The 72,089-nt window shown below is 36.2% G+C and overlaps 3 protein-coding genes across 3 annotated transcripts; 1 reads left to right on the top strand and 2 right to left on the bottom strand.

Annotated features, from left to right (window-relative positions):
* Positions 1–8,933: 8,933 nt before the first annotated feature.
* LOC113312341 (trichohyalin-like) lies at positions 8,934–10,007 on the top strand. Its single transcript, XM_026561101.1, has one exon. The coding sequence runs from the start codon at positions 8,934–8,936 to the stop codon at positions 10,005–10,007; it is 1,074 nt and encodes a 357-aa protein (XP_026416886.1).
* A 14,210-nt stretch (positions 10,008–24,217) lies between these two features.
* Positions 24,218–28,233, bottom strand: LOC113312340 (ubiquitin carboxyl-terminal hydrolase 13-like). The gene is made up of 14 exons (XM_026561100.1): positions 28,085–28,233; positions 27,694–27,749; positions 27,446–27,605; positions 27,241–27,342; positions 27,086–27,157; positions 26,820–26,885; positions 26,487–26,552; positions 26,305–26,382; positions 26,027–26,143; positions 25,805–25,894; positions 25,627–25,725; positions 25,429–25,521; positions 25,158–25,215; positions 24,218–25,027 (listed from the first exon to the last, which is right to left on the bottom strand). The coding sequence occupies exons 1-14, from the start codon at positions 28,166–28,168 to the stop codon at positions 24,360–24,362; spliced, it is 1,809 nt and encodes a 602-aa protein (XP_026416885.1). The 5' UTR covers positions 28,169–28,233; the 3' UTR covers positions 24,218–24,359.
* A 37,037-nt stretch (positions 28,234–65,270) lies between these two features.
* LOC113314406 lies at positions 65,271–67,184 on the bottom strand. The gene is made up of 3 exons (XM_026563202.1): positions 66,928–67,184; positions 66,659–66,813; positions 65,271–66,559 (listed from the first exon to the last, which is right to left on the bottom strand). Exons 2-3 carry the CDS (start codon positions 66,807–66,809, stop codon positions 65,334–65,336), a joined length of 1,377 nt encoding a protein of 458 aa, XP_026418987.1. The 5' UTR covers positions 66,810–66,813; positions 66,928–67,184; the 3' UTR covers positions 65,271–65,333.
* Positions 67,185–72,089: the final 4,905 nt, after the last annotated feature.

Genomic DNA, 72,089 nt, shown 5'->3' with positions numbered 1-72,089 from the left:
ATTATCTGACTAATCTAAAGATTGATAAGAATGAAGCTAACTTTTGGAAGCAAATTTGGAGTCTAAATATTCTTCCTAAAGTTAATATATTTTGTTGGAAATTTGTTTCAAATGCTCTAGCCCTAGGGAGGAATATGTCTAAATATGTTAAAGAAACAAACCCTCATTGTATGCTTTGTAGGGTTTAGATCTTCCAAGATATGGATTAACAAGTTAACCAGATAGAGTCAAATAGAACTACCAGATTCAGATACTGAAGAGTACCACCAAATGGTAACTTGTCTACCGAAATACGACTAGTAATAATATCAAAATATAAGATAGATCTAGTCGGACCTAGCCGATCAAGTTTTTGCACAAAGCAAATCACAACGATATGAAACCAATAAGAAAAATCTTCTTGTCTTCAAATCTTCAATAGTCTTTTGCACCTGCACAATAACAAACTTTATTCCGACTTAGGATCGATCACGCACAAAACAGAGTCTATTAACAATGGATGATCACAAGTCAACGTCATATCTAAAGACAAATCTAAACTACCACCTCTTGATCTAGTTTGAGTAACCTTATGTTATAAAAGAAGGCTCTCAAGAATAATCAAACTAGGTGCAATCAAGAGTTAACAAACCGTTAGTCAATCAAATCAATAATTGAAAAGTAAAATAACAATGAAAATTCTACTTTCCCAACAATGGTACTAGTATACGCTTCTTGATCCTAAAGAAGTCTTTAAACTAGCTGAGGTAAGAGATTTTGCCCAATTAGGTTACTCTCATCTCCAAGATAATATTATAAGTAATGCTATTATACGGCTACAGAAGTGACTACGAAACGAAGTGCCTACCTCAGAATAAGTTTGTAAGAAGAAAAAACTTCACCACTTATAGACCAAGGTAGTTTGGCCAATCTAATTAAACTAGTTTTCCGTAAGAATCAGGTCGCATGTTCTAGGTTGCTCCTCTTTTTAAATTCAAAATCAATTAGAGGAAAAAATTATGTAACTCAATTTAATTAGTACCCCAATTCAAATATTCCGATGTTATTTTAATCTTTGTTTCTTTAAGCAAATGAGATCCAAAATAAAAGAATTCTTGGGAACAAAAAATTAACTCAATCAAAGTTAACTTGGTTTATTGTTTTTTGTTTGTTTAGTGGAGTAATGAATTCAAGAAATTCAAGAAAACAAACATATAGCAAATTTTGTTACATTGTTACAAGCATTTTCCTTGTTCACATGAGGCCTTTAAGTGGTCACATGAGGTCTCATACAAAGAACATAATTTTTTTTGATGATGGTAATAAATGGTGCTTATTTTGGTTGTGTTTGTAACCATGTGAAAGTTCTAAAATAAATTTGTAACCGCATGCTTTGATCTGGACGTTAAATGCAAAATTTTAAACGGAAATTCTTAAAACGTGTAAATAATTAGACTGATAGAAGCTAACATACGGTATCAGTTTGATCATTTGACCGTTTTGACTAACGAGTCAACAACCTAAACACTATAACGCACAAATTTAGGAGTTAGGACCCAACCACTAAAGGATACCAAAATTTACAACCCATACACTAATTATCTCGTATAAGATAATGTAAGATGACACTAGGGAGTTGTTCAGTATACTCTTCGTATAAAGTATGAGTAACGCGATGCGCTTTCTTGATTTTGAACAATTAGATATTCATTGGCACTCATTTTCAGATTCATATATCAATTGATGTTCATCAGAATACTCATTTTCGAATTTATATAACAATCGATCTTGATCATATACCCAATCCATTTGAGATTCTAAGTTAATAAGATTACCATCAAAACAATCATCTTTGTTATTTGAAGTTTCTATAACATTAATTTCACCAGTAGAATCACTCATTCCTATAAGCATAGTTTTCACTTTTCTTCCCTCGGTGTTTAATAATACTTATAATTTATAAGGACCCCGATAAATACACACAAATAGATTTTTTATTGATAAAGGCCCAAAAAACACAACCTTTATAGTATTTTATTCAAATTTTCTAGTTTATCATAACGGGGAAACACATTTTCCATGCCTTTGCCACATTTAAAATTTATACCATATGTCATAGGAACATGCCTTACCCTGCATTTCTTGGTTCTCCAATTAATAATGGATTTCCAAGGGTTTGGATGCATAATTTTAAAGGTGGACTTTATGGGTCCAGAGGATTTAGTGGAATTATGTTTCCTTTGGTATATTTGGTTGCCCAAATCCCTGGAATCACGTTTTCTATGGGAATCACTTTTTCCAGCAAATCCTCCATATGAAGTCCGATGACTCCGACCCTTCCCCTAAGATTTGCTTGGTAACTTATCAAGGGATTTATGGACCTATTTGTCAAACACTACATGCACTTTCAAAAATGATAAAATCCTATAAATCCTGGAAATTTTAATTGAGTTACCAAACAAACGAGGGATCGACATGAATCTCGAAATTTGTAATCTCGTGGGATTATAAATTCCTCAAAATTGTGAAACCTACAAACAGACCCACCATTATGTAATTTTAAGATTCAAAGTTAAAGACAAAGTAAAGCTGAGGATAAATCACTGACCAAACTTTCCCTTAACCATCTACCTTGGATGTGGATATCAAGTGGTGTTGCAACCCACTTCTCATGGTAACTTTAAGGTCCAAACTTTATTTTCGTTACTTAGTTTGTTTACATGGTAACTTTAAGGCCCAAACATTATGTTATAGTACCCAATTTACCATGCCCGAATTGTAACTATTTGGTGTCGGTTCCATCGAAGTGACATTTACATACCTAAACAAATTCATCAGCTCTTTAGGCCTCTCACATGATCAAACCTAGATCCACTTACATTTTCCTTTTCCAAGATTAAGTAATCAGTAAGCTCCAGAATCCCTTTTCTCTCTTTAAATTTTTACGATTCATGTCTTGAATTGTAAGGCCATACCTCATTGAGACTTGCAACTAAAACAAACCATCAAATAATAGACGTTTACCCCTCTCCAGGTAAATTTGCTTCTCAGAGAATAAGAGACTAATCTTGGTTACTAAATCCAATACATTCTCTTGCGCCTTCTTCAGTTCATCGTTCACTACCATCAATCTTGCCTTTGCTGATTGTAAAGACTGATCTTTCTCTAGCAATGCAGCATTTAGATTCTCCTCACTTTGGAATCCCTTCTTAACACCCTCAAACTATTCTCTAAGCCACCCAACATTAAAGTCAAGTTTCTCATCTATCTTTTTCTTATTTTCCCATAAGTCGATCATAGTGGATGAAACCTCAGAAAACCGATGATTATGCATGTCCACAATGGAAGTCATTATATCTCCAACCAATGTGATCTGGGTAGAGTATAAGTTTTTCAGAACATGTCTCGTAGCAATATGCCCGTATTTAAACCATATATTTTTATATAACGAAGCTTGCGATTTCAGAATATTGAAGCCTCCAACGTCTTCAAAATTATCATCAACAACGCCTTGGTGATGTTTCACTGCTTCAAAAGGTTGACCAGCTTTTGGGAACCTGGTCAAGTGCTTAATTTCACTAGACTGTGTCACCAGAGCAGAACGTTCAATATCATTTAACTTTGGTGCTGAATAAGTGGTTTTATACTTTTGTTACTGACACTAGTAAAAAGGGGAAGAAGAATATATTAATATGCGTAACTCCAAGAATGTTTTTCCGATCCCGAACTAAAACTGACCCATATATAACACAATAGCACAGAGAGGAGAGAGAGAGATTGAAATACTCAAAAATATTAAAACTACATTGATAATCTTTCTACATATTTTACCATATAAAACTAACCTTTATATGTAGGAAGTAACTCAAAACCCTAGAATACTCTCATCATCCCACTACTAAGAAAATCCTAATTTGTAGGAATTAAGTCACACATTTAAATGTGTTTAGTATTTTCCTAAAGACTAGGACACTTAACAAAAATTATTCAAATTTCAAAATATTCAAAGATCAAACATAATTATCCTAAATCTAATATTTGAATTATAATTCCAACACCCTCCTGTATTTCAAATATTCTTCTTAAAATCTTATTATCTATCATCATTAGCATGAATTAGAAAACATCAAGCATCACCATCATTAACATCATCATTATCAGCAACATCTTTGATCGTTTGCCATCTTGATTGGTATCATCATTGTTAGCAGATCAACCTCAGCATCAACCAACCCAACATATTATGCAAATCAATAATTTGCTTCTTCATTGTCATCATAGCATAACATTTTTCTTCATCACAATAACATTTTTTTTCTCTCAAAATCAATCTTTGCACTCACAATAAACAAAAATGAGAAACCTTTTTCATAACAATTTTCCTTCTGAAAATTACCTTTTTTTCACTAGATAAATCAAATCATTATATTTTTTTTAAACAAATTTTCTTGTAACTCTCCGTCAACTCAATTGTTTGCCCCAACTCTGATACCATCCATTAATTTCGTACATCTGCAAAAACGCCATCATCATATATATCATGAACATTTTTAATCCGCCATCATGGTGATATTTTATTCTTTGTTGGAATTAATTCAAGCCGATCAATCGGTTTGTTAGGATTTTTGAATTTCAAATATTTTAGGGTTTGAGTTTTTGAATTATTTTGAATAAAGTCTAATGTAATCCCAGTCTTTAGAACTCCATTTACGTTTGTTTTTTTTATAATTCCTAGAATTTAGGAATATTTGTTATTTTAATGTTTTAATTAGTTTAGGATTTTTCTTACGGTTTGCACTTGTAAGCCTATATAAAGGCCAGTTGATTTTGATAAAAAGATATGAAGAAAAATGTTGAAGTATTTTGTTTACACAAGTCTCTTTTGTTTTTCAATTAAATATTTTTGTTTTGCTATTTCATAAAATATTTTCTACATTATTCTAAAGACTAGGATTACATTAGACTTTATTCAAAATAACTCAAAAACTCAAACCCTAAAATATTTGAAGTTCAAAAATCCTAATAAACCGATTGACCGGTTTGAATTAATTCCAACATCCTCCCATAATTCAAACATCCTATTTGTCACCATCATCATTGTCATCATATCATCATCACCGTACATCATTATCATCAACATCATATAATCATCATCATATAAGAGCCCGTTGGATAAATAGAAGGCAAATAATGCAAGATCTAGAATAATAAATTCTAACTTACTAGATTGGCACTGGCTACATCTGTTCTTTACAGGGGGATTTGCCTATCAAAGTGCTCCAAGAAAAGATACTTTATACAATTTTCATAAAGAAGTTTTCCCTGAGGGAAGGTGACTTGTTAGGCCAATTTACATTATTATTAAACATACAGTATTCCAGAAAGGAAAAGGCAAAAAACAATCAACAAGATATACCTGAAAAAGTTTAGAAACAATAACGTTGTCTCGAACGTAAAGTACGTTAATGTGCTGACCCTTACTCCATGAATAATATTTTAACTTCCATTGGCAATACAATTCAAAGTAGATAAATCACTAATCGAACAATCATGAATAATCTCATACTTGTCTGTATGTTACTCAAAAACTGCACATCATCACTAACAACAATTATGCATCATGAAAAAAAATGAGAAAGCACCTTAGAAAACTCTCTGCCAGGTATCTGCATCTTCATTTGTATACGCACCCTTGCCGCAGCAGCAGTCTCCCCTTCATGAATCACGAAGAAAAAGGGTTTCCCAATTTGACGAAATTTCTGCCGAAATAACAATATATGAATTTAGTATTTGAGAAAACCACAAAAAGTTAAAATCATTGATATACGTTCTCTTGCAACAGAAACAAATTGTTTAATAATTATTTTGTTCTTTTATTCAAAAAGTTAAATGCATGGTGAAAAAAATCAGAGCTACCGCAGGAAGTGGCAATCCAGAGCGGTACAAAACAAAAGTGGCACCAGGTATAATTTTGTTCCATTAAGGTATATAAGTATTTATTATTTACTTACCCCTCGGAATTCTTCGTAGGCGTGACAAACATGAATCAAACGATCATAAGGATCCAAAGTTTTCTCTTCCTCTGGGATCTGCCGATAAAACCTTCTAATTATAAGGAAGCAATGAAAAGAAAGTAAAAAGTAAAAATAAAAAATCTTAACGAGCGACAAATTAAAAGATAGAAGACTAAAGAACTACAACAATAGGATTCTTTAAAACACATATGTTTGAAACTTGCCTACTCCGCATATAGTGTCCAGTGTGGATTACAGATAATATGGATTTGCTCAGTAAGAGAATAAATCTGCAAGGATGTGATCACAAATATATAACAAATTTATGTTATATATCAAAGTGACCTCTCACATGTTAAAAATATATTAATGATCACCACGAAGTAAATGGAAGTACATACATATCTAAAGCGAAACCATCTTCATTGGGTTTATCCAACAGTCGAAAGCGAATTACCTAAGATAAAATAGGATGATATATAACATAAGCATATTATAAGAAACTGTAACAAGCATCCAATCTCGTCATAAAGATGAAGCTTCAGGCATTCAAAAAACAAAAAGTTGGGTTCTAAAATAACAAAGCAGAGTTTTTACTTTGTCTAATATCCCCCTACACCCATGACTCCACGGGCAAGGGGGAAGACGGTTTCCTAATGTAGATTAATGAATTTATCCGTTCACTCTTAACTGCTAGATGCTCAGAGTCAGTCATATAAGATGGCCGATCGATCAAATTTATCTGAATCAAATGCTTAGACTGAATCTGACGTCGCGAAAGGAGGTACATTCTCTTATATATGCAGATCTCAAAGTTATGTTAGGGCTTAATTATTCCAATTTTTGTATGTTGTCAATGTCATAGATATCAGTTAGCACGGTTACTAATCGTTTTTTTTTTTCTTTTTTGAAGAAAACATCTTGATTTCATTAATATTGTAAATTGAATACAAGATTACCAAATACATCAAAAATAAGAATAATAAAAAATTACATATATCTTGTTTCACAGAGGAAATTGATATTTGAAAAAAATGGCTTTAGAAATAAAATTCAGCCATTGACATTTGTCTTCTTCAATAAGAGTATAATGTCTCAGAGGGAGTGATCTGCACGTTTCATCATCATCACAATTTTCTGTAGCCATTGATCTACAAAGAATTTTAAAATTATGACCACTTCCGAAAAATTGGCAACGACGATATATTTGATAAGATTGTAGCAATCATACGAAGCGCGCTTAAGGCTATAAGAAACATCTGATTGGCACATATAAGACATTAGAAGGGATGAAATCAATTGAACATAAAATAAAAACATTATTTATAAACCATAAAATCACTAAAAAGTGATTTTTTTTATTTGATACAAATAGATAATAATATTTATACCAAATCTGCCAAAATATCTGAAGATTTCAGATCAAATATGACAGATTTGGATTAAGATCTAAGAGATTGTAGGAGAATTGAATTACAGAGAAAAATAGTTTTCTTTTCTTGGTGAGAGAAGAGAGGAGATCGTTACTAATCGTTTTTCAATTATCACAAATGTGCAGAATTTCCATTCTACTCGATTAATTAGAAAAATATATAAGAAAATATATATTCTAATCTAGCTCTTGGTGTTGCACAGTTTTGGGTTGTTTCGTTAAATGATTCACTCGAACTATAATCAGATGAGAAGGTTTTATCCGATATTCGCATGAAAAGAAATTCGTGATAGTGCGGCATACCCGTGGTCTGTTATTGAATGTGGTGGGTACTTGTTGACGACGATCACCCTGTGTAGATTTTCTTTATCCACGAGGTGGCATGATGAGTGTAACCCTAAAGAGGGACAGGGGAGAGGAACGGTATAAGCCTATAAGGGTTTATATAGATGATCGATAAAGAAATTAAGACATTGTTTTTGGTATATATTTAAAAGCAGTTCGGAGTTTCCTAAAGCGAGCGGGAAGCAATGAGAACCACTGGATTTTCAAGGTTCGATTAAACCAAAAACGTCCATTTTCGTAAGAACCCATAATTGGGGATACCGACCATACAGTTGCAGGCTGAAATTCTTTTGATTGTAATCACTTATTCTTGGAAAAAGTTTTGCTCTAGCACATTTTTGCACTAGCAGATTTGGGGCCGTAGGATACAATAGATGTGACATCATCTAACCCACATATTAACCATTGCAAATTTCATTAAATTTCGTATCTCTTATGAACCTCTCAAATCGATAAATGGTTGGATGGAAAGAGACAAAGATCTGTTAATTAGATATAGCACTGCTATGTTAATTAAATATATGGTGTAGATACTAAATACCGCACATCTATTATGTGTGCGAAATAATTGTTCGATGAACAAGCGAAGATTATCGCATGCAGTGTATTTAGGATGACGCATCAGGTGACGTCAGAAGAATCACGAGTAAAGTGTGATGATCGAGCGAAGTTGTATAGTATGTGCGAAAGGGGCCAATGTAAGCGTGCGTTAACAACGCACGCGAGATCCGAAAATAAGGGCTTTATTAGATGTCATCCACTAGGTAAAATCCCTATATAAGGGACCGAGCGACCATGTAAAGGGAGAGATCTTTAGAGAGCTTAGACTTGGAAATTAGGAGAGAGAAAGATTGTTTGTTCTCCAAGTTAAAGTTTCTCATAACTTTTGTAATCATATTGAAGATTTTATGAATGAATACATGAGTTTTAAGATGATCACTCGAATTGTTATTGAGATTTCATTGAGGGTGTGGTTGTAGGATTTCCTGCAACTACATTTTGGCGCTAGAAAATAGCTTGGAGTGATATACCGTGGTGGTGAAAGTTTAGAAGTTTAGACCTAAAAGTTCAGAAGAATAACCTCAGAAATTTCATCCTCATTGTTCAAATTTTTAGTTATTTACAGAGAAGTTCATCTTTTAATTGAAAACAAGAAAACAAAAATGGTAAGACAAAATTCTGTTGAAGGACATGCGGTAACGGTTAGAAGGAGTAGGAGAATCGCTGGAAGAAGAAGGAGTGAAATTGCAGAGTCATCCAAGATGGGTGAAAGAAATAATCAAGAAAATCAAGTCCATCATCCGATTCAACGAGTGCTTGAACCTGAAGAGAATCAAGTTCGTCATCCGATTCAACGAGCGCATGTACAAGATAACGTTATTGACTATGATAGAGTGAGTGTTCATACTTCGCAAACAGATTCAACAGAAGAGGATGAACAAAGGACTGGAGAGGGAGGACTCATAAAAGGAACTGATGAAGATATGACAATCGAAGAACTTCGACAGAGCTTGGTTGCGGAAAGAAGGCGAGAGGACGAAGAACGTGCGAATTTGATGCGTCAGAATAATGAGTTAAGAGAACATAATATAAGATTACAGGAGCAGAGATCGAGAAGTACGACTCGCTCAAGGTCAAGATCAAGCAGGACTACATCACGACGTAGTCAATCTAATCGAAGAGATCTCAGACAAGAACCACCTTTGGGTAATATTTCAGAAAATATTCGAGAAGATGATGATTTACAATATCGACGCAATGAATATCGCATAGAGCAACCCCCAATAGATGATCGATACGTGCTGCATGGTGAAAATCAACAAGGCGAGCGATATCAAGGTGAACAGAATGATCCAGAACAAGGAAGAATGATACTACAAGGTAGACAAATGTTAAGAGACCAACGCGAACGCGAAGCTGAGGTTGAAAGGAATGTGGTTGTACAGAATCACGCACAGGATGAGCGAGAAATGCGCAGGAGAAGAAGACAAGAAATTGAAGAACAAAAATTGCAGGATGTTGTGCGCGAAAACAACCATGACAACCGATTGAGAAGACGCGAGTTTAACCGCATATTTCCAAATCAGATTATGGAAGGTGAGGAAGAACAGAGAAGAGCTAGGTTGCAAGAAAGAGAGATGCTAAGGGATCGACACGATCAAGTAGAAGAGGATGAAAGAGAAATACGGAGACGCCGAAGAAGAAAGAGAGATGCAGGAGGCTATACGCCAAAATAGGCATGACAATAGAGTAATGCAAGCAACACTGAAAAGGTCAATGCAACAAGACCAGGTGGTGAATTAACAAACCTTAATAGAGTTAGCGGAAATGAGAGAAATGATGACAACAAGAAGAGAGGGCGGTAGGAGACAGTTAGATGAGGCAATTGAAGAAGCAGGGAACACACCATTTGCAAGACAAATATATATGGCGGGAATACCGCCTAAATGCAATTTACCAGCATTCACCAACATCTTTGATGGAACAACCTGTGCGATACAGCACATAAAAGCTTATGTGCGAACTTTATTGCAATGGGAAGATCATGATGCGGTTCTTTGCAAGTATTTTCTGGCAAGCTTGTCAGGAGAAGCTTTGAAATGGTTTGAAGGTATACCTACTGGAACAATCAGATCATTCAATCATTTACAGTCAATATTCCTAGGAGCATACATCAGCAATAATGTATTACGACCAGGCATAGAGCAAGTATTTGGTTTGCGAAGAAGAACAAATGAAGATCTGCGAGGTTTAACCACAAGATGGAGAACTATGTGTAGTGAAATGGCTGGACGAGTGGATGAAAGAAACCTCATATTAGCGTTCATTAATGCACTCTTCTCAACACATTTGCTATACACACAAATTTTCAGAATTAAAAAACCATATCAATGACAGAGCTACGCGAGTATCACGAAGAATACATCGCTCTTGAGCAAAAACAGAGAGAAATGGAATCTTATCCTGTGGCAAATACAATCACAAAAGCTGGGAATGCGAGTTTACTTCCTAAAATAACGAACACAATCGCAAGCACATCTCAAGGAAGATACGAAAAGGCGATAAATGAAGATCAACAAAAAATGGTAGCAATGGGTAGTCGAGATCAATAAGAGTGGGAAAGAGAAAAACGATTCAATAATCGTGGATGAAATAATAAAATTCAAAGACTTGATAACCATCCAGAAGTATATGGGGGCCAAAAGCAGTATTTTAATCAAGGTCAAAGAGACAATAAAGTAGTTTGGGAGCCTATAAATATTCCTTATCTAAATGCTACAGTAGAAAAAATATAGGAAGCTATAATTTTGATGGAAGAAATACCAGGACCACCAAATATGGGGAATGAGCCACCACCAGGGAGGAGAAGTAGAGAATTTTGTGCTTACCATCGCTTCCATGGTCATACAACAAATAATTGTAGGGATATAAAGAAAATCATACTGCAAATGATAGATCAAGGAAAGTTAGATCACTTTCTGGTACAACAACAGCAGAATCTACCACCACCACCTTCAGAAGGTCGTACACAAGGCACAGAGACAGGAAGAAATACATATTTGATAGAGGTGGGTGCGAAGGCGAAGAATCTATACTGTAATTCGATAATACATTCGTTCAAGAACATATAAGACTTTCATGATAATATCTTGAGAAGAGTTTACGCAAGGGATACTGATGGAAGAGAGATATTGAATCTTGCGAAAGTATCGCCCTTAAAAGATTGGCAGAAGCAACTTATTTCCTTCAACGCAGAAGAAGTACCTGGAGGTGGAGAACCGCACGAAATTTCTTTAGTGGTAAAGTTGGAAATCAACCCAAAAGCAAAAACTGATGAAGATGAAGAGGAAGACGCGGATACATGGGCTATTAACATAATACTAATATATCCTGGTAGTTCGGTGGACAGACAAAACTATGGGTGGCCGAGATGAAGAGCTTATTCCCTCCACTGATAAGATATGCGGTTTTAATGGCACAACTAATAAACCAAAGGGAGAGGTAACAATGAGGATTCCTTTAAAAAACATATCATCTGAAATAGTATTATGTGTTGTTGATGTAGAATCACCTTACAATGCTTTGATTGGAAGACCGTGGTTGCATGGTATTCTAGGGGTGGCTTCTACTTTCCACCAATGCATCAAGTTTCCTCTTCCTCAAGGCGTAGGAGTAATAAGAGGAGATACGAATGAAGGAAAAACATGCCATGAGATTGACATTGACAAATGTGAAGAGCGCTCAAGCAAACGAAGAAACTGGAAACAACAAATAAAAGAAAGTCAGCGAGGTGAAAAGTTGATGGTAGATGTTGTAAACAAAGTGAATGAGATAACACATAATTTTGCACAAGTGATAACAACCGCACAAGAGCAAAGACGTGAATTCCAAGAAGGAGATCTAGGGTTGAGGCAGAAACTTAGATATCAAAGAACTGGTAAAGGAAATACGGAAAACATGTGGGAAGGCCCATATAAAATCAAAAGAATTGTTAACAATGGGATGTATGAGCTGATAGATGAGAAGGGGAATCCATCTGATGAATTATGGAATCGAGTGTACCTGAAGAAATATGGTCCATGCGAAAATGCGAATCAGTATATCCAATAGTATATGCGAACTTAAAGAAGCATTGAAGGTGAAAGAAGCAAACTAGTTATGTCAAGTTACCAGTCAAGCGAATAAGAAAAGAAAGATGATGTCAGAATTATATTAATCAAGAATATGAATGCAATCGAAAAATATCTTTTTCATTATAATGATATTATATGAGAAAAAGGTAAAAATAAGACTCCAATTAAGGCATCAGAATAAAGACCTTCACAGAAGGCATCAGAAATAAAGAGTCCAACAAGGGAGCCTAGATATCTGATTGTGGCGTGCACCCTAGTTCGCATAAAGCAAGATGCAACAATACGACCTAACGCGCATCATAGTTAGTATGGCTCAAGTGAAAGCTACACCGAACCTGGAGCTTGAGACATGGAGATTTGGGGTGGAATAAAAACCCATCTAGGAAAGGCGCCTATATCGAAAGATTAAGGTGACAAGGTCTCTCCTAAGGAGTGCAGAAACTCGATCAAGGCGCCGAGGTACACGGTTGAGTCAAGGGTGCCTGAGGCGTCTGGAGCGTACCTGGACGCTCTTGACAAGTCTTGACTATGATGCACTCGGTCCGAAGAAACCCCACTTAGGGTGCGTTTTTGTAACCATAAGCCATATCGGTGGAGGGATAAGAGGTCGCAAAAACAACTGATTGTTGCATTTACTGGATGGGAGGAGCCCACCCTAACCCGGTAGGGGTACGCCTCCTTGAAGGGGCAATCAGGGGGAATATAAGGACGACACCCTCCATTAGGGAGCTGAATTGTGTCAAAAGACGCAAATATTATGAGACTTTTTACTCACGGGAGCATTAAGACTTGTCATATTTGCGCAACAATAAACCCTAAAGAGGAAATAATACAAGAAGATGATAAGGCTAGATCAACGGGCCACTGCGCGAAAGCGTAAGGGCGTCCTGCGATTTCGTCGCGCATAAACATTATCATATACCAGGCAAAATAAGACCTTTAACTAGGAAGGCTAAATAAGACCTCATGAGAAAAACAATATAGAAGCTAATAATTATTGTTTTGCAGGATGAATATAACTTGTGAATATAGTCGCATGGTTATAAGATAAAGAGAATTTCTCACAAGAGAATTTCACATGGTAATACAAAGAACATAGCAGAGGCAAAATGCAAAGGTAAATTTGGAAGAGGAAGAAAATGTACAGTGATGAAGAAATGATATTAGCGTGCGTAAGATATATAACCTGATATATAATAACAAGATTTACTATGACACAAGAAGAATATGTACATTTATAATAATCTTACATATTACCTTCATTCAATCATCTGCCATCGAATACCAGAGGCAAGTATGGGAATGCAAACATTTAGAAGTGTGTTATTCGCCCCCACATGATATATTTACGCATAAGTTATTTGTCATTATAAATGGATGTCACCATGCACATTTAAAAAGATGTTATCCCAAGTTGATCTCATTTGCTGGAAAATAAAGTTTTTTACAGGTATATAACAAGGAGAATATACAATAAAGGAGTACCAAATATTCAAAAAAGATTACATTAAAGAAGTAGTTCTCAGAAGTTAATACTCGATGAATGAAGAATTGGTAAAAGTTTTGCAAGTGCGACAAAATAGAAGAGATCTTCAAGAGAAAAGAAGCTACTTCTTGCCTGCGCTATCTTCGTCAATCTCATCAGTCCCAGAACCATCAGATTCAGATTCATTATCTTCTTCATATTCTTCATCTTCTATTTCACTATCAGAGATATCAGAAGTATCTTCATTAGGAGGGATGTCAGTAAACTTATACTTTGAAAGAGGAATGCCATTTTCAGCACAGATCTTCCTAATTGTTGCATCACGAACGCGAATAGTATCCTTGCTATTATTTGAAACGGTGGTAGCAAATTGTTTCTTTAACCTGCGATATTTAGAATCACGTTCGACAAGCTTCGCATCCAGACCTTTATCAGCGGCAATCTTTGATTCCATCTCCTGAATTTGACTGCGAAGTTTTTTCTCAATCACTGCAAAGGAAAGTAAGAAGGTTAATATCACTTACAAAAAATTGATCAAGAAACAACAAATGGAAAGGAAAAATGAACAACCTTCTTTATTGGAAATAATATCTTTAATCAAAGAGGAATGATCTGACTCAAGGATAACATTCACAGCTAAGTCATTCCTAGCATTATCTAAGACTCTAGCAGCCCAGCCAAATTCGACATCGCTTTCTATGAGAAGTCTAGAACGAATCATGTTTCCTCGTTTAACAAGCGCGTCCCTCTCGCTTAAAGCTCGATCTCGTTCCATTTGAACTTGAAGAACAGTCTCTTGGAATTTCTTTAAAGCTTTCGTACCGTTGAGAGCAACTTGATCCTTCTCAGCGATAAGAGTGATAATCCTGTCTTGCAAAGTTTTATTTCTCTCTTTAAGTTCTAAAAAGCGACGTCTAAAATCATTACTATTAGACAAGGCACTTCTATGGTGAACATTAAGATATTGGTACTTCGCCTTAAGATCCTCCAAGCAAAGGGTATTCAACTTGTTATCAGCAAAGCTATTTAGAGAAGCATTAAGATACTCTAGAAGAATATCACCACCAACAGGATGAGGGAGAGAAAGAAATAAAGAAGTCGCCTCATCAGTAAGGCTGTAAATATCTGCAGGAATAGATATTTATAATAGGAACAAAAGGCATAAATAAATAGATTGGCAAAAGAGGTAAAAGATTACGCACCAACTAATTGATCATTTCTTTTTTAAAGATCGGATATCTTGTTTGTACAAGAAGAGACATCAGATTCAAGTTGATGGTTTCTCTTGCGAAGATCAGCAGCGTCATTCTCATGAATGGAAGCTTGGACTTAAGTTCATTATTTTTAGCTACAAGCCTGCGAAGCCTCCTTTCATAGTCTGAAGAGACAACATATGATGAGCGATCCAATTGCGAGGTTATTAAATAAATGTGAGAAAATTTTGCATGATGCAACTTTAAGGAAAGTGCGAAGGTATAAGAAATTACCATAGAAGCAAGCGAATATTGAAAACTGGGGCTCAAAGCTGAGGCAGCTCCGCGAAGAGAATCATCATCCAAAGTAGGAGCATCTATTATCTTCGCAAGAGTCTTACATGTGTCAGCCAACGAATCATCTCCAACTGCTGTCGTGGAGTCAGAGAAAATACCAGATATTTGCTCCATTGCAGATTTAATAGAGGGATCTTCACCAAGAATACTATCATCATCATTGTCGGACTGAGAACTTGAAGAAGAAGAGGAAGGTGCTTTCCGCTTCTTAGAAGTATTCTTGGAAAAAGGTTTAGAAGAAGTCTTCTTACTGCGAATTGCACCTTTTCCTTTCACACTTACAGTTCCACCAGAGCCACAGACCTCTTTAACAATCTCCCCCTATGCGAATAATGAAAAATAAAAAACAGAGGCAACAATATTGTTAAAACGAAACAAAAGGTATTTCTTACTTCATTATTGTGCGAAGGTGTCTCTCGGGACGATTTTTTTGGCCTTTTTTGCTTGATCATCCATCTGAAATGAGGAAAATAGGTAAGAGTGGTAGAAGATAAAAGAAAAAAAAAGAAGGAAATAAAGATAAATAAAGATAGCATACCACTTTCTCTTCTTCGGGCCATCTGAATACCCAAGGATTATAAGTAGGAAATCCCTCAGGAAGGGGAAGAGTTAAGCCATGTTCATCCCTACCAGTTATGTATGGGCCCACCAAGATGATTGGATAATCTAACCATCGCGTGTCATTCGACCAACGAGCGGTATTATTTGTAGTATCATGCCAATCGACATCTCGCATGATTCTTTTCTCTTTAGCAATACCATCTTTTCTTGACAAGCGAAGCCCCATTTAGAGGCGCTACTTTTCATGATGGTAACTTCGTAGTTCTTGAAAAAACAATTCTAGGGTGTAATCAACAGGATTAATTTCCTCATCTTGATGATCAGGATTTCACTTCTCCACTGGGTACTGAGATTTTAAACCTGCTGCGCGACGAGCATATTCAAGAGCTATTCTAATACTATCACCGCTAAGTTGAAATATGCCACGCGAAAAACTCGCATGTGAAAGGATCTCATAAAACAACGGAATTCTGGGATCATAAAGGGAATAAGAAGACTAGCAAGAAGTTGTGCCACCGAAACGATGATTTTTTGGTCACTCCATTCCTCAAGAGAAAACCATTCAGGTCCAAGTTTAGATGAAGGTTTTGATCCAGCAGAGGCAGATAACGAGAAACCCCGTGCACCAAACTCGTTCTTCAATCTATCAAATGCCTGTTTGTTCTTCCAACCAGATTCAAGCATTTTTTAGTATGGGAATGAGGAACAATGAAAATATGATCAGATATGATCAAGAAGATCAAGATCAAGATGGAAGAGAAGTAACAGAGGAAGTGCGAGAAGAAATCAGAGGAGTAGCAGCAGAAGAAAATAGTTGCAGAGAATAAATAAAAGACCAAGAGTAAAAAGAAGAATGAAGAAGAAGAAGAGTAAATAAGATATTTAATCTCGATTCCCGAGATATTCACCCATTAATGCGATGATTGAGAGTGAATGGATAAGAAAAAGCAGTTATAAAGGACGTGTCAGTTCAAGAGTAGTTGAAAAGACACACGTAAGTTCTCACGCTTAAATTAGGGGGAATATGTCAGCTGAAAAGAATACGAAAAGGTGAATGGGTACGGCATTTTAAATTGGAGTTTCTCATATCGCTTCCTTTCCAAAGAAATGACACGAGAAGAGGAAAAATGTAGATACTAAATACCGCACATCTATTATGTGTGCGAAATAATGGTTCGATGAACAAGCGAAGATTATCGCGTGCAGTGTATTTAGGATGACGCATCAGGTGACGTCAGAAGAATCACGAGTAAAGTGTGATGATCGAGCTTGTATAGTATGTGCGAAAGGGGCCAATGTAAGCGTGCGTTAACAACGCACGCGAGATCCGAAAATAAGGGCTTTATTAGTTGTCATCCACTAGGTAAAATCCCTATATAAGGGACCGAGCGACCATGTAAAGGGAGAGATCTTTTAGACAACTTAGACTTGGAAATTAGGAGAGAGAAAGATTGTTTGTTCTCCAAGTTAAAGTTTCTCATAACTTTTGTAACCATATTGAAAATTTTATGAATGAATACATGAATTTTAAGATGATCACTTGAATTGTTATTGAGATTGCATTGAGGGTGTGGTTGTAGGATTTCTCGCAACTACATATGGTTTGATAAAAATCAAATGTAATTAGACGAGTACTTCAAAATTTCAGTAAAACTAAGTCCCTAACTCTGAAGACGAGTACTCGTATATGAAGATGAAGATGAATATACTTTACGTGACCATGAAACAACCCCAAATCAACTGATTTAATGCTTGTATTTTCATTTATCGTCCTTCTCTACCTAATTACATTATAATAATACCCATACTCATCCCATAACAAGAACAATTATCAATCATAAATAATCCCTCTGATGATCACAAGCCAATTTTGCAAAACAGAATTCTTCCCATCCGCCAGGTTACAAGGGTTTTAGGTTCAAGGGTTATCATGAAAGATTACTTTTTTTTTATTTCAATTAGATATCGCTAAAAAATCATCTTAACATATACTTATTAAGCTCTGTTCTTTCATCGTTAAGTTAACTATGGTTAATCTGTTCGTTAGATGACGTCACATCTATGGTATCCAACGGTCAGGAATCTACTAGTTCTAAAATGCTCTAGCACTGCTAGAGAAAAATATCTTCCCTTATTCTTATACGCCTAGTTTTCACTTTTTTCCCCTCCAAAACTTCCTTCTCTTCTCTACTCATAATACTAAAAAAATAAATAAAAATTGAATTTACTCCTACCTCTAATCTATATATTTGATTTAACTAATCTAATCAAATAAGTTAACTTAACTAATCACATAGCACTAATCAAACAAAGATAGTTTAGCCATTTATAAAAATATTTTGCTAAAGGGTTTTACAAATTACTTTCAGGTGACCCTATTTTACCCTACATTTCATGGTTCTCCGTTAACGGATTTCCACTTATGTAATTTTAAGATCAAAGTTAAAGACTAAGTAAAACTGAAGAGAAATCACCGACCAAACCTTACCTTAACCATATACCTTGGCGAAGATTAATTTGTTGTTACACGTGAGGAGAGAGAAGCTGTGAAGTGAGGCGATTTTATTGGTGGTGGGATCTAACGGTTTTCGGGTTTTGTGCTTCTTTCTCCACCGTCAGGTGGTATCATCCATCTCTCAGGAGGTAGCTGGCTCTTCTTTGAGAGATTTAACTGGATCTACCAGTTTTATTCCTTCTGGTGTTATTGTTACTCCTTCTGTAGCAGTATCACCCCTGTTCAACCGTCGTCTGCGAAATCTTGGTCTTCTTCTCCTTTTCCGGCGAAGAAGAATGTTTCTCAAGGAGCTTCTATGAAATTTGTTCCTACTAATCTGGTTAATGGAGAGCGAGTAGTCTCTATTAAAGGTTCTGATCTTGATGCTAAAATCAAGAGATGTGAAAACTTGGTAGTTGGTGTATTTTTTGGTAAACATGAAGCTTATTCTCTGGTGAAAAGGGTTGTTGAACGTGTTTGGAAGCCGAAAGGTAACTTTACTCTTACTATTCATGGAGAATCTGCATTTATCTTTGATTTTGATAATGATGAGGATAGATCTACTGCTCTTGAGCATGGATACATTTATATTTCAAATCAATTATTTCTGGTGCAACCTTGGCATCCAGATATTGAGAGTGAAATTGCTGAATTGAAATCTGTACCAATTTGGGTTAATTTTAGAAAGGTTCCTTTACATTTTTGGGATACAGATGGATTGAGTAGCATAGCTAGTTATTTGGGTAGACCAATCATGATGGATAATCAAACCCTAACTAGATCAAGGATGAGTTATGCTCGTGTTTGTGTAGAAGTTGATGTTCAGTTTGACTATCCTACTTCTATCCCCGTTGTCATTGATGGTGTTAAGAGATTTACAGTGTATGTTGAATATTCTTGCAAGCCCCCTAAATGCAATCATTGTCATGTATTTGGTCACACTCAAAATGGTTGATCTAAGCTCAAACTAGAAAAAGCAGTGGCTGCTGCTGCTGCTGCTATTGAGAAACAGAAGCAACAAGTAAAGGAGGTATGGGTTGTGAAACAGTCAAAGGTTCCTAAAAGAGCTAGAGATCCTTCTACTGAAGATGAAGTTGTTATTTCTGATGCTAGTGATTCTGATTCAATTGCTGCTATGAGTGATGATGAAAATCCCAGGCCAATGGAGAATGTGGTACAACAAGCTTCTTTAAAAACAAATAATCAATTTGAAGTGTTAAACTCTTCTAGAGTTCGGATGGATATTACTCAAAATATAAATGGGTCTGAAGGTGGAGTCAATAATTCTAATAGTTCAAGTTCAGCTGGGGGTTCAGAACTTCCTCCTGGCCCTTCAGTAAGATCTCATTTTAGTAAGCCATCTGTTATAAATTCTAATACTTCAGGGCTGCAGGTTAGAGCTACTGATCCTAAAAAGGTCAGTAGATTGAAGAAACCAAACATCCCTCCTATTAAAGATGTTTAAAGCTGCTGCTTGGAATATAAGAGGGTTGAATGATCCTCTTAAACAAGTGGAAGTTTGTAAGTTAATTAGAGATAATAAGTTGTCCATTTTGGGAATTTTAGAAACTCATGTCAAGAATAATAATCCTAATATAGCTAGTATCAGAAATAAAATTCACTATGGGTGGAGGTTTTTAGATATTACTTGAATAATGAAGCTGGTAGAATTTGGGTTGGATGGAACCCTCTTGAGGTTTCTATTACTCCTTTACATACTTCTTTTTAAGCCATTTTCCTTGATGTTTCTTCTGTTAGTGGCATTAATTTTGTTTTAACTGTTGTTTATGCATTCAATGACCCTGCTCAAAGAGTTGCTTTGTGGAATGAGTTAGCTGCCTTTGCAAATTTTAATGATAGACCCTGGATGGTTATGGGGGATTTTAATTCCATTTTATATTCTCATGATAAAATTGGTGCAGCTGAAGTTACTTCTAGTCAAATGAATGATTTCCAAGATTGTGTTGACTCTGCTAATCTTTTTGATCTACATTATTCTTGTTGTTTTTATACTTGGTGGAATCAACAACAAGGCCCTGGTAGAATTGCTTATAAATTGGATAAAGTGCTTGTTAACTTGGAATGGATTAATTTCTTTGAAGATTCTAAAGCTGATTTCTTAACTCAAGGTATTTCTGATCACTCTCCAGCTGTTACTATGATTTTTGAGAAAAGAAAGCATGGCCCTCCTCTATTTAGATTCTATAACTTTATTACTGAAGAAGCTGATTTCATGGAGTTGGTAAAAAATAATTGGCACCACAAAGTTCAGGAAAATCCTATGTATGTGCTTGTTACTAAACTAAGAAGACTTAAGAAAATTCTTATTCAATGGAAAAAATAGAGTCAGTACATGACTGCTAGAGTGTTGGAAACTAAACTGGAAATGCAGAATGTTCAGAAGCTAGTACAGAACTCTCCCTCATGCCCTCAACTTGCTAGAAATGAAAGAGTTGTTGTTCAAAAGTATGCTACTCTAGTTAAATATGAGGAATCCATGCTTAAAAATAAGTCTAGAGTTCAGTGGTTGGATCTTGGGGATTCAAATTCTTCTTTTTTCTTCAATTCTGTTAAAGAAAGAAGATCCAAAAAAAATATTTTAACTTTAAATTCTTTGATTGGTGAAGTTCTTGATGAAGATGATTCTATAGCTAAAAATGTTTGATTTTTACTCTGAGTTATTTGATGAGCATGGCACTAAGACCAGTACTAGTGATTTAATTGATAACTTGAATTTTAGTTTTTTGGTTCATCCTTCAGCAGCTGTAGATCTTATTAAGGATGTTACTAGAGATGAAATTGTCATTGATCTTTCTTCTATTGGCTCCATAAAGCTCCTGGGCCTGATGGTTTTTCTAGCCATTTATTCAAGCATTGTTGGTCTATTGTTGGAGATGATTTTGTTGCTGCCATTCAAAATTTCTTCACTAAATCCAGAATGTTAAAGGAGGTAAATAGCACATTCATTACTTTGGTTGCTAAATGTGAAAATCCTTCTCAAGTTACTGATTTTAGACCCATAGCCTGCTGCAATGTGGTTTATAAATGTATATCAAAAATTATCTCTCTTAGGATGAAAAGCATCTTACAAAACTTAATTAGTGCAAACCAATCTGCCTTTGTTTATGGAAGAGCTATTCAAGATAATATATTGGTGGCACATGAAGTGGTTAGAAATTATCATAGACCTTCAAGCACTCCAAGATGCTCCCTAAAGATTGATCTTAAGAAGGCATATGATACTGTGAGTTGGAAAGCAGTGATTACCACTATGAAAAAGATGGGGTTTCCTGATCAGTTTTTACATTGGATTTTTCTTTGTATGTCTATTGCGAAATATTCCATCCTTATTAATGGTTCTCCATATGGCTTATTTGGTGCTTCTAGGGGTTTAAGACAAGGATGCACTTTGTCCTCTTATTTATTTGTTATTGTTATGGAAGTTTTTAACATCATTCTTCTTCAATATGTGAATCAAGGGAAGTATGGATTTCACCCTAGATGTGATCTAACTAAACTTACCCATTTATGCTTTGCTGATGATGTACTGGAGTGGCTTCAGTTCTTAAGTCTTGTTTGGATGATTTCAGCAATTGCTCTGGCCTTCAAGTCAATAATCAGAAGACTGCTCTTTATGCTTCTGCTATAGATTCTTCTTTGCTAACTGATATCACTTCCTGTCTTAATTGTACTTCAAGTGAGCTGCCAGTAAGGTATCTTGGATTACCACTACTTTCCATAAGAATCTCCTATGCAGATTGTTTACCTCTCATTTCTAAAGTGAGATCTAGAATTAAGTCTTAGAAAGCTAAGCACCTAGCTTTCCACAAGACTCTCCTCAAAGAGCTCTGCTTGAACTTGCTAGTATATTTAAAAGGTTTCTTTGGGCTGGCTATGACTTGGGAAAGAAACGTAATCCTATAAGTTGGAGTACCATTTGTTTACCTCTTGAAGAAGGTGGTCTTGGTATTAAGGATCTTTCTACTTCAAATATTGCTCGTAATCTGAGACATATCTGGGAGCTGGTAACTGATAAGAAGTCTATTTGGACTAAATGGGTAAAGGACAATTTAATTAAAAATAAGAACTTTTGGGAGATGCAGACACCTCAAGACTCTTCCTGGTGTTGGAGGAGAGTACTTGAACACAGACCTATTGCAAGGAATCTTCTTGGTACTGTTATTGGAGGTGATGCTAATACTTTGTTCCTTCAAGAAAATTGGCACCCTAAAGGTAAATTACTGGATTGGGTAGATCCTAAGATTATAAAACAATACTTCTTTAATAATTCTACTTTAGTAACAGATTTTGTGAAAGATGGAGTTTGGCAGCTTCCTTCTCCGAATTCTGATCAAGCTCTCACTACATTTTTCCAAATTTTTGTTGTTGATATCAATGCTACTGAAAAAGATCTGGTAATCTGGAGACCAAGTACCTCAGGGCAGTTCACCATGAAAGACACTTACAATACCATATCTCCTCACGGTGATCTTATTTTTTGGCATTCTATTGTGTGGTTCAAACTTCACATCCCTAGACACTCCTTCATTGCTTGGGTGGATCATCATGGAAGATTAAAGACTAGAGAAAAACTTGGTTAAATAGGGGATTAGTGATAATGACAGATGTGTCTCATGTGACAATGGCAGGGAAACTGAAGCTCATCTATTCCATGAATGCTCCTTTTCTGCTCTCATTTGGTCTGGTCTTTTACTTAAAATGGGGCATAATAGAGGTCCTTCTACTTCTTGGGAGGTTGAGATCCAGTGGTGTATCACTTTCTTCGGATGAAGTGATTTGATTAGCTCTATCAAAAAAATGGTTTTCACTGGTTTTATTTACCAGATTTGGAGAGAAAGAAACAACAAGATATTTGTTGCTAAAAGAAAATCTCCTCATCAGGTCAGTCTTCTTATAGTTAATGATATCCAGTTAAAACTGAGTGCTCATCCTTGAAGTATCAGTGACACCCCTGAAAATAGAAGATTTATTCAGAATTGGAATGTTGAGTGCAGTTTTACTGTTAAAATTTGGAAGCAATGTAGTTGGATGGGTCCAGAGGAGGATGAAGTCATGATTAATACAGATGGTTCCCTTAAAGAGACTACTGCTGGTTTGGAGTTGTGTTGAGAGATCATAAAGGTGAAGTGATTGATTGTGCTACAGGTGGCAGTGAACCAATTTATGTTGCTGCTCATGAGTTGCAGGGTGTTGAGCTGAGACTAATTCAGCTATAGCAAACCAGCTTCCTAAAGTGCATATCTGTGTTGACTCCATGACTATTTTTCATCTTTTAAACTCTCCTGAACCAAAACCACCTTGGAACTTGATTCACCTGTGGAGAAGAGTTTGTGCTCTGCTAAGTAAATTTCAAAGAGTCGGAGTTAGTCATTGTTTTAGAGAAACCAATCGTGCTGCAGATTGGTTGGCTAGCCAACATCCTGGTTGCAATTTAGTTCGATTATCTTCTGGGAAGTTTAGTTCTGCGTTTAAGCTCATTCTTTTAGAGGACAGTAGTGGTAAACTCTACTGGAGATAGTTTTGTTTTTATTTTTCTTGTAAGGCTTTCAACCTTTGTCCTGTTTTTTGTTTTGGTTTTTGGGCTTTCTTAGTCCAGCTGATTTAAAAAAATAATAATAATAATGGATGTGGATATTAAAGGGTGTTGCACAACACACCTCTCAACTTTATCATTCGAGAAACGTCTCCGTTAGTTCGTATACATGGTAACTTAAAGGCCCAAACTATATGTGAAAGTACTGATTTACCAAGCCCGAATTTACATACCTGTACAAATTCATTAACTTGCATTTTAGTTCATTTTCTCTCTTTAAATTTTGACGATTCATGTCTTGAATTGTCAATTATAAGAAACCATCAAATAATAGACGTTTACCCCTCTCTAGGTAAATTTGCTTCTCCGAGAATAACGGACTAATCTTGCTTACTAGAGCCAATACATTCTCTTGCGCCTTCTTCAGTTCATCGTTTATTGCCATCAATCTTGCCTTCGCTACCTGTAAAGACAGATCTTTCTCCAGTAATGCTGCATTAAGCTTCTGCTCACCGTGGAATCCCTTCTTAACACCCTCAAACCATTCTCTAAGCCACCCAACATTAAACTCAAGCTTCTCAGCCATCTTTATTTTATTTTCCCATAACTCGATCATGGTGGATTTAACCTCAGAAAACCGATGGTTATGCATGTCCACAATGGAAGTCATTATGTCTCCGACCAATGTGACCTGGGTAGAGTATAAGTTTTTTAGAACATGGCTCGTAGCAATATGCCCGTATTTTAACCATATCTTTTTATACAACGAAGCTTGTGATTTCAGAATACTGAAGCCTCCAACGTCTTCAAAATTATCATCAACAATGCCTTGGTGATGTTGCACTACTTCAAAATGTTGACCAGCTGTGGGGAACCTGTTCAAGGGATCAATTTCACTAGACTGTGTCACCAAAGCAGAACGCTCATTATCATTTAGCTTTGGTGCTGAATATTCGGCTTTTTCTTTTTCTACTGACACTGGAAAAAAGGGGAAAACAATATATGAATATGCGTATCTCCAAGAATGCCTTTCCCTCCCTAACTAAAACTGACCCAATTATAGAACATTAGAAACTAAATATTCATAAAGGGATTGGTAACCAACTACCTTGGATTGACTGCGCCCCTTCAGTGTTTTCTGAATGAACCAACTTCTCATCCTCATGCTGCAAACGAAGTCAAATGTTAAAATTCTCAACTCAACTTTTAATGAAAGATCTTCAGTGTGGTGGAAATAGCACCACCATCTGTGATCCAGCGAGAAACACAAATATTATGAGAGCAGAATATTACTAGAGAGAATGCGACATCATTACCACACAATCTCTTACTCTTAGTTAAATTTATCACCTTGAGAAAGGGAAGGTGAAAAAGGAAACCTTTATGATACTGCAAACGAGAGCCTCCAGTTTTTGCTTCTTGTGCTTTGGCACCTCTTCTTCTTCTTTTTTTACTTCTCTGTTCAACGGATTCTGTAAAACAGTAGTGTGCTCATTAGATAATCCAAGATCAAGAAAAGTAACTCCAGAACACAAACAAATTCAAAACATAATCAACACTGAAAAGTTGTAACTTACCAGACTGGCACTGGCTACATCAGTTCTTCGCGGGGGATTTTGCCTATCAAAGTGCTCCAAGCAAAGATACTCTCTACAATTTTCATAAAGATTTTTTCCCTGAGGGAAGGTGATTCTTGTTAGGGCAATTTATATTATAATTAAACAGATAGTATTTCAGAATGGAAAATGGATATACCTGAAAAAGTCTAGAAACAATGGCATTGTCTCCGAGGGAAAGTACTTTAGTTTGCTGACCCTTACCGTATGAATAATATTTCAACTTCCACTGGCAATACAATTCAAAGAAGATAAAATCACTAATTTAACTCATTATAAGTATTCTGATACTTCTCTATGTGTTTCTAATAAAATTATATCATCACAAACAACAATTCAAAGGGGATAAATGAGAAAGCACCTTAGAAAACTCGGTGCCAGGTATCTGCAGCTTCATTTGTATGCGTGCCCTTACTACAGCGGCAGTCTCCCATCCGTGAATTACAAAGAAAAAAGGTTTCCCAAATTGACGAAATTGCTGTCCAAATAACAATATATGAATTTAGTAGTCGAACAATAATGCTTAACCACAGATAGTTAAAAGTTAATCATTGATCCGTTCTCTTGCTACACTACATAAACAATTTTTTTCTGGAATTCTGTTCCATTAAGATATACAAGTAGTTACCATTTACTTACCCCTGGGAATGCTTCATCGATGTGACAAACATGAATCAAGCGATCAAGAGGACCCAAAATTTTCTCTTCCTCTGGGATCTGCCGATGAACAAGGGGAAAATCTTAAAGAATTCAACATCAAATGCTAAAAGACTAAAAAACTACAACGATAGGATTCTTTAAAACACATATATGTAACTTGCCTCCTCTGCACATAATGTCCAGTATGGATTACATATTCCCTTCAGTTGCTCAGTATGAGAATAAATCTGCAAGGATGTGAGCAACAAAGAATTAAGAATATGAACCGAGGCGGAATTGAAAGAGTATCAGAACTTTCATCTTTCTTTAAAAGAGTACTAATTTAGAGTCTTGAAAGATGCGGACATTGTCAAGCCAAACCCCTTTCCAATTAGTATTGAGTTCAACCAAATTGGATGAGACAATCATGCAAGGTCATACTTTCAGTGAGATAAGAAATCAGTTCCATTTGTCAAAGTACGACAATGATAAATTTATGGAGTTGCAAAACTAACCTTGCGAATTTTATGATCCAGTACTTCGAAGAGTCTAAGTTCTGCATTTGGATGAGACAGATCCACCTGTTTCAGAATTTTTCACATATAGGTAAGAATTGCAAATACTTCAAAGTTTAGTGTCCCAGAAAGATTAACATATTGAATGACAAATTGAATAAATGCAAAGAAATACCTTCAGTTAACGAATGAAACGAAGCCCTAAAACATTGACACTAAGAGACGTCATAAATTTGAGAGAATGTACGAACTATTGTATGGCTTACCTTTTTCTTCAACTCATTAATCATATAACCGACTGTAATTAGGTTTGGAAGTGTAATACTACAAACGAACACCTGAGAAAAAAGAATCCAGATTTCATAAGCATGATGCCTTGAAAATAACAATGATAGAGACGATCAACGGGTACTTTACTTACTTCATCCTTTATTGCATGGCGAAAAGTGACGTTAAGAGTTTTTGAACCTGGCAGTTCTTGTATAGGAGTAGTGAGAACTTCATAATAAAGGAAATTTGATTTCTGCAGTTGACAAGAAGTAGTATTAGAAATTTTCAACCTCTCGAAGTTCAACAATTTAGAAGATAGGAGTATAAAATCTAGGTCTGGGCCGGTGATGAACTACCTCATTGTAAGATATTGCAACACTCTTGTCGCGAATAGGCTGGGATTTAGGATGCCGAAAGTGAGGGTTCTGCAATGTAAGTCTTATTATTCTTGGATCATCCAAACCAAGATGGCTAGCAATTCTTTTCGTGACATCTTCATAAGTCAACATCCCTGACCTAAAATGAAAAATAAATAAATTACAAACTATATAGCAGCATAACGTAGCTAATCCCGCACATGTTAAAATTAAAAGAAGGTACTTACATCTCCAAAGAGAAACCATCTTCGGTGGGTTTTTCCAGCCGCCGAAAGTGAACTACCTACGATAGAACGGTGTTTTTTAAAACGTAAGGATTTTATGAGAAACTGAAAGAAACATTCAATCTGAAGATGAAGCTTCAGGCATGAAAACAAAAAACAGTTTGAAGTTTCAGTTTAAAATAACAAGTGAAGTTTCTACTACTTTTGTCTAATGTCCCCCACCCCCTACACCCCATGAGCAAGAGGGCAGACGGTTTCCCTAATATAGATTAATGAATATCTCTAATACGACCGATCAATTTTCTCTAAATCAAATGCGACGGAGCGAAAGGAGGTGCATTCTCCTATATCTGTAGATCTCAATGAAGAAAAACGACAGGGATTCGTGGCCTACCTGTGGCCTATTATTGAATGTGGTGGGTACTTGTTGGCGAAGATCACCCGGCTGTGTAGATTTCTTCTGTCCACGAGGTGGCATGATGAATGTAACCCTAAAGAGCGACAGGGAGAGGAAGGGTTGAATGTAACCCTAAAGAGCGACAGGGAGAGGAAGGGTATAAAGGGTTCATATAGGTGATCGGAAAAAGAAATTAAGATGTCGTTTTTGGTATATATTAAAGAGCAGTTCGGAGTTTCCTAAAGCGAGCGGGAAGTAACGAGAACCACTGGATGTCCTAAGGATAACCAAAAACGTTGATTTTCGTAATAACAAGCTAATAATTCAGCCCAAATCTACTATGCATCAAAAAGTGGGCTGAAATAACTTATGTGATTCAAGGGAGCTCAAGAAATCAAAGACCAAGGGCATAGAGAAGGCAACTGAGGCAATAAAAAAATTTGGTGCCCACGAGTTTGGAACTTAATCACCAGTGAAAAAACATTAACAGAGAATTTGGTGCTGGTAAATTCTGAATTCAGGTGATTGGTATCATCACCAATAACTTGACCACTACTACATGAGGTCGTTTGGCAAAATTTTTGCTTCCCACAGAAGTAGAAGTACTTTTTTGAGCAAAAACAAAATCACATTATTTTAATATTTTTTTCGGGTTTTTTTTTGAACGCGCGATTGGGGGATACTAAAAATAATTGGGGATAGAGAAAAAGGACAAAAACTGAATTTAAATATCAAATCAGGGTCACCCCTTATCTAAGTATTTACCTAATACCTAATCTACCCCTCACTAATCATGCTTAGTGCTTAATTATAATTAGTATATTCATAAGATTATTTGATAAATGATTAGTGTGTATTTTTATTTGTATTTCGGTGAGGGAGGTGAGAGTAGAAGGAGGGAAAAAAATTGAGAAGAAACTTTTTTTTGGTAAAAATGGAGGATGATTGTACAAACACTCCCAATACCCAGGTAAAGGTGACAATGCGTTGAAAATTTGATTTTTTTTCTTTGAATCCACCATTGTTGCAGCTGAAATAGCTCGGTGCCGGCATGGACGTAGTATGAATACAATGTCGGCAACAACATTCCCGACATTGTATTCTGAAAAAACGGGGGTCTAACAACACCACCCAATATTTCACTTAGCAATATGTATGGACAAACTCGAATATGCTTTTAAGAAAATCAACAAGACTCAATCAATTAAAAGTATATCAACGAGTTTATATCTCTCTCTTGATTTGATTTACTCAAGCAGGAACTGCGAGTTCTAATCAAATACAAGGAATAACTCGGATGGTACCAAAGACCAATATCCGAGGATCAATCAATGACAATCAACAACCAAAGGTTGGATTACTCTAATTGATGATCTAATGCACAACCTGTATTATTTCAATTATAAAGATAAAACAATATAATGCGGAAACTGAAATAACACAGACACCAGAAATTTTGTTAACGAGGAAACCGCAAATGCAAAAAAACCCCGGGACCTAGTCCAGATTGAACACACACTGTATTAAGCCGCTACAGACACTAGCCTACTCCAAACTAACTTTGGTCTGGACTATAGTTGAACCCCAATCAATCTCACACTGATCCAAGGTACAGTTATGCTCCTATGCCTCTGATCCCAGCAGGATACTGCGCACTTGATTCCCTTAGCTGATTTCACCCACAACTAAGAGTTGCTACGACCCAAAGTCGAAGACTTTAATAAACAAATCTGTATCACACAGAAAAGTCTACGATAATAGATAAATCTGTCTCCCACGAATATACCTACGAGTTTTGTTCCGTCTTTTGATAAATCAAGGTGAACAAGAACCAATCAATAATACCAGACTTATATTCCCGAAGAACAGCTTAGTATTATCAATCACCTCACAATAATCTTAATCGACGCAGCGGAAAATGATATTGCGGAATAACAAACGATGAGACGAAGTTTGTTTGTGATTACTTTTTATCTTGCTTATCGGAGATATAAAATCTCAAGCCAATTATTACAATTGTACTCATACGATAGAAGATGCAAGATCAGATCACACAACTACGATAAAAGTAGTATCGGTTTGGCTTCACAATCCCAATGAAGTCTTTAAGTCGTTAACCTGGTTTAGAAGAAGAAACCAAAGGTTAAAGGAGAATCGACTCTAGCTTAGCACAACTAGTATCACACATAATGTGTGGGGATTAGGTTTCCCAGTTGCTAGAGTTCTCCCTTAAATACACTTTCAAATCAGGGTTTGCAATCAATGTTAGCTTAGTAACAAAGCATTCAATATTCACCGTTTGATGAAAACCTGATTAGATTCAATTTAATATTTCTCAACCGTTAGATCGAAAACATAGCTTGTCGCACAAAAATGAAATGTCCAATTTTGGGTTTATGAACCGTACCCAAACATTAACATTTGTTGGTTCAACAAGTCAACCAAATGGTTAGCCATATGATTACTCTCATACCAACCTTATTCTTCTTCACCATAACTAGTTCAAATGACTCAAATGAACTAGTTAGAGAGTTGTTCAATTGCAAGGAAATCTTATGTAACTACACAAGACACAATTGAAGCAAAATCGGTTTGATTCACTCGAATTGGTTCATGAACTTTTTAGCCACGGTTTGCAAAAGCATTCCTTAGTTTATTTAAACATTAGTTCAAAAACAACCGACTTTAGATATAACCTGCTCAAGTTCGCGGAATTAAGCTCATGGAAGGAGTACACAAACTCCAACAAAAATCTCGGGTCGAGAAGTTCCGCAAGTTCGCGGACTTGGCTCACGCTACTTCCATTTCTCTTGATCAACAAAGTTCGAAAACTTTGGTTCAAGGAATAAGGACTTATGCATATATGTGTTTCCACAACAATTCTTATATCCTACCAATGGTTATGTAATCTAAACTCTCATTTCAATCATTGAAACATTCTCAGAGAACGGATATAGCCATTATTCACAGACCATTTTTCGTCAGAGCAATTTTCAAAGTGATTGAAACATAACATGACTTTCGTCACTAAGTAAAGATGAATTTGGCTAAAGCCAAAGCTTACTAAAACATATTTCGAAAAATAGATAGGCGAGATAAACTCGGCTCGAAATAGCAAATATGTATAATGAAAGTCTCTATATCAAAACGACTTTTGTCTCAAGAGTAGGAGATATAATAGATAGACTTTTGAGTGATAGATAAGTTTAAGTCTCCATATACCTTTTAGTCGATGAAGATCCAACAGTTCCTTGAGTAGTCCTTCGTCTTGTATGATGATTGCCATGGAGTTCTTGAGCTCAACTACACTTTATATCCTAGTCCGAGACCTTTAGCTATGTAGGCCAGAGATCAAGACTTATAGTTTTGATCACTAACATTGACAAACATGCTTGAGATATCAACGCATGCGAGTTCGACCGAGCAATGCTCTAACAATCTCCCCCTTTGTCAATTTTTGTGGCAAAACTATTAATATATATGGAATACAAAAAATAAATAAATTAACTTTTGTAGCTCCTATTCCACATGCCTAATCTTCAACATTACTCGAAATCTTCATCACTTCCAAGTACTCCAATGATCCCAAAGGTTGTAAGTTTAGCATCATCGTTGTTGAAAATCCGTAGCTATAACAACAAGAAAACAATAATTCTCAATCATTGTTATATAGTGTCATAGTATCATTACACAGCGTCAAAGTCCAATTGTATCAAAACTTCAACAACAATACTATGGTGATATGTATCACTCCCCCTTAGTTAATACTCCATCTCACATAGAAACCACTCCCCCTTACATAATGATCCGAAAGCCGTATGTATTTGTAGTGTGAACTACATATTAATTCTCTCCCTTTTTGTTAATAAAATTGGCAAAGGTACAAGAACGGGATCCTAATGAAATTTCTGAAAGAGACATTTCATGACCAAAAGAAATAACACACATCATCTTATTTAGATGCAATCATAAAGCCGTAGCTAAATGCATTCATCAAGGAGTTTGTAAAGATTCAAGATAACCCCTAAAATATTCCACAACCACACTCCCCACAAAGATATGGCAATTAAGCGCAAGTTCAAAAGAACTCTCCCCCATAAAATTTCATTCCCAAGGGAACAACAAGAGCGACCTTAATTTCGAAAAAGAATAGAAGGATTTCTTTGGACATAAAATATCAATATTAAATTAACCACAAGAAGTTCGTGATTAATTTAACCAAAAATGCTCAACACAAGTAAACTTATGGAGACTTAAGAACGCTCAATTAGATTAATCACAAGTAAACCCATAATTAATCTAATCGAAATACACAACCAAATTAACCACAAAAGTAATCAATTTAATTGGTCATACTCATATAAGAGAGTCTATGGAGCAATGACTAAGTTAAACAATCAACCCAGTCATGAACGCTCAAACATAAGAAGACTTATGGAGTCATAACTAAATAACCAAACACGATGATTAATTTAGTTCAAAATGCTCAACATAAAGCACATTACAGAACAACAACAAGGCTAATCATAAAAATAATCAACTTGGTTGTTCGTGCTCAACATGCGACACATTACGGAGCCACACAGTAATACATAAAATATGGATCAGGGAAGGTCAATTACTGTGGAATATACAAGGATTCATTCTATTTGCCATCACTATTTTCATAACGACATTTAATAGACATAATCCTTGCAAACAAAATATTTTTACCTATCTTCCATCAATAATTGACAATATAGGCTTAACTTTTGTATTTGTCAAAAGTCCATTCATTCTTTCATCAATACATGCATATCAATTCATGAACGACTTTACTTTTGACAAGATATGGGACAATCAAGTTCACGGACGCAAACACACATATCCCATAACAATATTGCAATATATAAAACCATAAAGATTAATACTGCAAAAATCATCTTCCAAACAATTTAGAATTTAAACCAATAAATCTAAAAACATGAAGATGAAAACATTGGACATAGCTATGTGTAATCACAATAATGGATATTCCAACCACTAGTTATTCTTCTAAGCAAAACAAGAAAAATAGAAGATTTATTAGACAATAAGAACACAAATTACTCATCTTCTTCCTCATCGGAGACACTCCAAGATGCTTGAATTGTGTTCAATTCTTCCTTGAGCTCGGGAAACTTCGTTGCAACCAAAGACAATTGTTCTTGGACACACTTCACCCTTGAATCGACCTTACACGCACCCTTATGAATTTTTTGAAGAAGACTCAAAGTGGTAGGGTCACAATCGTTAAGTGAAGCATCTATTTGTCATTTGCACACATTTTCCCTTATGCGTCTGAAGGTACATGGAAGAACCAGTTTGGGAACTCCGAGAGAGTTGCCAATCGAATCAAGACCACGATCACGACAAATTTATCCAATCAAGCAAGGGTAACCTAACATCTTGATGGGTGAAGTCATCAAAGTCATTTGATAAATGATAAAACCACAAATATCGAGACTTTGAACACCCGAATCAAGGAAATAGACTAATTCCGCAAACTCATGACTCCACCAAGAGTTCTCAATTGTGGAGGGACGAAGATTGGGGATACCAAGTTTCCCAAATGCCAACAACGGGATACTAAGATCATTAGTAGGAAATTTTCCTTGATTCCAAGCTACCTTCTTGCCACAAAGCCCAAGAGAGATTTCATCACATGATGGACGTTCTTCACTTGGTCTAGGAAGACGCACGTTTCCCGACAGAATGTTGGTAATCCTTGAAATTAATTCTCTGTCAACAAGAAATCTTTCTCTATTTACCATGGATTTGAATTCCATCTTATCAAGATCAACATCATGAATGTTGTGATAGAAAATTCTTGTGAGAGAATCAAAACCTTGACCATGACCATCAAAGATATTTCCAAGCTTGAATTTTTTGAAGCAAGCTAAATCCTCTTCATGCCCACTATATAGATCCAATTTATTTTCTAGAATAAAACCTTTGGATGAAATCCTTTCAAAAATTCTAGCACAAGAATCATCCACAAACCTAATCCTAAGAGAATTTTAATCACAAGGAAAATCCATGCTAGAGGTATTTGAGCTTTTGGAGCTTCTTTTTGAGATCTTAGAATTCATCATGAGATCTAAGAAATTGAAAGGAACAAGAGGAATTTACTTACTTGGAGTGAAACTTGAACACCCTTTCTTTCAATTTCTCCAAGAAGACTTCAATGAAGGAAAACACAAAACCCTAGAGGTTCACGTACGCGGACTGGTGATGAAGAAGGAGAGGGTGCACGAACTTCTTCTTTATAAGACCAAAAATGGGCTTGGACCCGTTTGTGAACCGCGACCCACACAAGGAAAGTGGGGTTTTCTTTTTTTTTACAACAAAGGTTATGCATCCTGTGACAACACACTTTGTGAGAGACGATGGATGCAGCTTTATTTGGTATTCTAACAAAAATGTACACTATTCAAACCATTTCTTGCCCCATTCCAAGATATATACAAATGGGGTAGTGCCAAGCTTGTTACCAAGAGGCATAATGTGCAAAGGAATTCTCATGCAACATTTTTGGTTGATATGTGCGAACAGTCCCCATTGTGTAATCAAAATAATGATGATAATCAGGGCAGTCATAGCTTTCTCTCCTTTGTTTAATCTGGTTAGAAGGAGCATTCTTACGATCCCTGGGTTGTACAGTATTGTTAGGTTTAACATGTACAACACCCTTTTCGGAATGATTCTTAGACTTAACAGAATTAAGTTTTTCTAAGAGATTAAAAACTCCTTCGAATGCTCTGAATAGATCTTTGTCAATTGATCCATTATGATAGTATTCCTCAAAGAGATCAAGTGTTAATCTAGTGAGGGTCCATATCATTGAGCGTGACGAACGTTTTCTCAATCTTTTCTTCTTTTTATTTTTTCCTTTAGATTGATACTTATCATCTAAATCTTCCTTTTTAGATGAAGAGAGACTATCATGAGAAACCAGAAGTTTTGACCATAATAATCTTGAAGCAATCTTTAAGGATTTCTGGCGTGCGTTACAGATGCCAAGAGCAAGTTTTCCAAAGAAATTTCCCATGGGATAATTTTTAAGGAACCAACAAACACAAACTTATTAGGTTTAGAGTGTTTGTCTGCTCTGATACCAATTGAAAAAGCGGGGGTCTAACAACACCACCCAATATTTCACTTAGCAATATGTATGGACAAACTCGAATATGCTTTTAAGATAATCAACAAGACTCAATCAATTAAAAGTATATCAACGAGTTTATATCTCTCTCTTGATTTGATTTACTCAAGCAGGAACTGCGAGTTCTAATCAAATACAAGGAATAACTCGGATGGCACAAAAGACCAATATCCGAGGATCAATCAATGACAATCAACAACCAAAGGTTGGATTACTCTAATTGATGATCTAATGCACAACCTGTATTATTTCAATTATAAAGATAAAACAATATAATGCGGAAACTGAAATAACACAGACACCAGAAATTTTGTTAACGAGGAAACCGCAAATGCAAAAAAACCCCGGGACCTAGTCCAGATTGAACACACACTGTATTAAGCCACTACAGACACTAGCCTACTCCAAACTAACTTCGGTTTGGACTGTAGTTGAACCCCAATCAATCTCACATTGATCCAAGGTACAATTATGCTCCTATGCCTCTGATCCCAGCAGGATACTGCGCACTTGATTCTCTTAGTTGATTTCACCCACAACTAAGAGTTTGCTACGACCAAAGTCGAAGACTTTAATAAACAAATCTGTATCACACAGAAAGTCTACGATAATATATAAATCTTGTCTCCCATGAATATACCTACGAGTTTTGTTCCGTCTTTTGATAAATCAAGGTGAACAGGAACCAATCAATAATACCAGACTTATATTCCCGAAGAACAGCTTAGTATTATCAATCACCTCACAATAATCTTAATCGACGCAGCGAAAAATGATATTGCGGAATCACAAACGATGAGATGAAGTTTGTTTGTGATTACTTTTTATCTTGCCTATCGGAGATATTAAATCTCAAGCCAATTATTACAATTGTACTCGTACGATAGAAGATGCAAGATCAGATCACACAACTACGATAAAAGTAGTATCGGTCTGGCTTCACAATCCCAATGAAGTCTTTAAGTCGTTAACCTAGTTTAGAAGAAGAAACCAAAGGTTAAAGGAGAATCGACTATAGCTTAGCACAACTAGTATCACACAGAATGTGTGGGGATTAGGTTTCCCAGTTGCTAGAGTTCTCCCTTATATACACTTTCAAATCAGGATTTGCAATCAATGTTAGCTTAGTAACAAAGCATTCAATATTCACCGTTAGATGAAAACCTGATTAGATTCAGGCTAATATTTCTCAACCGTTAGATCGAAAACTTAGCTTGTCACACAAAAATAAAATGTCCAATTTTGGGTTTATGAACCGTACCCAAACATTAACATTTGTTGGTTCAACAAGTCAACCAAATGCTTATCCATATGATTACTCTCATATCAACCTTATTCTTCTTCCCCATAACTAGTTCAAATGACTCAAATTAACTAGTTAGAGAGTTGTTCAATTGCAAGGAGATCTTATGTAACTACACAAGACACAATTGAATCAAAATCGGTTTGATTCACTCGAATCGGTTCATGAACTTTATAGCCACGGTTTGCAAAAGCATTCCTTAGTTTATTTAAACATTAGTTCAAAAACAAACGACTTTAGATATAACCTGCTCAAGTTCGCGGAATTAAGCTCATGGAAGGAGTACACAAACTCCAGCAAAAAATCTCGGGTCGAGAAGTTCCGCAAGTTCGCGGACTTGGCTCACGCCACTTCCATTTCTCTTGATCAAAAAAGTTCACAAACTTTGGTTCAAGGAATAAGGATTTATACATATATGTATTTCCACAACAATGCTTATATCCTACAAATGGTTATGTAATCTAAACTTTCATTTCAATCATTGAAACATTCTCAGAGGACGGATATAGCCGTTATTCACAAACCATTTTTCGCCAGAGAAATTTTCAAAGTGTTTGAAACATAACATGACTTTCGTCACTAGGTAAAGATGAATCTAGCTAAAGCGAAAGCTTACCAACACATATTTTGAGAAATAGATAGGCGAGATAAACTCGGCTCGAAATAACAAATGTGTATAATGAAAGTCTATATATCAAAACGACTTTTGTCTCAAGAGTAGGAGATAGAATATATAGACTTTTGAGTGACAGATAAGTTCAAGTCTCCACATACCTTTTAGTCGATGAAGATCCACCGGTTCCTTGAGTAGTCCTTCGTCTGTATGATGATTGCCATGGAGTTCTTGAGCTCGACTACACTTTTTATCCTAGTCCGAGACCTTTAGCTATGTAGGCTAGAAATCAAGACTTATAGTTTTGATCACTAACATTGACAAACATGCTTGAGATAGCAACGCATGCGAGTTCGACCGAGAAATGCTCTAACATATTCATACTACGTCCATGCCGTCTAACAATATCCTCCATTTTGAAAGGCAAGCCGGCATTGTATTCAACCGAAAAAATCCTGCCGGCATTTGTTGAAAATTTTCATAAATGTTTGCCACTATCCGGGGGATCGGGGGGGGGGGGGGGTAGCCCCTCGGCTGTGTTCGACCTATTCCGTTTTGAAATTTTTCTGGTTTTAATCAGTCCACTGCCGACACAGTTAGTTAATTCTCGAGCATGGCGCCGGTACTGCTAATGGCATAGTATGTTGCTTAAATTTCTTTGCCGGCACATGATGTAAAGTATCCATAAAATTGATTTTTTTTCACTTGACCACCGGCATTGATAAATTTCTATCGAGCATGCCAGCATTTAGTTACGGCATAGAATGTTAATTACCAAGCATGCCGGCACCATTTTCCGGCATGGTCTTCATCAATTTCGGCATGGTCCTCATCACTACCGGCATGGCCTTCATCACTTCCGGTATGGTCTTCATCACTTCAGGCATGGTCTTCATCACTTCCGAATGTAAAAAAAAAATCGTTTTCAAAGTGAGGAGCCGGCAGAGAAGGAGAAGAGAATTTGAAAAGGAGTGGGGAAAATTTAGAATTTGAAAGGGAATGGGGAATATTTAGGTTTCAAAGCCCTAACCCTAAAAGAGATTAATAAGAAGTGAAGATGGAAACGGGGGATATGATTTTGTTTTTTGATTTTTAGTTTGAGGGAAGTAATTTATATCCCCCAATTAATTTAAGTACTCCCACTCGCGCGTTCTCTTTTTTTACTCCGGCTTCTTTCTCAGTTCTCTGCATTGAATTTCTTATATTATTTAAGCCTCTAGGCCCAGGGGTGAGCATTTGGCCCGTAATCCTCGGATTTAACCGGGACCAACCGCATTTTTGCGGATGGATGCCCAAACCGTTCGCTAATGGGTTGGATGCGGATGGGATTTTTGGAATCCAACGGACTACGGATTGGGTCCGGATGCAACCTTGAAAATCTGTTGGACATCCATAACCGTTAGATTAGGAATATTTATATAGTTTTTAGATAATATATAGATAGTTTAGGAATTCTTAGGGCGCTTGCTTGGAATGTTATTCATGACACTTTTATATTTATATACATATATAAAATGTGTAGGCTGTATAAGAAATCGTCTATGTTGGCTTTATTTTTTTCATTATAGATTTTAATTAAAACAAATCCATTGGATTATCCGTACCCGATCCGTTCATCCGAACATCCATTGGATGCAAACCCGTTGGATGTTGGATTGGATACGGATGTCAAATTTGAAATCCGCAATTAATTGGATTGAATGCGGATGAGGTAAAAACTGGTCCATACTGACCCATACTCACCCCTATCTAGGCCCCACCTCGTACTGTCTCACATAAAAATGCCCACTTGAATTGCAATTGGGCATTTTCAGCGACTTTTGACCGATTTGTAGCTTTTACAAAGTGTGCATCTCCTCCAACGCAAAAACTCTGCATTTATGACCTTCTCGACAAAATTCTTAGTATTCTGTAGTTTAGACCTAAATTGGAAAAACTGCATCCTAAAATGGATGAATATCATAAACCACTGCTGGGTAATGCAACGATGGTAGATGAGTGCCTCATCAAACACATCATAAATCCATTTATTTTCCTTCGCGCTCAAGGAATTTTGTGTTACTGTTTAATGGGTTTGGGTTCTTCTCTATCACATTACTTTGTTTCTGCTGTTTCTTCGTCTGAATATTCAATTTGGGTCAAATTTAAGGTATTTTTCTTTCAATCTTTACCTGCATTTCTCAGAAAAGAAAATGATTATTTTTGTTAGAATTTTTGATCCTTCTTGTAGGAATTCTATGTTTTTTTCTTTGTTTAATTGGATTTTTAATGGTATGGGAGTGATTATAAAATGGGTTTTGAGAGAGAAACTGTTTTTGATTATGATTTTTTACTGTTTAATGTTGTTCAACTTGTGTAATTAGATTTCTTTCTTGGTATTTTTATGTATGAATTGGTGAAATTTTTTGGTTATGTTTGTGTGTTTTAGGTATATGATGGATTTCTACTCTAGGCCAATATCGAAGAGAACACGGTCACTTAAAGCTGCATATTATAAACAACAATATGAACAGAAAAAGAGAAATCTAGCTATTAGCAGTGGTAGTTGTTCTGGTGTTCCTGGTTGTAGTAGTAAGAAGGGGGCTTCTTCTAGTGAATGTGGTAACAACAAGGGTGATGAACTGGGAGGTGGTGGTGGTGGGAATTGTACTGCTGGTCCTGGTCCTTGTAATGGTGTTAGAAAGGGTGCTTCTTCTAGTGGATGTGGTGACAACAGCAAGGATAATGAATTGGGAAGTGACGGTGGTGGGAGTTTAACTGCTGCTCTCAGTAGTAGTGGTAGGAAGGGGGATTCCTCTAATGAATGTGGTAACAACAACAAGGGTTCTGAATTGAGAGGTGGCAGTTGTAGTGGTGGGAGTTGTGCTGCTGATCCTAGTAGTAGGGGTTGAAAGGTTTCATTTGCAAGGGATTGTAGTACCAACAAGGATAAAGAATCGGGAGTAGGTGGTGTTGGGAGCTCTACTGCTGCTACTAGTAGTGATGGTAATCGTGTGCAAGAAGGCATTCTACAGGTGGAAAATGAGCCTAGATTAGGGAAACGTAAGAAAGTGTTTGTTCTGCTAGATGATGGAGATGAAAACGAAGAAGAGGAGACAAGGAGAAATGGGATGGAGAGACAGAAAAGTGATTATGAGAGAGTAAAGGAAGAACCGTTAACGATTCATAAAGAAGAAAGACAGAAAAAGAAGAGATTGTGAGAATAGTAGAAGAGTGGAGGAGAATACGAGAAAAGGCGGAGACAGGGAGTACGGAGAGAGACAAAGATAGGGATTGTACTTCCATTAATGCAAATGCAATTCAAACGGTTGATGTAGGAAGTGATTCGGGTGCTTCAAGTGGGTCATATTCAGCTAAGAAAAAAAGAAGTTCCGTTAATTTGGTGGATGAGGTGGAGGAGGAGAAGCTAAGGTCGAGAAACAGAATAAGGGAACAAGAAATGAAGGTGTCAGCCTATTCCCAAAGCAGTCGCGCCAGGTGAACATAAACGTAAGATGCACCACTTACATGTAGCAATGTTCTTAATGTCATATAATTCATGTATTTTGTACATCTTCTTTTGGCCAGATGTTATTTCCCCGTGGAAGTAAATGGTCTAAGTTAAAGCCCTGTAATAAGTTCTAAGCTGGATGATTCTCTGCTTCATTATTTAGTTCAATATGTACTTAATGGGTCCATTATTTATTGAGAAAAAAAGACTCACCTAAATTCCAAACCAGTAATCATCTCTAACAAAAGAATCCTTATTTGCAGTTTGACAGTGACCAGACCCTGGACAAAGAAAAGGCTGAAGAGGAAATTGTAGAGTTCACAAACCAGGTGAGCAGTGTTTAACCATCTTACTTCTTTATATCTTAGTTAAGCTGCTTATCAGTTGCCATCTCTCTGAATTTCAGTTGTTACCTTCCAAAGCTAAAAATATACAATTGTAAGTTTATCAAGTCCACTGAGGATTGAGGAAAAAAAACTCAGTGAAGAGCTAGCCAAACCAGTTGAGATTTTGTGATGCTCGACGAAGTTCTATTTTGTTATGTTTATCTCAAACAAATATTTTCCTTATCCGCAGATTAAGAGTGACAAGTCCCTGGACAAAGAAGAGGCTGAGGAGGAACTAGAAGAGTTCACTAGCCAGGTGAGCACATTCCTCTGGATTTTACTATTAGGTTGTTAACGAGATGCTGTAGATATTGCTTCAAAGGCTGTTGTCTTTTTGGTGCATTGCAGTTTCTTCGTCATCAATAAGCCAACACTTAATTAACTTAAACTTCCCATTTTCAACAGTTATCCTCAGACCCTAAAGGTCATCTCATTTCCACAAAAGTCCTAGGTGGATATGATGAAGATAATACTGACAGTGTTGCTATTCTGAAAGAACGGAAGACTAGTGAAAATATTCAAGTTGAAAAGAAAGAGGTTTTCATTGTTTTGGAGGATGAGGCGGAGGAGGAGATGATTATGTCCGAGGAAGAAAACAAGATTAAAAGAGCCAAGGTTTCTTCGCATATCAACATGCCTGTAAGAATGATTATATCTTACATAAAAAAAATGTTGTGTTTAATTTCGCATTATTCTTATACTGTGGCCATCGCCAAGGTGTTCGCATGAAGCTTGCTTGCTCTCTTGAAGTGGGTCCCGATTCCAGATTATTTTCGTATGATTCTTAGGTGATAATTATCTTTAAAATATTAATGCAGATTGAGATGGTGTCGGAATCTACTGCTAAGAGCTTGGACAAAGATGGGCTGAAGGGGAAAAGGTAAAGCTCACTAACCAGGTGAACAAATTACAATCTTATTTGTTAGCTGCTCAATTGATCATCTTGTTGTTTTCATTTGTTAGTCTCGCATTCATTCCACGCCGCTCTTACCTGCCTCTCTGGGTTTTTATAGGTTCTTGAAGAGATTGATATAGATACTGTACTACAGGTTGGTGTTTTCTATGATGTTTCAGCATTTCTTTTACCATTAATATGCCAACTCTTACTCATCAACTTGGATTCCCCTTTTTTAACAGTTATCCTCAGTTCGAAGAGTTGGGACCGCAACCAAGAAATTGAACGGGGGAGTAGATATCACAAGGAAGCATAAAGAAGCTTCAAAGACCGATTTCCTTTTGGATCTCTTGCTAATTTGGGAGAAAGGTGAAGTGCTTCAGCAGGAAGACGAGGCTGCTCAAAAAGAAACTGATCCTAGTGAGGCTGAGACAGTGATTCAATATAAATTCTCTGATGGTGTTGAGAAACCTGTGCCGAAGGAGAAGTCAGATTATGAGAAAGAAATCGATCATCTGTGGAGTGAGATGGAGAAAGAAATGGCTGAGCTGTGGGGGGTGATGGACTTTGCACTAAGATCTTTCGAGGATGGTACCTCTGCTCCTTACAGTATGGAAGGGAATCTGGTCATACCTTGTGAACCTGTGATAAGTAGTTTAGAACAACATGATGAGGTAGGGGTAGTATATTTGCCTGCTACTGATGACAATGGTGAAACAGAGAGGGTTAATGAGATAAGAATCCTTCTAGTGGACATTAGCGAGGCTACCCTGGAGACAGAGTGCATGACAACTCAAAATCTTGGCTCTGGTGTTTTATTGATTAAGAATGCAGGTAACAAGTCTTTAAGCAAACCTTTGGTAGAAGACACATACGAAGATAGAGTGGCATCGCAAATGGCATGTAATAATCTACCAGGCATCTTAAGCAACAGCCAGGAAGATGATCTAAGAAGCATCATTGAGGGTAGTATAGATGAAAAGAGGGATGAAGAATTGGAAAATGATACAAGGAAAAGGAGTAAGGCAGAAAGAGAAGTAGCTAGAATTACATGGAATGGTGAGAATAGTAATACAAATTTAGGAAGGGGGAAAAGGAAAAAAGTGGCAAAGAAGTGGTAGTCTAGGACTGTGTGAGGTATAAGATTAATCTTTTTGCGTGTAATTGACTGTCTTGTGTCTTTCGTTATTGTCTTTGTTATTTTCTTTCCTTTGTTGTGCTACTTATTAGAATTTTATCCTCTCATAAAGAAAGTTTTATCTGAAATTTGCTTGGGCAGTCACATATTCTGAAAAAATAAAATAAAGCATAAATTTTGTTTGGCATTGTTTTATTGATACTCAACCAAAACTGCCATTATTAATGGATAATCTTCTGAAAACCTGTTAGCTGATCTCCAGACAGATTTCTTATGCCTACCATTTATGATTCATATAAAAGAAATTTATAAGCTATTATGATAGTTTTTTTTCCCTAGCTGTTATTTTCGAGTTGAGCTGGATTCTGCAAACCAAGACGGTTTCCCAATGCTTCCTTTTGCTTCACTGTTTCAATGATCGGTGGTTTATAGTTCTTTTCTCTCTTTCTTTTGGTGTTCTTTTTTCTTTTTTCTCGATCTAATTATGGGTGGTAATCAGAATGATGTTGTTCCTCCGACGGTCGGTGGTGATAGGGTTAATAATCAATCTGAATTGATTTTTGGGACTATTCCTAAGAGTTCTGGTATTCCTAAATGGTCTAAAATGTTGGGTTCTCAAAAGGATGATGTTATTCAGGAGAATCTTTCCTATACACCTCCTGGTGTAGTTAATGGTGCTAAGGTTACTGTATTTCCTGATGAAGAAATTGCGGAGGAAGTAAATCGAGGTGAAGATTTAGTTGTTGGGTGTTTTGTTGGTAAGAGATTTCCGTTCTTAATGGTGAAGAATTTTGTTCAAAGGTGTTAGAGCATTGCTCGGTCGAACTCGCATGCGTTGCTATCTCAAGCATGTTTGTCAATGTTAGTGATCAAAACTATAAGTCTTGATTTCTAGTCTACTATAGCTAAGGTCTCGGACTAGGATAGAAAGTGTAGTTAAGCTCAAGAACTCCATGGCAATCATCATACAAGACGAAGGACTACTCAAGGAACCGGTGGATCTTCATCGACTAAAAGGTATGTGGAGACTCGAACTTATCTATCACTCAAAAGTCTATTTATCTCCTATCTTGAGACAAAAGGCGTTTTGCTATATAGACTTAGATTATACACATTTTCTATTTTGAGCCGAGTTTATCTCGCCTATCTATTTCTCGAAATATGTGTTGGTAAGCTTTCGCTTTGACCAAGTTCATCTTTACCTAGTGACGAAAGTCATGACAAGTTTCAATCACTTTGAAAATTGCTTACTTTGACGAATAATAGTTTGTGAATAACAACTATAGAATATCAACGTCCTCTAAGAATGTTTCAATGGTTGAAATGAGAGTTTAGATTATATAACCATTGGAGGATATAAGCATTGTTGTGGAAACACATATATGTATAAGTCCTTATTCCTTGAACCGAAGTTTGCGAACTTTGTTGATCAAGAGAACCGGCATGGTGGCGTGAGCCAAGTCCGCGAACTCAGTCTGCGAACTGGCGGAAGTTCTCGTCCCGAGAAATTCTGCCGGAGTTTGTGAACTCCGTACGGGAACTTAAGTCCGCGAACCCAGTCCGCGAACTTGAGTAGGTTATATCTAAAAATGATGTTTGTGAACTTATTCTTATATAAACTAAGGAATGCAAATTGCAAACCGTGGCTATATAGTTCATGAACCGATTCGAGTGAACCAAATTGTTTTTGTTTCAATTGTGTCTTGTGTAGTTACGTAAGATTTCCTTGCAATTGAACAACTCTCTAACTAGTTCATTTGAGTCACTTGAACTAGTTATGGTGAAGAAGAATATGGTTGATATGAAAGTGATCATATGGCTAACCATTTGGTTGACTATTGTTGAACCAACAAATGTACAAGTTTGGGTACGGTTACACAAGCCTAGAAACGTGCATTTCATTTGTGTGTAACAAGCTAGTTTTCGATCTAACGGTTGAAAGATATTAGATTGAATCTAATCAGGCTTTCATCTAACGGTGAATATTGAATGCTTTGTTACCAAGCTAACATTGATTGCAAACCATGATTTGAAAGACTATATAAGGGAGAACTCTAGCAACTGGGAAACCTAATCCCCACACCTTCTGTGTGATACTAGTTGTGCTAAGCTAGAGTCGATTCTTCTTCAACCTTTGGTTTCTTCTTCTAAACCAGGTTAACGACTTAAAGACTTCATCGGGATTTTGAAGCCAGACTGATACTACTTTCTTGTAGTTGTGTGATTTCTATCATACGAGTACAATTGTAATAATTGGCTTGAGATTGATATCTCCGATAGGCAAGATATAAAAGAAATCACAAACACTTCGTCTCATCGTTTGTGATTCCGCAATATTTTTTTTCGCTTTCACTCATCTTCAATCAACAATCACCCAACAGTTACTAGAGAGCATCCAAAGACACTCAACCAACTATCACCCATATAATCGATTAAATAAATTAAAAAAAAATGTCACCCACATTGAAAGAAACTAACTTTATTCGAGGGGTGCTACTCTTAAACAGGATTTTGCAAACCAGTGAAGTGCTGTTTTGAAAAATCTTCTGGGTGGTCTAAGTTTTTGTTTATGAATTATGCTTTGGTGTTCTCACAGGTAGAAGTTTATTATCCGAAAAATTCAGTTTCACTCTAATCAAAATCATATGCATACATAAGGGGAAAGAGAAACATATACGTATTGAAATTGTATTGGACCATAAGAAGAGCGTAGCTTACTTTGTAATGACAAATGCAGATCGAGAAACAAATATAATACTTTAATCATGGGTTCTCTTGTGGTTAATTTAATTGAGCATTTTGGATTCAAATTCATACTTGTATGTGATTTGTTATGTCCAAATAAATCCTTCTTTTCTTTCGAAATTAAGGTCGCTCTTGTTGTTCCTTTGGGATTGACATTTTATGGGGGAGAGTTCTTAATTGAACTTGTGCTTAATTGCCAAATCTTTGTGGGGAGTGCAGCTGTGGAATATTGTAGGGGTTATCTTGTATCTTTATAAACTCCTTGATGAATGCATTTAGCCTCGTCTATATGATTGCATCTAAATAAGATGATATGTGTTTCTTTCTTTTGGTCATGAAATGTCTCTTTCAGAAATTTCATTAGGATCCCGTTCTTGTACCTTTGTCAATTTTATTGACAAAAAGGGGGAGAATTAATATGTAGTTCACACTACAAATACATATGGTTTTCGGATCATTATGTAAGGGGGAGTGGTTTCCATGTGAGATGGAGTATTGACTAGGGGGAGTGATACATATCACCATAGTATTGTTGTTGAAGTTTTGATACAATTGAACCTTGACGTTGTGTAACGATACTATGACACCGTATAACAATGATTGAGAACTCTTGTTTTCTCGTTGTTATAGCTACGGATTTTCAACAACGATGATGTTGAACTTGCAACCTTTGGGATCATTGGAGTACTTGGAAGTGACGAAGATTTCGAGTAATGTTGAATATTAGACATGTGGAATAGGAGCTACAAAAGTTAATTTATTTATTTTTTGTATTCCATATGTATTGATAGTTTTGTTACTAAAATTGACTAAGGGGAGATTGTTAGAGCATTGCTCGGTCGAACTCGCATGTGTTTTTATCTCAAGCATGTTTGTCAATGTTAGTGATCAAAACTATAAGTCTTGATTTCTAGTCTACTATAGCTAAGGTCTCGGACTAGGATAAAAAGTGTAATTAAGCTCAAGAACTCCATGGCAATCATCAAACAAGACGAAAGATTACTCAAGGAACCGGTGGATCTTCATCGATTAAAAGGTATGTGGAGACTCGAACTTATCTATCAATCAAAAGTATATTTATCTCCTATCTTGAGAGAAAAGTCGTTTTGCTATATAGACTTAGATTATACACATTTGCTATTTCGAGCCGAGTTTATCTCGCCTATCTATTTCTCGAAATATGTGTTGGTAAGCTTTCGCTTTAACCAAGTTCATCTTTACCTAGTGACGAAAGTCAGGACAAGTTTCAATCACTTTGAAAATTGCTTACTTTGACGAATAATAGTTTGTGAATAACAACTATAGAATATCAACGTCCTCTAAGAATGTTTCAATGGTTGAAATGAGAGTTTAGATTATATAACCATTGGAGGATATAAGCATTGTTGTGGAAACACATTATGTATAAGTCCTTATTCCTTGAACCGAAGTTTGCGAACTTTTTTGATCAAGAGAACCGGCATGGTGGCGTGAGCCAAGTCCGCGAACTGGCGGAAGTTCTCGTCCCGAGAAATTCTGCCGGAGTTTGTGAACTCCGTATGGGAACTTAAGTCCGCGAACCCAGTCCGCGAACTTGAGTAGGTTATATCTAAAAACGATGTTTGTGAACTTATTCTTATATAAACTAAGGAATGCAAATTGCAAACCGTGGCTATATAGTTCATGAACCGATTCGAGTGAACCAAATTGTTTTTGCTTCAATTGTGTCTTGTGTAGTTACGTAAGATTTCCTTCAATTGAACAACTCTCTAACTAGTTCATTTGAGTCACTTGAACTAGTTATGGTGAAGAAGAATATGGTTGATATGAAAGTGATCATATGGCTAACCATTTGATTGACTATTGTTGAACCAACAAATGTACAAGTTTGGGTACGGTTACACAAGCCTAGAAACGTGCATTTCATTTGTGTGTAACAAGCAAGTTTTCGATCTAACGGTTGAAAGATATTAGCTTGAATCTAATCAGGTTTTCATCTAACGGTGAATATTGAATGCTTTGTTACCAAGCTAACATTGATTGCAAACCCTGATTTGAAAGACTACATAAGGGAGAACTCTAGCAACTGGGAAACCTAATCCCCACACCTTCTGTATGATACTAGTTGTGCTAAGCTAGAGTCGATTCTCCTTCAACCTTTGGTTTCTTCTTCCAAACCAGGTTAACGACTTAAAAACTTCATTAGGATTTTGAAGCCAGACCGATACTACTTTCTTGAAGTTGTGTGATTTCTATCGCACGAGTACAATTGTAATAATTGGCTTGAGATTGATATCTCCGATAGGCAAGATATAAAAGAAATCACAAATACTTCGTCTCATCGTTTGTGATTCCGCAATATCTTTTTTCGCTTTCGCTCATCTTCAATCAACAATCACCCAACAGTTACTAGAGAGCATCCAAAGACACTCAACCAACTATCACCCATATAATCGATTAAATAAATTAAATAAAAAGGTCACCCACATTGAAAGAAACTAACTTTATTCGAGGGGTGCTACTCTTAAACAGGATTCTACAAACCAGTGAAGTGCTCTTTCGAAAAATCTTCTGGGTGGTCTAAGTTTTTGTTTATGAATTATGCTTTGGTGTTCTCACAAGTAGAAGTATATTATCCGACGAATTCAGTTTCACTCTAATCAAAATCATATGCATACATAAGGGAAAAGAGAAACATATATGTATTGAAATTGTATTTGACCATAATAAGAGCGTAGCTTACTTTGTAATGACAAATGCAGATCGAGAAACAGATATAATACTTTAATCATGGGTTCTCTTGTGGTTAATTTAATTGAGTATTTTGGATTAAAATTCATACTTGTATGTGATTTGTTATGTCCAAAGAAATCCTTCTTTTCTTTCGAAATTAAGGTCGCTCTTGTTGTTCCTTTGGGAATGACATTTTATGGGGGAGAGTTCTTAATTGAACTTGTGCTTAATTGCCAAATCTTTGTGGGGAGTGCGGCTGTGGAATATTATAGGGGTTATCTTGTATCTTTATAAACTCCTTGATGAATGCATTTAGCCTCGTCTATATGATTGCATCTAAATAAGATAATATGTGTTTCTTTCTTTTGGTCATGAAATGTCTCTTTCGGAAATTTCATTAGGATCCCGTTCTTGTACCTTTGTCAATTTTATTGACAAAAAGGGGAAGAATTAATATGTAGTTCACACTACAAATACATATGGTTTTCGGATCATTATGTAAGGGGGAGTGGTTTCCATGTGAGATGGAGTATTGACTAAGGGGGAGTGATACATATCACCACAGTATTGTTGTTGAAGTTGTGATACAATTGAACCTTGACGCTGTGTAACGATACTATGACACCGTATAACAATGATTGGGAATTCTTGTTTTCTCGTTGTTATAGCTACGGATTTTCAACAACGATGATGCTGAACTTACAACCTTTGGGATCATTGGAGTACTTGTAAGTGACGAAGATTTCGAGTAATGTTGAAGATTAGACATGTAGAATAGGAGCTACAAAAGTTAATTTATTTATTTTTTGTATTCCATATGTATTGATAGTTTTGTCACTAAAATTTACTAAGGGGAGATTGTTAGAGCATTGCTCGGTCGAACTCGCTTGCGTTGCTATCTCAAGCATGTTTGTCAATGTTAGTGATCAAAACTATAAGTCTTGATTTCTAGTCTACTATAGCTAAGGTCTCGGACTTGGATAAAAAGTGTAATTGAGCTCAAGAACTCCATGGCAATCATCATACAAGACAAAAGATTACTCAAGGAACCGGTGGATCTTCATCGACTAAAAGGTATGTGGAGACTCGAACTTATCTATCACTCAAAAGTCTATTTATCTCCTATCTTGAGACAAAAGTCTTTTTGCTATATAGACTTAGATTATACACATTTGCTATTTCGAGCCGAGTTTATCTCGCCTATCTATTTATCGAAATATGTGTTGGTAAGCTTTCGCTTTAACTAAGTTCATCTTTACCTAGTGACGAAAGTCATGACAAGTTTCAATCACTTTGAAAATTGCTTACTTTGACGAATAATAGTTTGTGAATAACAACTATAGAATATCAACGTCCTCTAAGAATGTTTCAATGGTTGAAATGAGAGTTTAGATTATATAACCATTGGAGGATATAAGCATTGTTGTGGAAACACATATATGTATAAGTTCTTATTCCTTGAACCGAAGTTTGCGAACTTTGTTGATCAAGAGAACCGGCATGGTGGCGTGAGCCAAGTCCGCAAACTCAGTCTGCGAACTGGCGGAAGTTCTCATCCTGAGAAATTCTGCCGGAGTTTGTGAACTCCGTCCGGGAACTTAAGCCCGCGAACCCAGTCCGCGAACTTGAGTAGGTTATATCTAAAAATGATGTTTGTGAACTTATTCTTATATAAACTAAGGAATGCAAATTGCAAACCGTGGCTATATAGTTCATGAACCGATTCGAGTGAATCAAATCGATTTTGCTTCAATTGTGTCTTGTGTAGTTACATAAGATTTCCTTGCAATTGAACAACTCTCTAACTAGTTCATTTGAGTAACTTGAACTAGTTATGGTGAAGAAGAATATAGTTGATATGAAAGTGATCATATGGCTAACCATTTGGTTGATTATTGTTGAACCAACAAATGTACAAGTTTGGGTCCGGTTACACAAGCCTAGAAACGTGCATTTCATTTGTGTGTAAAAATCTAGTTTTCGATCTAACGGTTGGAAGATATTAGCTTGAATCTAATCAGGTTTTCATCTAACGGTGAACATTGAATGCTTTGTTACCAAGCTAACATTGACTGCAAACCCTGATTTGAAAGACCATATAAGAGAGAACTCTAGCAATTGGGAAACCTAATCCCCACACCTTCTGTGTGATACTAGTTGTGCTAAGCTAGAGTCGATTCTCCTTTAACCTTTGGTTTCTTCTTCTAAACCAGGTTAACGAATTAAAGACTTCATTGGGATTGTGAAGCCAGACCGATACTACTTTCTTGTAGTTGTGTGATCTGATCTTGCTGTTTCTATCGTACGAGTACAATTGTAATAATTGGCTTGAGATTGATATCTCCGATAGGCAAGATATAAAAGAAATCACAAACACTTCGTCTCATCGTTTGTGATTCCGCAATATCTTTTTTCGTTGCGTCGATTAAGATTATTGTGAGGTGATTGATAATACTAGGATGTTCTTCGGGAATATAAGTCTATTTTATCAATTGGTTCATGTTCACCTTGATTTATCAAAAGACGGAACAAGACTCATAGGTATATTCGTGGGAGACGGATTTATCTATAACTGTAGACTTTTCTGTGTGATACAGATTTGTTTATTAAAGTCTTCGAATTTGGGTCGTAGCAACTCTTAGTTGTGGGTGAGATTAGCTAAGGGAATCAAGTACGTAACATCCTCCTGGGATCAGAGACGTAGGAGTATAACTGTACCTTGGATCAGTGTGAGATTGATTGGGGTTCAACTATAGTCCAGACTGAAGTTAATTTGGAGTAGGCTAGTGTCTGTAACGGATTAATACAGTGTGTGTTCAATCTGGATTAGGTCCCGGGGTTTTTCTGAATTTGCGGTTTCCTCGTTAACAAAATTCTGGTGTCTGTGTTATTTATTTTCCGCATTATATTTTGTTATATAATTGAAATATCACAGGTTGTGCGTTGTTCAATCAATTAGAATATCCGACCTTTTGGTTGTTGATTTAAATTGATTGATACTTGGATATTGGTCTTTGGTACCATCCAAGTTATCTCTCTAGTATTTGATAAAGACTCGCAGATTTCTATTTGCTTGAGTATATATCAATCGAGAGATTGAGATATAAACTCTTTGATATACTTTTTATCTAGATTGAGTCTGACTGTCTAGTTGATTCTCTAGAAAGTATATTGGAGTTTGTCCATACAGATTGCTAAGAGATATTGGGTGTGGTTGTTGTACCCCCACTTTTTCAAAAGGTTTTGGAATTTGAAAGGGGATATGAAAATGACCCTTCATGGGGATTCAGCGTTTGTGTTTGAATTTGATTCAGCTGAAGATAAGTCTGCTGCTTTACAACATGGTTGTTTATTCATTGCTGGTCAGCCTTTTGTTGTTAGACCATGGTCATTGTTGATTGAGCAGGAATTAGATGAGTTGAAGACTATTCCAATTTGGATCAACATGAGGAATGTTCCTTTGCACTTGTGGAATGATAAATGGATAGGTAAGCTTGCAAGCTTTATTGGTGTTCCATTGTTGTTAGATAAACAGACTGCTACTAGATCTCGTATGGCTTATGCTAGGGTTTGTGTAGAAGTTACTGTGGATTCTGATCTTCCCAGTCATATTGATGTTTTAGTAGGTAACACTAAAATTAGAGTCCCTGTTGAATATACATGGAAACCACAGAAGTGTTCTCATTGTGCAGTCTCTGGGCACTCACAAGATAAGTGTGCAGCTGCAGCTGCTGCTACCATAGCTGCTAATGAAGCTATAGCTAGACTTATTGCTTCAAATCTGGAAAAAAATAAGAATAATGGTGGTGATGGTTGGATGGTAAAGAACTCGAAAAGAGGAAGGTGTAAAAATTTCAATGAAGAGAATATTGCTCAAAATATATGAGGTTCTTCTAGTAGTGGAACTTCTCATATGAAGGAAAATACTTTATCTACTCAGAATAAGTTTAATCAGTTGGGAGAGGATGGTGCAGGAGACAATATAGAAGTGGTAATGCAGTCTGGAGTTAAGGAAACTAATAATGTGCTTATTCCTATTATTTTAGAAAATGGTATTGGGCTTAAACCTACACAGACAACATCAAATGGAGTTCATGGAACTGATGGTAAGTCTGTTATGGATTTAACTGAAGGTCCTGGTTTTGTGCAAGTCCAAGTTGATAAACTTGATGTGGTTCAGCAAGAAGGAGAGATGACAGGTGCAAGAGCTCATTTTCTGCCTAAATCTTCAATTCAAGGTAAGAATTTGTTAAATGTGAAGGCTTCTGAAAAGAAGACTGGGAAGATTAAGAGAGTTAATCCTCCCCATGGTTAATATGATAAAATTAGGAATGTGGAATATAAGGGGTTTAAATGACCCCTTAAAGCAGGTGGAGGTTAGTAATCTTATTCATAATAATAAGTTAGCTATGGTAGGCATTGTCGAAACTCATGTTCAGGAAGTAAATAAAAGTAGAATAAGGAATAATTTGTGTAACTCTTGGAGTTTGTGGATAATTACTCTTGTGATTCCTCTGGAAGAATTTGGGTAGGATGGAATAAGGAAGTTATGTCTGCAACAGTTATTCATACTTTTCTTGATATCACAACTTTTCAAAATAAGAATTTTATGGCCACTTTCATTTATGGTAGTAATGATATTATTCAAAGAAGAATTATATGGAATGATTTGAAGGCTTTTGGAAATGTTAATGGGAAACCCTGGATACTCTTAGGAGATTTTAACTTTATGTTGGAGGTTAGAGATCGAATTGGTGGTGCTGCTACTACTCCTTCTCATTATTCTGATTTTAGAGATTGTGCACATGATTGTCATATTTTTGATCTTAGATACAGTGGTTGTTTTTACTCTTGGAGCAACAAGTAGGAGGGTGAAACTAAAATTGCTTCTAAAATTGATAGAGTAATGGTAAATTTAGGATGGTTGGATTGTTTTACTAAATCAAGTGCAAAACTTCTTAATCCTGGTATCTCAGATCATAGGCCAGCCATTGTTAGCATATTTGAAGGAAGGTTTCATAGTCCTCCCCCTTATAAATTCTGTAATTTCTGGGCTGATGAACCTGATTTCTTAGAAGTTGTCAAGAATTCTTGGAAAGATCCTATTCATGGTAACCCTATGATGGTTCTAGTTAATAAATTAAAGAGACTTAAAAAGGTGTTGATAGCTTGGAAGAATGAGAGATTTAGAAGATTTTCTGAGCAGGTTGAGCTTGCTAAAGTTCAGATGAATAACCTTCAAACTCAACTTCAATCTTTTCCTTTTAATAGAGATATTGCAAAGCAAGAGAAGGTGGTTGTTCAATCTTATGCAAAATTAGTCAGATATGAAGAATCTATTCTTAAAGAGAAATCTAAAGTTAAATGGATGGTAGTGGGAGATTCTAACACAAATATTTTTCATTATTCTCTAAAAGAAAGAAAGTATAAAAATAACATTTTAATTCTCAATTCTAGAGATAATGTTAGACTAGAAGATGATAGAGACATTGGGGCTGAGAGTGTTGATTTCTTCAAGTCCTTATTGATAGGTAAGGAATTAAACCTAAAACTATGGTTATATTTACACCTGCAAGTGCACAGGATCTAAAGTAGAAAGTGAATAAGCAGGGGTTTGTCCACAGGGACTTGGAGGGAGCTATTGTTGTTTTCCTAGAGATTTTTGTGTTGTGTTAAAACACAACTGAGCTGTTTTGGTGTAACTGAATTAGTGACAGAAAGTGAAGTAAATGTGATAGTGAAGCAAAGGTAACTGGAAACAAAACCAAATAAACCAAGGCTGTTAGCCAAGGGCAGGGAGGAGAAGAAGTAACAAAACAGTTAAAAAAAAAGGAAAGAAAAACAAAGCCAAGGCAATGGCTTTAGGCATTCATCTAGAGTGGGAAGAGAACCAGCTTGCTCATTGTCACTAGTGAGCACTAGTTTCTCCCCACTACTCAATCAACACAATGCACCCAGGTTTTAACTTATCATTCCATTACTCAACAGTGAACAACAACTACAGTGAACTAAAGATGGCACTAACAATGACAAAACAATGAGGATTAACAGATATAAAACAACCTAGCATGGACAGTGCACTAACATCAAATTAAACATGAAACTAGAAATTAGACTAAACATGGACAGTGTATATAAGACAGTGAAATTGATAAAGAAATTGAAGTTGAAAATCAAAAGAAATTGAAAGTAGACATTAACATGGAATTATCAGTGGGGTTAAAACAACATGCAAACAAGAAATTAACATTAAATTAAAACAGTATCAGGCATAAATTGAAATTGAAATTAAAATTTTACAAACTAAAATTAGACCTAATTGGTAACTTGGCTAGTCCAAGAACACCCTCTATTCGACACCCTTGTGTTCAATTTATACAAAAAAGGACCTATGAACCCTAAATTAAAAACCCTAATTTTACAGACCTAGGGTTTGAATTTTTTTTACCTAATTTGATTGACAGGTCTTCACCACATCGTCGACCCATGCTTTATCTCTCTGCTCTGATTCTTCTCACGCTCCTGCTGCTGTGTCTAGCATGAATTACTTCATCAACTCCACACCCTAGGGTTCAGAGGCGTGAGTGTGGGTTTGATGAAACAATAAAGGCTAGGTGGATGGGTTTTTGCAGATATGGGGGGTAGTTGGTGGCAGTTGGTGTAGGTGGTGATTATGGTGGTGGACATGGGTGTAGCAGGTAGAGGAGCAGGTGATGGAGGTTGCTGTGAAGAAGAAAGGAGAAGAGAGGAAATCGAGTGAGAGAAAAGTGTGATCGGTTAGGGTAGATAGGGTTTGGTGTTCCGGTGTTTATCGGACTCATCAGACTTCGATGTTCGGCGAGTGATAGGCATTGGATCGATCCATCTGAAATGCATCCAACGATAATATGGAACATAGCCTTCAGCAACCGTAGGATGATGAGATACAACGAAACTAACGGCGTGAGATGGAGTTAGGTGTTGTAGTGTAAGGCGGAGATATCAAACGTTGATGAACAGCAAGGGAGCGACCGTTGGATGCTTCTGAGAACTGATCTGACGGCTGAGAACAGAGGCGCTTTTGTGTGTAGAAAATGAGGTTGTGCGCACCATTCTTCGCGGCTTCCTTGCGTAATTTCTCCCGGCTTTTCACTACTTTTCTGCTCTTTTTGCCCCGCGACTCATCCGAACTTTATTTATTACCTAAAAATGCAAAATTAATTAATAAAAATATTTATTCTTGAAAACAATGAAAATACAGAATATGGGATAAAATGTAGAATTAATGCATAAAAGATGAGTTAAATTGCCAACAAAAAGGGATAAATATATACAATATTTGGCACTCATCAAATACCCCCAAACCTGAATTTTACTTGTCCTCAAGTAAAACAAAACTAAGGAAATCCTAACTATACCACTGTCGCTGGTCTCTCGGATGCATTTAGCGTATGCACTAAGCCTTTTAAACCACTAAGTGTCCCTAGTGGACGAGTTAAGTCTCGTGAAGGTTTACCAGAGGTGTGCCTACAAAACCTAAGGACAAAATATAAGCTCATATTCCATCAAACGTGACATGTGCAAAACAGTTAAGCTCACAGCAAAAATGGAGATGTCAATCTAGCTATCGAAGGCACAATCCTAGCACTGATAACAAAAAAAAAAGACATGTGATAAGAGTGTAAAGTGTATCTACACATGTGTAAAGAAAGATCTGAAGTCATGACTACTAATCACCAAGAGATAGTTTCTCAGGCTAAGAACTGAGGTCGAAATCTAGCTAGCTGTCCGGACTTTACGAGAATTGTGAATGAGTTGGAGGTATTTCACAATTTCTCGCGTTGTACATCAATGGCATACACCCTTCCTTGCTTATTACAATGAAACAACAAAAGATGACTATTTACATGACTCTTATTTACATTGACTATTCTCTTTTATTTTTGGAACAAGAGATGATGGAATTGATAAATACTTGATTTTTTTTTTTTTTTTTTTTTTTTTTTTTTTTTTTTTTTTTTTTTTTTTTTTTTTTTTTTTTTTTTTTTTTTTTTTTTTTTTTTTTTTTTTTTTTTTTTTTTTTTTTTTTTTTTTTTTTTTTTTTTTGAATAAGGAAACACTTTTGATACATATACAAAAGGAAACAAAAGATTACATGACACTTTGCAAGAGGTAGCCCTTTTTGATGCACCCAGTTAAATTCGATGGTTGTCTTTCTTAATGTAACCTCCACCTTCTATCCAAACCAACCAAAGAACAAGCTAGTCAAGTTTCGTTCAGTATTCTAAAGTGATTGGCAATCGTAACTTCCTATCCAACACCTTGAAGATCGAGGCCATACATGTATTGGTAGATCGTGCGCGTGCAAATTTCTTATCACTATGTGAATTGTGCTAGAATCAGGGTGCCTAAATATCTAGACTAAGACTCCTAATAAAAATACATATTTGCACAAGAGTCAACATTTCAAGGTAAATGAGCTCCATTTTTATGATTTTTCATTTTTTTTAATTTTTTTGAATTTGATTTTTCAATTTTTTTTGGAATTTTTCAATTTTTTTCAAAAAGAAGGAGTTGTTTTTCAATTATAGCATATTATCGTGGTATCTACTCTATACCCCCAAACCTAAACTAAACATTGTCCTCAATGTTTCAAAATATGGAAAGATTAAAATGCAACATATGGAAAGGGACATGCTGAGTAGAGTAAAAGGAGAGAGAATACCCGATTTCGGCGAAAGCAGAATTAAAACTCCGTTATTCAAGGCAAAAATCCAACATATTTCAGCCGAGATCATATTGGATTAGCAAAATATATACAAAAGGAACAAAAGGGTTTTTAAGAAATTTTAACTACTGGATTATGTACAAAAATATTCACCATACACTAACAATCTAAAGAGTTGAGGATCAACCCAAAAGAAAAAGTGTAGAGACAAAGAAAGTTTCAAAACACTAAAATTGGACTTAAATGGGAGGAGAGTGAAAAACCGAATGAATTACCCCTAAACCTAAATTTTTCAACAGGTTTACTTTTAAGCACAAAATCTAACAATTTTAAGGGTTCAGGATTCAAAAGGTCTAACTCATAATGGACTGTTTTCGGGATGGGCAAACATGCAATTTCCAACTGTGGCTCTTTAAAAGTGTTATATTTTGAAGCAAAATAGTCCAAGAGGACTTGGGAAGCACACAGTTCCAATCCTAGATTAGGAATTTTCAGAAAAATCGGTTTGACAATATGGGTACAAACCAAATCTAGGTTGGGTGGAAGGCCACCAATTGTGACTTAGGTAGAAGAATAGGCATCATTATCAATCAAATCAAAATCTTCTAACTCATCTACACATGTCACATCATGCTCACAATCATCAATCACATTGGCAAGATCACAATCAGAATTATCAACATCATCAACAGATTTATTTTCGTGTATCGGCACATCAGGGGAAACATCACATGGAATACTAGAAGAAATATCATGCATTAAGGTCGGGGCAGAGAAGCCTAATGTATTTGAACCCAAAGGTTCCATAACATTTTCAGTATAGACATGTTCTTCTAACATAACATCATAATCATCATCATCATCATGATAGGCATTTTGCAATCTAGGATAATTTTCAATCCTAAGGTCGGAGCTATTACAAGAATAAAACTCTAATTCATGAGGGTGATCATATCATGTGGTGTTGTTCCTGTTTCCCTAACGGATTCCCATTGATGGGTTTTTTCTGCAATCTCGGCTAAAAAATTCCATGCATCATCCACAGATTTATCAATAAACTCACCATTACACATAGATTCAACCATGGTTCGAGATTTAAAGTCTAGTCCCTCATAGAGGATGACGACAAGTCTCCACTTCTCAATTCCATGGTGCGGACATTCACTCAACAAATCATTAAAACGTTCAAAATAGTGAAAAACAGTTTCCTCATCCAATTGGACAAAACAATTGATATTTTGACGAATAGCGATGGTCCTATGGTGTGGAAAAAATTTTTGGAAAAATTGATTAGTGAGTTGTTCCCAAGTGGTGATTGATTGTGGTCTCAAACCGTAAAACCATGTTTTGGCCCTTTCTTTAAAGAAAATGTAAACGCAATTTCAGAGAGTCTTCGGACAAATGATCAGGTTGCATAGTCCGACAAATTTGTTCAAACTCTCTTACATGAGTATAGGGGTTCTCAGAATCGAACCCTCGAAATATAGGAAGTATTTGTATCATGTTTGCATTTATTTTAAAAGGGTTATTGGTTTGAGGTAACAATACATGATAATGGAATTTGTATTGATGGATACATGTATTCATGGAGAGCACGAGGTTGGTCCATTTTGAAATGACACAAAGCCACTATTTGGTTTTAATGGGAATTTTAAAAATTTGGTTTATGGGAAAATTTGGTTTTGATGGGCTATAAAGAAATTTGGTTTAAAATGGGAGTTTTGATTTTTTTTTTTTTTTTTTTTTTTTTGAACTTATCCTAGCATAAATTAGCACAACCCATAAAAGAAAATAAAAACAACAATAATAATTACAAACCCATAAAAGAAAGAAAAAGAAGAAAAAGAAAAAATTATTACAAGCCCAAATAAAAAATAAAGAAAAACAAAAATTATTACAAGCCCAAATAAAAAATAAAGAAAAACAAAAATTATTACAAGCCCACAAATTAAAAATGGAAGCCCACAGGTTGGGTTCTCTTAATGGGTTTAGGCTTACCTATAAAGCACAGCCCAGCTGTTCGGTTTGGTTGCAAAAGCCCAGTTGGGCTTTGGATCATCCTAAGCTTTGGCTTCAACACTCAAGCCCAGTTGGGCTTGGTTCAATTTCTTCTCCTTCTGCAGCTTACAGCCCAGTTGGGCTTTTGTTTCTTTATTGCACAGCCCAGCAACAGAAGCTTGGCAGCAGGGTCACTACTGCAGTTCAAACAACAACAGGCCAGCAGCAGGCTTTGGGTTTCAGGCTGCAGCTTTGGTTCAGCAAGTTTCAGGTTAATATGCAGAATGACAAGAAGCTAAGAAAGCAGATGACTATTGAACAATGCAGAATTGCAGAGTGCAGAATGCAGCTAAACTAAGATGCAGACTAAAACTACAGAATGCAAATATGAACAGATGCAATATGTCAAGAAAAAAAAAATGGTTGGTATGCAGTTTATGCCAATGCAAAGACCAAATGCAAGATGTAACTAATATTTACAAGGTTACAATGATGCAAACTAAGCTAAGATGAAGTACAATAAACTAGCAAACTAACAACAATTAATGATAATGCAGTTAAAGCTACAGGCTTACACTAAGTTACACCAAGAATGCAAGATGCAATGATGCTATGAATATGCAGTATATGCAAGAAGATGCACTAGCTAACAATGCAATATATGCAAGATGACAGTGCAAGAAGGGAATGATGGTTATGGTCAGCAAGCAAGAATGCAAGAAAAACAAAGAGACAACACAGCGCCGCTACCGAGTCCCCGGCAGCGGCGCCAAAAACTTGATAGGCCCGGAGATATGTATATTTTAAATGCAAAATGGTCCCCGGCAACGGCGCCAAAAACTTGTTAGTCCCCGGCAGCGGCGCCAAAAACTTGATAGGCCCGGAGATATGTATATTTTAAATGCAAAATGGTCCCCGGCAGCGGCGCCAAAAACTTGATAGGTAAGGAATTAAACCTAAAACTATGGTTATATTTACACCTGCAAGTGCACATGATCTAAAGTAGAAAGTGAATAAGCAGGGGTTTGTCCACAGGGACTTGGAGGGAGCTATTGTTGTTTTCCTAGAGATTTTTGTGTTGTGTTAAAACACAACTGAGCTGTTTTGGTGTAACTGAATTAGTGACAGAAAGTGAAGTAAATGTGATAGTGAAGCAAAGGTAACTGGAAACAAAACCAAATAAACCAAGGCTGTTAGCCAAGGGCAGGGAGGAGAAGAAGTAACAAAACAGTTAAAAAAAAAGGAAAGAAAAACAAAGCCAAGGCAATGGCTTTAGGCATTCATCTAGAGTGGGAAGAGAACCAGCTTGCTCATTGTCACTAGTGAGCACTAGTTTCTCCCCACTACTCAATCAACACAATGCACCCAGGTTTTAACTTATCATTCCATTACTCAACAGTGAACAACAACTACAGTGAACTAAAGATGGCACTAACAATGACAAAACAATGAGGATTAACAGATATAAAACAACCTAGCATGGACAGTGCACTAACATCAAATTAAACATGAAACTAGAAATTAGACTAAACATGGACAGTGTATATAAGACAGTGAAATTGATAAAGAAATTGAAGTTGAAAATCAAAAGAAATTGAAAGTAGACATTAACATGGAATTATCAGTGGGGTTAAAACAACATGCAAACAAGAAATTAACATTAAATTAAAACAGTATCAGGCATAAATTGAAATTGAAATTAAAATTTTATAAACTAAAATTAGACCTAATTGGTAACTTGGCTAGTCCAAGAACACCCTCTATTCGACACCCTTGTGTTCAATTTATACAAAAAAGGACCTATGAACCCTAAATTAAAAACCCTAATTTTACAGACCTAGGGTTTGAATTTTTTTTACCTAATTTGATTGACAGGTCTTCACCACATCGTCGACCCATGCTTTATCTCTCTGCTCTGATTCTTCTCACGCTCCTGCTGCTGTGTCTAGCATGAATTACTTCATCAACTCCACACCCTAGGGTTCAGAGGCGTGAGTGTGGGTTTGATGAAACAATAAAGGCTAGGTGGATGGGTTTTTGCAGATATGGGGGGTAGTTGGTGGCAGTTGGTGTAGGTGGTGATTATGGTGGTGGACATGGGTGTAGCAGGTAGAGGAGCAGGTGATGGAGGTTGCTGTGAAGAAGAAAGGAGAAGAGAGGAAATCGAGTGAGAGAAAAGTGTGATCGGTTAGGGTAGATAGGGTTTGGTGTTCCGGTGTTTATCGGACTCATCAGACTTCGATGTTCGGCGAGTGATAGGCATTGGATCGATCCATCTGAAATGCATCCAACGATAATATGGAACATAGCCTTCAGCAACCGTAGGATGATGAGATACAACGAAACTAACGGCGTGAGATGGAGTTAGGTGTTGTAGTGTAAGGCGGAGATATCAAACGTTGATGAACAGCAAGGGAGCGACCGTTGGATGCTTCTGAGAACTGATCTGACGGCTGAGAACGGAGGCGCTTTTGTGTGTAGAAAATGAGGTTGTGCGCACCATTCTTCGCGGCTTCCTTGCGTAATTTCTCCCGGCTTTTCACTACTTTTCTGCTCTTTTTGCCCCGCGACTCATCCGAACTTTATTTATTACCTAAAAATGCAAAATTAATTAATAAAAATATTTATTCTTGAAAACAATGAAAATACAGAATATGGGATAAAATGTAGAATTAATGCATAAAAGATGAGTTAAATTGCCAACAAAAAGGGATAAATATATACAATATTTGGCACTCATCACTTATTTAATGAAAACACTTATTCAGCTGAGTCTGAGGATATTATAGCAAATCTTGAGTTTGATAAATTGGTTTCTTTTGATGATGCTAATGAGCTAGATAGACCTGTTTCCAGAGATGAGATTGTTGCTGCTCTCTCCTCTATTCATTCCTCTAAGGCTCCTGGGCCTGATGGATTTAACAGTTATTTCTTTAAGACAGCTTGGTCTGTGGTTGGAGATGACTTTGTGGTAGCAATTATGAATTTCTTCAAATTAGGCAAATTACTGAAGGAGGTAAACAGTACTTTTCTTACATTAATAGCTAAATGCGAAAATCCTACTTCAACTTCTGATTTAAGACCCATCTCTTGTTGCAATGTCATATATAAATGCATTACAAAGATTATTGCTGCAAGAATGAAGTTTGTCTTGAAGGGTTTAGTCAGCTCAAATCAATCTGCTTTTATTTTTGGAATATCAATTCAAGACGATATTCTCCTTGCCCATGACATTGTAAGGAATTATCATAAGTCTAAAGGGACTCCTAGATGTGCTTTGAAAATAAACCTTCAAAAGGCTTATGACACTGTAAGTTGGGAGGCTATAAGAGTTGTGATGAAGAAATTTAGGTTTCCAAGTAAATTTATTGATTAGATTATGGTTTGCATTTCATCCTCAAGATTCTCTGTCATGGTGAATGGTGCTCCTTATGGTTTTTTTGGTGCCAATAGAGGAATAAGACAAGGCTGCCCATTATCTCCCTATTTGTTTGTAATGGTGATGGAAGTTCTTAGTGTCTTATTGAAGAAGCAAGTTTGTACTGGTTCTTATGGTATTCACCCCAAGTGAAAATTCACTCAACTGACACATCTATGTTTTGCAGACGATGTTCTAGTTTTCTTCAAAGGCAATGTGCAGTCTGCTCAGGTTCTTGCCAATGTCCTTACAAAGTTCAGTCAGTTCTCAGGTTTAGTCATTAATGCCAAGAAGACTTCTATTTTTGCTTCTGTTGTTGATGAGAGTTCTCTAAATACTATTATTAAGTGCTTATCTTGCTCAAAAGGAAACCTTCCAGTGAGATACTTATGAGTGCCTTTAATATCCACAAAACTTTCTTATATGGATTGCATTCCTCTCATTGATAAGGTAACTAAAAGGGTTAAATCCTGAAAAGCTGAACATTTAGCTTTTGCTGGCAGATTAATGCTGATTAGACATGTTTTAAGTTGCATGATATACTTCTGGTTCACATGTTTTGTTCTACCTAAAAGAGTCATAAAAGAGCTAAATACTATTTTTAAAAGATTTCTTTGGTCTGGCTCTGATTTAGGAAAGAAACATAATCCAGTAAGTTGGACTCAGATTTGAACAGATGAAAAGAAGGGTGGCCTTGGAGTCAAGAATTTGGAAGTTACAAATGTTGCTGCAAATTTACGCCATATCTAGGACATTACTTCTGGTAAAGAGACAATCTGTACAACTTGGATTCATGCAAATCTTATCAAGGGAAGAGATTTTTTGTCTTTAAATGTACCTCAAGACTGTTCTTGGAGTTGGAGAAGAATTCTTGAGTGTAGACATTATGCACAACAATTCATGGGAGTATGCATTGGCAATGGAGACAACCAGTTTTATTCATGGATTTTTGCACCAAAAAGGAAGACTCTGTGATTGGTTGCCTGCAGAATGTATACAAGATATGTGTGATGATGCTCAGATGACTCTTGCTGATTGCATGGAGGATGAATACTGGAATTTTCCTAAATGCAGACACAATGTGGATTTCCCTAGTTCTTCTCAGCTGCTGGGAGAGGAATTTGATAGTAGAGATGCTGATCTCCCTATACGGAAAGCAAATATTAATGGTGAATTTTCAATGCATCACACTTACAAAGCCCTTTGTGGAAATGCTGCTGAGGTAACTTGGCATAAAATTGTCTGGTTCAAGAATAGAATCCCTAGGCATTCCTTTATTTTCTGGGTAGCTATTTTGAGAAGATTGAAAACTAGATATAAGTTACAAAGGTGGGGTTTGATTGAAAATGCTAGCTGTCTACTTTGTGAAACCGACATTGAAGATGAAGACCACTTATTCTTTGATTGTCCTTTCTCCAAATCTATTTGGAATGGGCTTTTAATCAAAATGGGGTGTACAAGAGAATCAGGAATAAATTGGGAGGCAGAGCTTCAGTGGTGTATTGCAACTTTTACAGGGGATGGAGCTGTGGCTTGTATGCGCAAACTTTGCCTTAATAGTTTTGTCTATCACATATGGGAGAGAGAAACAAGAAAATTTTTACCAATCAAAGTACCAGTGCAGATGGAGTTAGTTATATGATTGTTAATGATGTCAGGTTGAAATGCCTCTCTGCAAATTTTGTAGAATTAGACAAACCTCAGGTAAGGGAACTGATAGATGGATGGGGGATAAATTGCACTTTTCATTCAAAGAAAATTGTTCCATGTTCTTGGCTACCTCCTAGTGAGGATGAAGTTATGATCAATATAGATGGCTCAAGAAAGGAAGCTTCAGGTGGCAGTGGTGCTATTATCAGGAATCACTCAGGCATCACTATTGCTGCAGCTTGTGGAGGTTCAGTTCCTTCTACTGTGACGGCTCATGAACTTCAGGGTGCAGAGTTAGGTTTTAAACTTGCAAAGTTTAAACGATGTAAACGTCTCCATGTTAGTACAGATTCAATGGTGGTTTATAAGTTACTTTCCGCTCAGAAGCCTTCCCCTGCCTGAAATGTTCTTCACATATGGAGACGTACTGTTCACTTAAGGTTGATCTTTGAGGCAATCAGATATTCTTATGTTTTTCGAGAGACCAACAAGGCAGCTGATTATCTGACAAGCATTCATCCTAGTGCCAGTTTTGTAGAAGTAAACCCAAGCAGTTTTGACAGTACTTTGAGGAATATAGTGGAGGAGGATAGTAGTCATACAGTTTATTTTGAGGAATATAGTGGAGGAGGATAGTAGTCATAAAGTTTATTTTAGACAGTAATTTTGTTTGTTTTTTTTTTCTTTTTCTTTGATAGTTTTTTGTAAGGTTCTGGGCTCTCCTTAAACCCTGTGGAATGTGTCCAAAACAAAACAAAAAAAAAAGACGGTTCCAAATGCATATTGTGTAGTTGGTGTTAATTTTTACTCTGCCGATGGTAAACTCAGTATAGTAAGCACATAACTACCATGAAATAAATTAGACATGTTAATGTAATTCACATAATAATAATAATATCCATTAAAAACAGTGATTACTGGAATGAAAGATTTATCTATGCCTGGAAGATGTTTCAAGGAAAATTTTAAAAGACCTAAGATGCTCTAAAAGTTCAAAGACTCCAAAGTCTAAAACACTCCATCAAACAGCAGAGTATCACCTTTCTCCAAGTACATTTCGAACTCCGACTCTGAGATTGTCATGGGACTAACTCTACCAGCTAAGGCAGATATCTTCTCTTTTAACTCATCCTTGGAGATAGTTAATTGTGCCTGCACATTCTTCAACTCATCTTCTGCTACGGTTACCTGTGCCTTGGCATATTTAATAGGCTGAACTTCCTCCTGCAGTGTGGTCTTTAGTTTCTGCATCTCATCAAAACCCTGTTTTACAGTGTCAAAGTGTTTCCGAAGCCACTCAATGTTAAATCGAAGATCATCAAAACCCTGTTTTACAGTGTCAAAGTGTTTCCGAAGCCACTCAATGTTAAATCGAAGATTATCAGCCGTCTTTATATCACCTTCCCACAAAACTATCATTTCAGACGTTACCTCAACGAATCGACAGCTGCTCATCTCCAAAAGGGAATGCATTATATGGTCGACTGCCGCAATTTGGATTATATAGGACATTTCTAAAGTTGCAAATGTTCTTTGAACAAGAAAACCCCAAATTTCTTCAAACACATCTCCATCTGACACTAGTTTAGCCTGGTTGTACTTGTTGTGTTTCCCACCTTCAAAGATTTGGCCAGCACCTAGATGGTTCACCAATCCAACTTCTGGGGAGGCTACTAGGTTACTCCCAGGCTCCGTCTCAGAAACCTTGTCTTGCTCCTTCCCTTGGAGTTTATGATTTTCGCATTCTGTTCCATGTTTCTTCTCTAGTGCTGCCTTTGCAACCTTGACTTGATCTATATTCGACACAAGCTCGATGCCTTTGGCAGGAAAAGGTGCCAAATTCGTTTTCTCTCCTATGTTACTTGGAACAGTTTGGTCTTTAGTAACGAAGTCGTTAGGAAGAAACTTAATAATACCAGAAACAAGTGTAGCAGCAAAACTAGCAATCCATATCGTGTCTATATAGATAGGGAGCTTATAAGACCCAATGAGTACTGAAGCAGCACAGGCAACATAAGAGACCAGAAAACAACTAAGAGCGAAAAAGAACATAGAATCCACCGGACTAAGGTTATCAAGGTAATCCTCTATTATTGATTTCGGTTTAGTTATCTCAAGTTCAATAATACAAGTATCATTCAAGAAATACCCATTATCTGGATTGTGAAATTCACCAAGACCCAAGAACGTCCCGCAGCAGAAGTCCCTGTTGTTGAATTCATATCTTAAATTTTCTGAAATCAAAACAACAACAGCGTTTATAGTCAGTCATCAGTAAAACACACATACAGAAGTTTATACATACTATATTCAAATAAAAGATGAGAATGAACCTCTTTTCACTGTTCTTGAGCCATCCTTTTGATCAATAATAGCCAGAGTATAATCCTCAACAACAGATTCAGTACGATTGACTAGGCAAAGGCAAAGGTAAACTGTCAAGTGAGTCTGAGATCTTGGGTTATCTTTCGGATTAATCACCATTCGCCTATTCAAAAAAATACATCAACAATATTATCATTACAAATTATTAGAAAGGCAACAAAATTCAGACCAACTTTTAGTATTAATTAAAAGTTTAAAACGACTCTATATAACATACCACTTAGACCATTGAAGGAGAAAGTATCAGAGTAAAGTTGTTGTTGGTTTTTCAGCTTTGAGAAATTTTCAATCCTCCAAACTACTTTCGCCATTGAAGAGGAGAAATCCTGTAGGAGACGATAAACGCACTTTTCTCACGCAGAATTTCAGATTTGTGGGACAATTCTAATAACAAGACAACCTAAACTTCGAACATAACCAAACTCCTCCTCCCTATCAAGAATGGTACTGGAAAGTGGAAACTAAAACCCTTAATAACGAAGTATAAGCCAATGGTGTAATCATGATAAACACGGCGTTCAATAACAGAATTGCAATATTTTCGTTATTGGAGGATACTTTTACGGACGGTACTTTTACCAGTGATACTGCCGTTGTGTCCTATTTCAGTGGGCTTATTATTCTTAGGTTGGCCCATTAAATACAGGTTGCCCTTTGGTTTGTTTGTTTAAGAAGCGTCTTTTGGGTAGACACAAAACTTTTGTCTTGAAACCTGTTTTGAGGCATACTAAATAATGCCAAAATATGGTTACTAAATAAAAAATAACATCACCCCTTATCATCCTTTTTGATAATGACATTAATACCCTTACATAATTAGTGTCAATGATTATGATTAAATTTGATTAATAAGGAATTTTAAGGATTGATTAAAAATTAAATTATTAGTGTTAAATTAGTAGAGAAATCAAATTTATGTGAGAGAGTTGGAATTTTTGAGAGGAAGAAGAAGTGAAAAAACTTGGGTTTTGAGATTTTAGTGATTAGAAGTGACCAAAATGTGTGATTCAAATCAGAGGTAGAATTCTATACGAGGTTTAATGTCCTTTTTATAAGTTGAATCTATCAAAAAATTAAATTTTTAAAACCCAGATCTACTGACCAGATGAACAGTTCGGCTGACAAGTTATCAGCCGAACTTTACTCTGTAACTCACAAATTTAGGTTCGGCTGATTCGAACAAAATCGTTGTTAGCCGAACCCAGGTGTATTTTCAAAAAACAGAGGTTCGGCTGACAAGTTACCAGCCGAACTTCACTCTGTAACTGGCGAATTAGGTTCGGTTGATTCGAACAAAATCTAGCAAAATCACATTAGCCGAACATAATGTTTCTCTAAATCATATACTAGGTTCGGCTCAATATTGATATTCTAAGATCAGCCGAACTGATCTTCTGAAAACCCTAATTTCATGTTTGAAATCATATTTTATCGATCAAACAAAATAAAATCAATCAAAAACAAGATGGGTTTGTTACAAATGCATTCTAAAATACATTTAAGAGCAATTGAGATTTGGATTTCGTGTTCCAACATCGCTCACTTCGATTCATGTTTCCTTTGATTGATTGATTGCTTGATTGAATTGGAGTCCAAGATGTTTAAGTTTAAAGGTTATTTTGATTTTTGATTTTAGGTTTTTGAGGATAAGGGCATTCTAGTAATTAGATACGAATATATAGGTAATTGCACTACCTTTAGACACCCCTTATAAAACCACCCTAGATGGATAATAAATAAGTATGCCTCAAAAAAATTCAGTATGCCTCAAAACAGGTTTCTTTGTCTTCTACTTAATTTTTGTCTTCTACTTATTAGGCGGGTACATAGCAAATGGCATAGTTTGACACTTTTACACGCATTATCAGTATAGTAAAGTGGCAACCATGAATGTCTAACTAGGACTGTCAATAAATTTCCCAAGTCCGAGATCCATTTTCGAAAGTTCAACATTTTATAGGAATTAATCCAATTTGTTGGATTTCGGATTTCAGAACCGGATATGTTATCGGACTTCACCTATTAACCTTATCAGAAACGGATTAGGCCAATTCCGTTTGGCTAAGTTCCAATATCCGAGAAGCCCAAAATTATTACCGAACTCAACCACAGATTATGTACACAGTTATTGATGCTTATGTTACTTTCGACGTCGATGATGCACTCAAATTCACTTATCGACCTTATGAGGACATTCCTAGTGTTTTGGATTGATTGATTGAATGGATGGGGTTGTTTTTGTTTGGGATTATATACTCATTATGAAGGTGTTGTTGGTTAGGGTTTTATTGTGATTTTGTTTAGTAGTATGGTAGATGAAGAAGTGGAATCTAGCTAGGGTTATAATTAAGATTTTGCATTGGAGACCAAGGGGAGATCAAAGTTAGGTTCATGGTTACTGGTTTGACTTTTGTCTATGTATTTAGTTGCATTGGGTCTCTTTTGTTTGTCGATCTTTCTTTTTAGTGCTAGTCTAGTCTTTGATTGAAATTCAGGAGTAGCGAACAAAATTTCTCTTGCGTTTTAATTTTCTTAGTTCTGTTCTGGATGAATTGTTATTGCATGTCAATGTGCAACTAATGCTCAAGAAACAATTACCGTGACCCTGGATCTGAAATTTCTTTAGATTTAGGCTGGCAAAAATTTATAGACAACAAGTTTTAGCTTAAGAGAACCAGGAATATGTATTTAAGATGAATGCATACCAATGGGTGCTTCAATTAGAAATGGGTTTTGATAAGTAATAATATGGTAATCGAATTTATCGGATCTCGATAGCTTAACAAATCAGAATCAGATTAGATTTTGCAAATCCCGTCGGATGTTATCGGATTTCGGAAATCCGATAACATTTAGCTTATCAGAATCGGATTTGTGAAAATCCGATGGAATTTATCCGTTGAAAACCCTATGGCTAAGTGATGAATATATTATTTAGCCAGGTGTGAGAGACTGACTAATGAGCGATAGAATCTCCATCGCTCGGTGGTCTTTAGGGAGCTCGATATCCAGCATAGTTCTTTATGCTATGGTCATCGCTATGTGGTTCCCCATCCAATAGTCACAATTTCATCCCTTATAAATACTCAAATCCAAACACATTTCAACTCGCAAATCTTCTATACTTTTCATAACTCTTCTAATATTTAAAAAAAAAAAAAATCTTATCTTTAATAATATGAACATAGTTGAGTTCATAGAAAACCAATATGCAGCCGAAAATCAAAGAGATATTAACCGAACCAATGTGCAAAATAAAATAAGAAGACAGAGTTAAAAATCTATTATTGGCGAAGATGAATGCATTTGCAAGAATTATTTTTTTAACGTATTTATTTATAAGTATCACATTACTTGTTAACACTAGCTTCAAGTATTATTCCAGAAAAATCAAACTGGGTTGCCGAATCAATTTGAGTTTGAAATTTTGCCATTAGGAAAATTTTGAGATGATAAAGAGAGAAAAATTTTGTGAAAACATTTCGGTGTAAAAATTAAGTTTGAAAATCACTCATTTATAGGCGATAGAGAAATATCCATTGGCGATAAACTTTCCAACGAGCGAAGAAATAAACTAAATCGTCGGTGATAGAGTCTTTATCACTGGTGCTCTAGTTACCATCCCTCAATATAAAGTATATCGATGAACTATTTTCCCATAGTGGCGCGACTAGTTTTTCAGGCCACCTGGTACATCAAATTGATTTTTTTTGACAGAGTCCATAGGTACCGGCGTTAATAACCTTATTTTAAGAATGGTGATAAGGGATGTCCTAGAGATAAATAGGTTACTAAATTACCCTTGAATAGTTTAAATGACAATAATATCCTTTTACCAAATCAAAATCCTAAGCCTAATTGTTGGAGGGTGATTTTTATGTATCACCAGTTTTTAAATCAAGAATCAGTTTCTTTTTTTTTCCCCTCAACAACAGTGGAACCCTTTCCTCCAAAACCATTTTGAAATTTTAATCATTGTTAATCAACCGTTGATTTGAAAATTTTTGAACGTCCATTAAACCTTGTTAGAGCACTGTTCGGTCGAATTTACAAGTTTTGTTATCTCAAGCTTGTTGTCACTGTAAGTCGCACAAAATCATATCTTGATTTTTAGTCTGCTATAGTCAAGTCTTGGACTAGGATTAGAGTATGGTAGTTGAGTATTAGAATCAATAGATAACCCTCAAATATTGAATACTGAAGAACAAACGAAGGCATTTGGAGAAATTCATCGACAAAGAGGTATGTGAAGACTAAACCATCCTATTTACTCACAACATTTACCATTCTATCTTATAAGACTATGTCGTATGATTTTAATAGATTTACAATTACAAAGAAGAAATTTTGAGTCAAGCTTGCCTTGGTAAATCTTTCGAAATATGATTCAATCAATGGATGTTCGTAGATCCTTAACAATCTTGGTTAAGAACAATTTATTGTCCATGAACTATTTTTATTTCAAATTTATCATTTGTACATTGCCTAAGCAATGTTATTTATTATCTATGAATTTTGGTAGTATTTCGAATCATATAAAGAGAGTTTTCAGAATTTTCTAGAAATTATTGATACATGGTAGGTACGCATACCTAGTACGCGTACCCTAGTGATCTGAGTCCCATAATGGGATAGGTACGCATACCCAGTACGCGTACCCTAAGGTTATAAGTTCGTGAATGGGAGGGAGGTAACATACCCTTTATGTGTATCCCTGGAATCTGAGTTCGTGAGTGGATAAGGGTATACATACTCGGTACGCGTACCCCAACAACCTCAGTTCACGGATTAGTGCATAGGTATGTGAACCCCTACACACCTGCCTAGTATCAAACTAAGCAGATGCTCGTAAACTATTTTCAAAAATAAGTTTGGCATTGCTACAACTCCCCTAAACACTTCTAAGAAAAAAAATTCACTAAATCACTCTGTGTCTATGAATCATAGTTTAAGTCTTGAGTTTTAATGAACACAACTTTTGCCTGAAAATTCAAAAGGCATATTCGCCAATATGAACTATCATTGTACACGACTCCAGAACCATGAACCATAGTGTATATTCTTCAATGTAATCTCAAGGCGAACTTCTCACATGCTTACATGAATTTCAAATATGAATTTCATCTAAACTAAGAAAGTGGTTGCTTGGATCCAAGATATTTTTTCTTGAATTCACTACACCAAATTCCCGTATTAGTAACAGGAATTCGTAACGGCTTATGGGCCATTACAAATTTCCCTTTACAAATGACCGTTACAAAAGTTTCGAACATGTTGGAGCCGTTACTAAATTTAAAAAAAATCGTAACAGAGCCCGGCTGTTACTAAATTTTTTATAGGCGTGCCACTCACATGCTTGGTCACACCTGGATCGTAACA

This window comes from Papaver somniferum, chromosome 9 (assembly GCF_003573695.1).
Source record: "Papaver somniferum cultivar HN1 chromosome 9, ASM357369v1, whole genome shotgun sequence".
Classification (NCBI taxonomy): Eukaryota; Viridiplantae; Streptophyta; class Magnoliopsida; order Ranunculales; family Papaveraceae; genus Papaver; species Papaver somniferum.
Note: the sequence above shows the minus strand (reverse complement) of the source record. Positions and strands in the feature narration are given on the sequence as shown.

Coding starts and splice junctions, on each gene's coding strand:
- LOC113312341 (XM_026561101.1), top strand. CDS start 8,934: ATGGTAAGACAAAATTCTGTTGAAGGACATGCGGTAACGGTTAGAAGG.
- LOC113314406 (XM_026563202.1), bottom strand. CDS start 66,809: ATGGTGATTAATCCGAAAGATAACCCAAGATCTCAGACTCACTTGACA. Junction 66,560..66,658: donor CTCAAGAACAGTGAAAAGAG/GTTCATTCTCAT, acceptor TTTTGATTTCAG/AAAATTTAAGATATGAATTC.
- LOC113312340 (XM_026561100.1), bottom strand. CDS start 28,168: ATGCCACCTCGTGGACAGAAGAAATCTACACAGCCGGGTGATCTTCGC. Junction 27,606..27,693: donor GATGGTTTCTCTTTGGAGAT/GTAAGTACCTTC, acceptor TTTTCATTTTAG/GTCAGGGATGTTGACTTATG. Junction 25,895..26,026: donor CTGGCACCGAGTTTTCTAAG/GTGCTTTCTCAT, acceptor TTGTATTGCCAG/TGGAAGTTGAAATATTATTC.